The 72,089-nt window shown below is 38.8% G+C and overlaps 1 long non-coding RNA gene across 1 annotated transcript; it reads right to left on the bottom strand.

Moving 5' to 3' along the window:
- Positions 1-20,507: 20,507 nt before the first annotated feature.
- On the bottom strand, positions 20,508-28,201 carry LOC136048567 (uncharacterized). The gene is made up of 3 exons (XR_010622192.1): positions 28,077-28,201; positions 23,676-24,395; positions 20,508-20,919 (listed from the first exon to the last, which is right to left on the bottom strand). It is a non-coding gene; the product is annotated as an uncharacterized LOC136048567 (long non-coding RNA).
- Between the last annotated feature and the right edge of the window lie 43,888 nt (positions 28,202-72,089).

The raw sequence follows: 72,089 nt of genomic DNA, 5'->3' as shown, positions 1-72,089 counted from the left end.
TTGAAACTGATGTGCAAATAGAGTTATGTTACTTGGTTTACTCTTGGAAAAACCATACCAATGTTCCCTAACCCACATCAATCACTCTTTACACCTGTGGTGTTTGCCAGTGCTCTGTGTGGGCATTTCTGAGTAGACCAAAGCTATCCTGTCTGACTTAGGTGGAAGTAAAACATTAGAAACTGGTCTGACATATAGGATTATATGACTTTCACAGTTGCTGGTAGCCTCCTCTGTTTAAGACCTGGAAAATGAGCATTCTAGATCCCCTCACAAGTTGTTTCATTGCCTGTAAGAAATATAGATGGATACTAATCAGGTCATAGTTCTTGGTGCCCTCCTATGCTGTCTCATCTCTAGTTTTGGATCTTTCGTGTTTCTCACCTTCAGGCTTCTTTGTTCTCTTTTGAGCTCTTGGAGCCATTTGAAATTGATGTAGCTATCTATGGAAAACTCTATGGATCTATGGATCCCTGCAGGCTAGAATTAATTTATCTTGTCTAAATATTTGAGGTGTTCTGGCAGGTATCTCTGCTTTCCTTTGAGCGTTTTAACAGTTTCAATCATATTTTCTACTTCTACCCCTTTGTAGTAGGAGGGAGAAAGCTTTGCCTTTGCTGGACAGTGGTAACAGTCAGCTCTAGTCGAGGCAGATGTCATTTTCTTTTGTCTGGAAGTGTTTCGGGGCTGTGAATTCAATTTACAGATGATAATCTTCCTTAGTCCACCTTCTCTGCAGCATTTCCTCATGGCTAACTTGCTGACTTTCTGCCTTCCACTTTGAATTGCTGTCTTTGATACAGTGTTCCTCTGATGCACTCTACAGAGAGCACTGGGGCCTGATTGAGTTATTGAATTTCACTAGATGCTGATTCATTTTGAGGCATGGAACTGAGGATAAGTTCACCAACTGTTAAGTTAGGCAGCCCAGAAAACGATGCCACCGTTGGATTAGAAGTTTTCTCCACTCTGTTCTTAAAACTGGCAAAACCTCATGACTATTAGAAAACAAATGAGTAAACAACAACAAACCCACAAAATCTCTCATCTGATTTCAGGATGATTAAACACTGTAACTTCTTGTGACCAAGCTATGTTTCCTTTTCCTTACATGGAATGACCAGCATCTCGTTACTAAGTTTTACCATTGCCTTGTCCTTGCTTACAAACTTTGCCAGCATTGACTGGTAGCTTTAAAATGTGTTTATAACAATTAAATCAAATCCAGCAGCTTTGTTGGGTAAACTGAGATTAAAAGATGATGGCTGAAAGTCCTTTTGCCACCACTACATACTTTGTTCAAGCAGTGATGTAAGTGTTAGATAGTGTGAAAGTGTCAGCTTTATTGCCACGTAAAGGATTGGTATGGACACACAGAAACTCTGCTTAAACTATCTGAATGTGAAGTATGGATTATGCAGTGCTTCAAAAGGGCTGCACTAGCTTGGCTGAGAAGGGCCCCCTTCCTCCCCTCATGGATGTGCATTTCAGGTTAGATTATAAATAATGAATTAATGTCACTGCACTAGGTGTAATGCAACACATAGGACTCTTTCATGCATTACATAAGCAATACCAATTTAAAGCAGTCACATAGTTAAAGATAAATAACATTTATAAGGGAGGCTGGGGTGAAGACAGAAGTCAGTTCCATGACTTTTACTGCACCTTCAGGTGATTTTTGTAGGTATGTGGCAATATAGGCTCAGGCTTCGTTGTTCCTGTAGTGGTCATCAAATACATAGGGATGCATAAGAAATGAGAAACTGTATCAATTTCCTTTATACTGCTAAAATGTGAAAAGTGAAAGAAATCAAGGGGGAGCAGGGACCTAAAAAAGGGAAGTTAGGAACAAATAGAAAATTACAGAGAACATAAAGGATAAATGGCAGTAAAAGGAGAATAATCTTAGATAGAATAAATGGATGAGAAGATCCACATTAGTATTTTATACATATTTCAGGTGATTGGTGGTGTTCATTAAGGATGTATCCTCTTTCAGAGATGTAGGCTACTAAGTACTACAATTCTCTCACCCCTGCTCCCTACAGGAGAAAAGCGAATTTCTGGAAAAATCTTTAGTATGGCTCTGAATTTTTATTCAGAGGTTTGTTTGCTTTTTTTTTTTCCTTTCCATATTTTAGCAATGTGAGACCTTTCTGCTGTGAATGTCAGATAGGGGTAGCTGAGTCATACTGAATAAAAAGGAAGTAGACTTGACCTGACATTGTTAATGTGCCCCCATTACAGCTGTTTTTGTTATCCACGCGAGTTCTTTTCTTCTTTTCTCCACTATCCCTGCCTTGGTCTATACACTAGATTGTGCTGAAAGTTGGTCTGCTTCTGTAAACCTTTTAAACATTCACAGTACTGAAAACTACTAAAAGCCTAGGTGCAGATCCTAAAAAGCACTAAATATACTTAGGTACTTACGTTCTACTTATATAAATGACACTGGGGATCAGAGCCATGTTGTGGACAGCAAAAGTGGCACCAGTGAACACTGAGCTACACCTGAATAATTATGTTCTGCCTCTTTTCTGTCCCTTTGTACAACCCCAGATTTTTAAGATTAATAACTCCCACACTACAATCCACAAAGGAAGGAGGAGTGGTGTGCTTCAGAAATTGATCCTTCCCAGTGTTTTCTAAAATCTTTATGGTTATTGCTGCCAATAATTATAGATGGTCATATCTGTGCTTACAGGTGTCTGTCCCTCAAAAGGTATTGTGTTAATGGTAATGAGCAACAAATAGGTTGGACTGTCTAGTTCAGCTGCATGTACAGTGTCTGAAGAAACAAAACCTTGTTTTTTTGTTTGTTGTATTTCTGAGGACTTGAGCACCTTCCCATAGCGGGACAGGCTCAAAGAGTCTGGAGAAGGCTCCAGGGGGACTTTATAGCAGCCTTCCAGTACTTGAAAGGGGCCTACAGGAAAGCTGGGGAGGGAATTTTATAAGGGGATGTGACAACAGAATGAAGGGAAATGGCTTTAACCTGGATGAGGGTAGATTTAGACTAGATAATAGGAAGAAACCCTTGACTGTGAGGGCAGTGAGCCACTGGAACAGGTTTCCCATAGAGATTGTAGATGCACCCTCCCTGGAGGTGTTCAAGGCCAGGCTGGATGGGGCTTTGAGCAACCTGGTCTAGAGAGGCATGTCCAACTCCTGCAGGGGTGTTGGAATTAGATGATCTTAAAGGTCCCTTCCAGTGCATTCTATGATTTGTTGTATAATCTATGCACGAGCTGTTTATGTACAGAAGGAGTTGGGAAACACTAACCCTAACTATACTGTTGCTTATGTACAGTTTGCAGTGTATCAGTGCACATAAAACATCAGGTAGTTAAACTTGAGAGAAGCCAAGAGGATGATGGAGAAGATGAGTCATGTTATTACTACACAGTACTATTCAGTTAGCTTCCCTCAAACTGATAAATGGAGATCTGGTCTGAAACACAAAAAGTGCTGCGAGAGATTAAGATGAGCTCTTACATAAACATAAGAGAAGAATTATTGCAATGATATTTTTGACATAGCAATTTTATCTTTTGTTTGGATGCTTTGCAACAAAGAGTAATGGATATAATTGTTGATTCAATTTTTAAAACACTTTTTGTTCGCGCTTTGTAAGTGATATAATTCTCTCTTCCCCTTCTGTTTGAAAGACTTCAAGGATGAAAATAGTATAAAATTAGCTGCTGAACCTTTGGAAAGAAGCTCCAGGAAACAGATGATATGCTTTCAGGCTAGACTTTCAAAACACTTCCTCAGCAGATCAGATTTATTAAGTATTGGATATTCAAAAGGGAAATAGTAAATTATGTTGCTGTGTCCCTTGGCTGAGGAACAAACCATTTTGAATTGAATGCATTATGCTGGAGCAGAGAATGCAGCATTTCTCTGGGGTGGGCTGTAGCTGAAACTGTTCACTTTGTTTTAGATTTTGGAGCAAGCATCCAGAGAGATGATTTCATGTAGCTCTATTGTAATGAATGACATTTGGAAGAAGCTCCCTTAGGAATGCTAAAAATATCTTGCTCTTTAGCCTTTTTTATTTTTCTTCTCTCTGTTCTGAAGAGGTCAGATTGCTTGACTGGGAAGAATTTTGAAGTAAAAAAGAAAAAATGAAAAAAGAAAGAGGTGTGTACTCTTGCATCTATATTAAGGATATAAAAAACTACTGCCAAGAAAAATGTCTACACCTTCAGCTCTAGTGGCATCTTCATTGCTGTATTAAGAGCACCTTTGTTCTTTCCTCAAGTAGGTATACTAAGGACAAGGTTTTTCCCTGTCTCGTGTTTTTCCATGGATTAGTAACTCCCATACTTGTTTGCAATGTCTTTCCTTCCATGTAGCATAACAGTGAGTGGTTGGGCTGAATCACTGCATCACTTTTAGGAAGGAGTCATGGTTTTATGCACTCTTTCTGCCCTTGAGCCTCTCAGTACAACTAGAGATCTGTAACTACTGATTATGGAGAGATGGGAAGAAAGTATTTATTCCTCCTTTGAAGTAACAAATGGTGTGTGAACACCAGCGTTTTTATGGATCTTAAGCATCTTTATGGATCTGCTTAGTACCTGCATAGGAGAAAGACTGAGTGTAAAATTAAATGGACAGATAAGTATATGTGGAAATATGCAGCCATAATGGAGTAATTAGTCTGGTTTGAAGTAAAAGTAAGCAAGGTAATAATCTCCAAACTCTTGGAGGCCTACATTCCATCCTCTTACCATGTCCACTCTAATTTTTTCTAATATCATAATGTTTGATATTTACCATTTTTCCACATGTGCTTTGACTTCCATAGAAGTATGCAAGCCAGTTTTGTGGATCTTCATAATTATCCTTGTGAGTCCATTTCTTGATTTTTTATTTTTTTTTTCTGCTGTCTGGAAGCAGATGCATGAGTTATGAAGACAGAAAGGGCTGCTGGGATTGCCTAATCAGATTTCTTATGTAAGACTTCCTTGAATTATTTCTGTTTGGAACTAGAGGAAGTCTTTCAAAAAACAATAAAGGCAGAAATCTTCCAGTCTTGATTTAAGTAAAGATTTTTGTTGTTGTTTTTAAATGTTGCTATGAATTGTTAAGTTTCAGAGTCATTCAATCCATAACATTTTAAGGTGGTTCTGATTATGGTTATAGATTATAACCTTACTAACAAAGTTGTTTTGTGAGAAATAGAACTAGGAGAGTCAATGTACCCTATTTATATGCAACCTTTAAAACAACTTTTCTTTCCCCTCCTCTCTTGGTGCTTCTAGACATCTCAGTCAAGCAAGGGACTATGGTGTTATGCTAGTTCAGAAGACTGTATGTGTTTACTGCCCAGATGTCAGATGGACCAGCTGCTTCAGGTTTCTGCCTGTGGGGAGTGCTAAATCAAATCTTAGACACCTCTTCCAACTCATATCCCCCCAGCTTGATCTTTGAGATTTATGTCTGGTTTTTAAACTTGAAATTGATCGTCCAATTCAAAGCTGAGAGGGAAAGGAAGTATGCAGAGAGAAGAACAATTTGGGGGTGGTCATGTCTAAGACTCATTTTCTTCCACGTCTACCTAAAATCTTGTATAGTTTAAAAAGCTGGAGGTGTAACAGACCCAATTGTTCTAATTATGGCTTTGAATTCAGACCACAGATTCAGATGTTCCTTGACTTTATATTTCATTGGTGTAAACTTTGCAACTGGCTCTAGTTCATGGAGGATATGAGTATGATTACCTTTGGGAAGTTTGATGTTGAAATTAGTACATGAGGCTCTCTTTAATTGCACGGTCCGTGCCGTTCTCTGCCAGAGCAGGGTGATTTTTCCTATTTGTCTTTTTTTCATGTCAAAAGGAATATCCCATCTTGATAATTTTTTTTCAAAGCCAAATATGTTGTATCCTTGAATTTAGCAAACCTAACAAAGTGAGAATTTAGCACCGTGTGGTCATGATAGACATAGAATTTCAAAGGCATTAAGTTGTTTTATGGCTTTTGGATTTGCTGAGAACTGTAATTGTAAGGGGCACCAGACATTAATGATCATGGAAGCTAAACCACTGCTTTGTTGCAGAAGGAGAAATTATTCCTCCAGGTGAAGTGAGGAAACAACAATGTGGAAGGAGTCAACAGCACACTGCCCACTGGCAATTACTTTTGGACCAAGGCTATAATGATTTTCCATATGTTACTTTAAAGGCCTTCCATCTTTATTATAGACAGAAATGGCAATAATAAGAAGAATTCATTTCATCACTGAAGGTAGACTCTGTTTGGCCAGTTATCAACATTCATTTAAATTCCTCTGCTGAAGATTTAAACTGGCACAGACAGCTATTACTGAAGCCATAAGAGTGAACTGTACTTCTCTTGTCCTAAGATGGCTATCCAGTCTGTCACACTGCATGTGTACGCACTGTTTTTACAGCTCTGTCTATTGTTGCCAGTGTCTGTGATCAAGAGCACTCCTACCCAAAGGCAATAGGCTCTGGGAATGCAAGTTATTTCACGAGTCTTTGCCTTTTCACACACAGAAATAAAAATAATAATAGCCTTGGCTAGCTTATACAAGGCACTATTAAAATAATCAAATAGAGAACATTGAACTTGCACGTTGGAAGCTTAATTATGAATGGAAACTTGTTTAAAATAGTTGCTGTCACGTCAGAAATAGCAGAAGGACAGTAAGTGTTTCAGTCGCTGCTGTTAAATGCAACAGCATAGTTCAAAGTTCTGCCATTTAATCCAGTGACAGGGAGACAGCCACAATAAAAAGGAACAAGTTCTGTCATCCATTTTCTGTCAGTGACTTAAAATTCACATGTGAGAGCTGTACTCTGGCTTGAAAGGGAATGTGCCTATGTCAAAGATGTGTGAAAATGGCTTTCTTGATTGGGTCCTGTGTATGTACAGGTAAGCCATGTTATGGGTAATAATTTATGTGGAAGGATATATATGTTCTGTAGCGTATGTGGCAAACTTAGTGTTCTCACTTCACAGGGATCCAAAATACATTATCCCAGGAAAGAGAATTTTGTTCATTATGAATTCTGGATTCAAACTGTCTTTTGACACTGAAGAAAAAATTATGAAAATGTTATCTTGTTTTGAGGCCAGATTCATGAAAAATTACCATTGTAAGCAGATTGACCTTTTCTGGATCTACCTGTGTTAGGTGAAAACGATAGTATCCCTTATACTTCAGCATGGTCCAGCAGATGGGAACTGAAGTATCTGCAATTCTTTACCAGCACATGGTGAGAAACGGACTGGCTTTGCTTGCAGCTGTGCTTGTGTGAGTCTTTCAAGCTGATATATCTCTAGATCAGTAAATGGCAGCATGCAGATGATGATAAACATAGAAAGATGCTTCCATTTTTAGCTTGCTTGGCTTTCAGCAAAACTTATGCCTGGCTACAGCTTAAGCATCTTATGATTTCTGTTCGAAAATTGTAACTGAGTTAAATCACCAGAAAATTAATCTCGGAAGTTTAGATTTGACTTACGGATTGGAATTAAAACACTTGTAGAATTCAGGAATTATTTTGAGGCAACAGGAACCATAACTCATGCCTGTGCTTGCATGAGTGTCTGGGTGGTTTGATTTTCAGATTCTGTTTGACATACACAAGTGCGATGCATTCAGTTAGTGCTAAGCAGTGTGAAGGTGAGAATGAGCAGCCTGGAGCAGATAGGGCCTAAGATGAATTGTGCAGTACTGTTGCTGAAGATGCAACTGCAAGTTCAAGTTTGTACTGTTTCTGGTAAAAAGCTCAATTTCCGGGATGCTTGTCTTTCCTTGTGTGGTGGCTATTGGAGGAAAGGCAGTTTACAGTTTAAAGTTTAATATTTAATGGTACCATATAATTTAAAGATACTCTATACATTTAATTTGCTAAAATTATATCTCTTGTTTAAACAATTATCTCCTACGGAAGGTAGGGAGACAGAGTAAAGGTGGTATCATTCCAGAAAGTGACAAAGTAATCAAGAGGAAGACTTTAGAAATGGCGTCCTCCTGAGAGCAGCCCTGAGTAAAGTTTGAAGTAATTCTGATTAATCAAAGATATACTTTGAAGAAATGAGATACAATTCAGTAGGAATAAGTGTAAAGACAGGTTGACTTGGGCAGGAAGCAGTACAGATGCATGACAGAAAATAATGTAGGTAGCTGTTCATCAGGAAAGAACCCAGTGCTGTCATGGTTCTGCAGTGGAGCAGGAGCCAACAGAGTCATGGAGGAAAAAAAAACAGAGCAAGGAGGAAAAAAAAAGATACTATAGAAGGGTGTAAAAGGACAGAGCTTTGTAAGCTGCATAACATGAGTTTTCTGATCTTACCTTCCTCCTCGGTCCATGTTTTGGATGCAGCAATAGATGTTCAAGGGAGAAGGACTAAAATAGTCAGAGGTTTAAGAGAATGAAGGGAAAAACAAACAAAAAACCTTCAACAAAAAACTTGCATAGAAAGACTGAAATGATTAGGCTTTTTTAACTTACATGTGGGAAGAGTGAGAGATGAATTGTAGTTTTCAAGTATGTACCAATCAGCTGTGAGGAAGAAAGAATCAGTCTGTTAACCATATCCTAAGTAGTTTAGACAGGAACTTAATGGGTATGAACTAACATAATGAAAACTCAGATCAGTTTTTCTAATGCTAGTGACAGAATGATGGTAAATGGCTGGTGTACATTGCCTGGACAAAATGTAAAGGAACTCCAGTGATAGAAATTCTAATAGATTAGATAAATATTAGTCTGGAAAGGCACAGGTAGATTTCCTCTTACCTTGGGGTAACCTGTATGATCTCTTGAATATTTTGCAGGTCAGTGTTTCTATTATATTGTGAACAATTGCCCACATTCTTTGAGAAACAAGGTTAATGAACAGCAGAACTGAAAAATACAGCTTAATGTGTATTTTGGTCAAGATGTAAGCTGCTAATTTACACATTACAACTGAAGTTCCCAGCATATGCTGATTCACTGAATGTGTCCAGAAGCAGTGTCCATTGGCACCATAAAAGCAGTGAATCTGTGTCTACTGTTTACAGGCTTGTTCGACTTGGTTTCATGATGAATATGGCAGGGGGACCCATGCCCCGGGAAAGAGGAAAAGGGCAGGGAGATGGGCCTAAAAAAAGAACAGCAGCAACAATCTGAGGAGGAAAGTTAATTTACTGAATAAGATGTTGGAATACAAAGTAACACAATATAATACAATATAATTGGAATTGAAACTAATAAATAAAGTGAGTGTGTCCAAAAATCAAAGATCTTACTCTAATGCTGAAGGTAAGATGGGTAGGGGATGCACATATTGTTGGGATGAGCAGAAAGGGAAAAAAGAGTGATCTCATGAATTGTAAGCAGTTCTGTCTTTCCCTCTGAATGCAAAATGGAAAACCCAAAGTAATGCGAAGTCCTCTGGGGTATGTAGTTCTTCTGAGACAGGTATACCTGGAACTATCAATGATCCATGGAACTGGAGCATTAACTCTTTAACTCCCAGTTCACTACATAACATTATGATGTGGAATACTAATAACAAAAAATCATACACTGAAACAGCCAAAGTGTTAATAGAACATTTTCTTTCAAGACCAAGAGGATCAAAAATCAGTTTGTTACTTCTAAAATTGCTTGTAAAAGTGTCCTTTGGATTTAGGAGTTAAAATAAAAAAAAATCTTTATCCTCAAATATTTCTGTATTTTGTCATTTTTGTTACTACTTTATAAAGATAACAATATGTCAGGCCAACTGCAATCCTATTTAATTTTGAGAGCAGAAGCTTTAAGTGGTGAGACTGAGAATTGTCACAAATACTTAATTCTTATGCTAGACTGATTTAATGTAAACAATTATCTGACAATTCTACTTGCATTTTGTATATACTATATTGCTCAGCACTTATATTTGGCAGCCATCTGGATTAACCTCTGTGTGGAGACCTGATGCTGTTGTGAATAAAAATGGGATGAAATCTGGCTTGTGATATTTATTACTGAGCATGAAGTATGAGATGTTGAGGATGATGGGCCTTGCAAGTATTATATCTAGAAAAAAAATGTGTGGAGGTGGAAAATTGATTGGTTAGACATAGGAGAATATGGTGTATACATAGTGTTCCCATCTTCTAACAAAAAGGCATGAAATGTATAAAGGTGGGAATATGTTGGAGATGGGAAGAAGTAGAGAATCCTATATGATACATTCAGGTAGATTTAATGTTAAAAATCTGGATCTGTCATAAACCAAATCATATATCTAGGTTGTGCTATATTCTCCACATTTTTCATCCATGCAGAGTAAAGATGCCTAGTTACAGCACTTGCAAACTTTACAAACTCTTACTTATTATTTTAGAGACACTGAATTTCTCATGTTTTGATCTTTTTCAAATATCTGAAAGTTTGTTGGAACAATGAAGGATAATTTAATTTTTTCAGATACGCTGCATTCTTTCTCTCCATGTTTATATTTGAGGGCGTAGAGGAAAGACAAAATGGTATAGGACAGCAAGAGAATACTGAGTAACTTAGTATGTATTTCTGGCTTGCAAGCTCTGCTTCACTGGTTTCCCTTGCCTTACACTAGAAATCAGAATTTCATTCTTTTTCAAACTGCGTGCAAACTCAATGCTAATTTATCTGGTGGCTGCCTAATAACTGTAAGGCATTTTCTAAGACAATACCAAAATTTTGCTAGTTCAATGAGTTTAGATGAATAAATGTACATATTTTAGAGCTTGTGGAACAGGAGCTACATAGGGAGTTGTTCTTGCTGATGTTGATGAAATAGTAAAGAGACCTGGTGAGAGAATCTGAAAATGTTATGTGAGAAAGCTGCTATCACTTGACCTCAAAAGAAAAAGACTATTACCATGCTGACTTCATGAGACAAGTCTGCTGTTGCAATGACAGCGCAGGAAACCATGATGTGGCTTTCCTCATCTCTTCAGACAGTCTCCTGACCCCTGACTTGGAGTTGGTTTAATTCTATCTATTTCAAATTGAGAAAAAGAAATCTTTGTATGGAAATGTGTGTGTTACTATGCTCTGGTGGTGCCACAAGACAGGCTGTGCACTCAACATGGTGTGAAGCCTTGTGCTGTCTCCTACTTTCCACAGAGCAGAAGCACATGGTCTGGAATAATGATGTGGAAAAACAATCCTTGCCAATAGTCAAAATCTGACACTGCACTTTCTTCCCCACCAAAGTAATTGGCTGAAGATTTGATTCATCAGAATCAAAGAATCATTTAATTGGAAAGGGACCTTTAAGGGCCAGCTAGTCCAGCTCCTCTGCCATGAACACCTACAGTTTGATCAGGTTGCTCAGAGCCCCCATAGCCTGTCCTTGAGTGTCTTCAGGTATGGGGCTTCCATTACCTCTCTGGGCAACCTGTTCCTGTGCCTCCCCAAGTTATTGTTAAAAACTGGTTTCTTAAATCCCCTAGGTCTACCCTTTAGAGAGCTGCTGATTGAAATCCATGGGTTGTGGCTACTTCTATCATGCTTGCTGAGGCCTTAGCTAACAGTTTTTCCCATTGATCCTAGGATCTGTGGGTCTCTCCACCCTTTCCTTTGTTTTTTTCGGCATGTTGCCTTCATCATGCAAGAAATCTTATTTTTGCTTCTCAGGCGCATGGATGAAATCTCTGCAGATGAAACTGCGCCTATTTTTTTACCTCTCTTCAAATGGTAGGGCAGGTTTATAGATTCTCTTGAAATGAGTGGAAGATCTTATAGCTGTTAAGCTCAAGTAAGTGCTTAAAACTCAACTCTTCAAAGGTTTTTCCTCCAGTTTATTTTCATCTTCAGTATTAGTACAGTTGCCAAGAAGCCCTAAAATTCAAGGGGAAGTTCCCTGTGGTTCTTAAGCTATTGTCATTTTCTGATATCAACCTTTATTACCTTCCTCTTAATTTTGCTTATTTGATGGGCTGAATGATTAAACCTATATGGGCATTTTGTATTTCATAATGAAACACAAAAAGAGGGTGGAATCCAGAAGTAATAAATACAACTGAGCAAGATTTTAAATGCACAGCACACACTTTCTACTTTAGAGATCTATGTGTCATTCTGAGACTTTGGTAGATATACCAGAAACTGTACGTTTGTGCAACTCACTGTGATAATGGGGAAATAAATGGGGAACATGCTCCTAATGATACTAAAGCAGTAGTGCATATATGTGTATCTGTGCATACTGGTGCATATGTCTAGTACTGAATTAGAAAAGTGAAGAATTTTGCAACTTTTTCAAGCTATATTCACCCTGACTGTTCAGCAGCTTTATTTGATGCAAAACACTCTTGAGATTTAAGTGGAGATCAGCAGATTTGAAGCTGTACCTGACGTTACTGCAGATAGCTTACGCACAGTGTGGTTTTGAGAAGCTGTTACTAAGCTGTGGATTGGAGTTCATGAGTCTTGTTTGTTCTGCATGTGGTTTTTGGGTGCTGTAAGAAACTGGACTCATATCTAAAGCCACCTTAATAAAATATGGTTATATTATTCTTTTATTATTATACTTATTTGCTTGTTTGTAGATACAAATAATCAGGACTAATTACTGATTATTTTGGAAAAAAACAAGAACACAAAAACAATATAAGCAAAAAGTATCTTACCACACAAGCGGTCCCGTTTCTCTGCCCTCCTCCCACTGTTCCACCGTCCCTCCCCTCCTTCAAAAGGAAAGAATTAGGGATATGTTCTGAAATGAAACATTTCCTTTAAGACCCTGTGAGACTTCTAGTTGCTGTAAAGATAGATGAACATTAAGGCATCATTGATGCCAAACTTGGTGAATTCAGGCAGCTTTGTTGACCACTGTGGGACTATTTCTGTGCTCAGATTTATCCAACTCTATTTTTGGTGCAGTACTTGTCAGTTTGTCTACTTGTATTTGGAAAGCTATTAATGTTGCCACAGGAGAAACAGGAGGGCAGAGGCAGTATCTGAAGTGAAAAAACGGGCTGACATGAATTCCTTAGTCTTTTCAGAATAAATGTAGGTGACTAACACCTATGACTGTGTGGTGAAGGGCTTAACTCTTGCTTTTCAGTTTTTTACATTTCGGTGATAGCAGTTGTGAGTGGATTTTGCTTGTGGTGAAATACAGTACAGAGTTGGTTCACTCTCCTTGTAGCAAAGGGCAGCACAGTGTCAGTACAGCACTGCTGAGTTATACCCAGAGTTCTACAAGCTGGAGTGATTCTTACGCACAGTTCAAGATGTAGGTTGAGAGCATGGAAAATTCAATGTGCTTAAAGATAATTCAATACAATCTGTCATCTGAGCTTTTCTGTTTATTAGAGAGAGTGCAAAAAATAAATCGTTCTCTTGCTGGGAATAATTATCTCCAAATTTGGAGAAACATAATTGAAAACTCTGAGCAAGATTTTCACTTAAAATAAACTTAAGTTACTTTTCTCTGTACTGTTGGTGGTTTATCTAAAATGAGTCACCACTCGCGCGATTCTTGTGGCTGAGAATGTAGTTGATAAACATGTAGATTAGTGATTTGAGATAGATACGTAATGGTGCATGCACATGGACATAGATGTATACAGACACCATAGAGATGGGTTTCATGCAGCCAGCTCTACAAATAATTTCCAAGGAGAGTTCATTTCTCACTTTACTGTATTTATCTGTAAGGTTTGCCAGACTGCTGTTTACCGATGAATACTTTGTTTTGACATCTAGTTGTGACTCTTTCGTTTTTGCAATGAAAAGGCAACCTAAAGATTACGAAGCTGCACAGATGTTCTGTTGAAGTGGAAAGCCTCCCTTTCATACTCATTAAGATTGTGAAGTGTTGTAATAATGTTGCGAGGATGCTTTTCATGTTGCAAGAAGTATGCCATGCCATTGTATGTGCTGCTGACGTGACAGAATCAAAAGACGTTTGGGTAAACTTCTGCCTCCTCCGTAATTACTTTTGCTTGAAGGTATGGATTTACTGCATTTGTCGACTTCTTGGGTTACAGCTGGAGGTGATGGTGTTTGCCATGTGCTGTGGCTGCAGCCACCCAGCTGCTCTAGTCAAACAAGATCTGAATTTGCTCTTACATAGGATAAAATATAACGATTATTGTATGCTTTCTTTGAATCTCAAACCTTTAGAAGAAATTTCATACAAGTCTGATTTCCTCGATGCCAGTACCTTTACACAAAGAATGCAGTAAAATTTAGGAGTAGGAGAGTGTTTGAAGGATAGCAAGGGCAGAGCTATAGACATTAGAGACCAAAAGAAAGGGAGCTCAAGGATTGTATCCATAGCAAATGTGAAAAATGTTTCACTCCTGCAGAAATCAGTTCCAAAACGGATTGTACGTCATTACTTTCTACAATTACCTGAAAACAAGACTGTGAAGAGGAGGGTTTCAGTCTCATTTCTCAGGTGACAAGTGATAGGATGCAAGAAATTGTTACAAGTTGTGCCGGTGGAGGTTTAGATGGGACATTAGGAGAGATTTCTTCATCGGGAGAGTGTTCAAGCACTGGAATTAGCTCCTGAGGGAAGTGGTAGAGTTCTCACGCCTAGAGATATTTAAGACATGTGGATGTGCACCTCTAAGGGCCAATTGTTTAGTGATTGGACTTGGTCAGACCTGTGATTGAACTTAATGATACTGAAGGACTTATCCAACAGAGATGATTCAGATTCTATGAAATGTGCTTTGCTCTTTATTGCTACCTGTGGATTATACATGTGAAAATACTGTGTGAGACGTTTCTGAATTTTGTGTATTTAGGAAAGCATGTACAAGGTTATAAAAATGCTTATGTGGAAATTGTTTATGTAAATTGGATATCACCCAAATGTGTGCAGCACTCCTTTAATGGAAGATGGTTGAATGACTTCTGTGGATACCAGGGGCTCAGCCCAGTTCTCGTGCTTTCTGCTGGGAATCTTGACAGAAGAGATTACAGCTGGAACAGGTTATGACACTTTCTATAACATGGGCCCTTGTGCTGTCAGGGTGCTGTGGGGAAAGGCTTGCTTTGGTAAGATCCTTCTTGTACTTTCCCTTCAATTCAGTTCTTGAATGTGAAGTCACAGTCTGTCCCCCTGCATTTTACTCATGGATGAGATCAATGCAGTACTGAAAATTTTTATTTAAATGGAGTTGCTCGTGTGAGTCTTTACAAGATCAGTGCTGCAATGTTTTGTTATCCATTCTCCAAAAATGGAATTTTTGTTTCAAAGCAAGATAAATGAGTAGGGCCACAGATGCAGACCTGAATGATGGTGCTCTTACATGTAGAGACAGTTGGAACAAAAAAGATTGGCAGGATCAAAACAACAAAAGGCTAAATTTAAATCTGCATCACTTTATTCAAACTGGTTTTGAAATATTTACCAGCAGCTTTGAAAAGTTGCCAGCAGGCTGTTCAAAATAATAGCAGTGATTTCTCACTTAGAGCTCATATAAATAATAATAAAAAGAAGCCCCTCAACTTTGAGCCAGCATTCTCACCCCCCCACCCTTCCCTCCCCTTGGCAGCAGCAAACTGAGTGTCTGTTTTCTCACCAATAGCTGCACATTTTCACCCCTTTATTAATTGCACTGTTTCTCATAAATGATCTCTCACTGGCTGTGATCTCCTGTTTTGAGAAAACAAAGAGCCTTGAAGATAATTATTTTATTAAATGTGTACAAAATTATGTTAGGTCAGCTCGGTGGCACGCTGCCCCTGACAGTCTCTCTTGACACTTCCCTCTGCTTTAAAAATAGAATTGCTTGGTATTGTGGCAAGGCAGGAGTGAGAGAGTGAGGGTAGGATGTTTTATGAGGTGAAGTCAGGGACATGCCTGTTCAACATGGCAGAAGAGAGGTGCTGATTTGAGTTGTTTTGTGTTATGATAATGATGACCAAAGCTGCTCAGTGACTTAGCCATAGCAGGCAGGCCACTCAGAGCTGTTTCCCAAATATCTGGAAGGAATTCCTTAAAGAAGATGATGGATTTTGATGTTATTTTTTCTTACCTGTTCATTGCCAGAAGAGTCGAATGTATCTTGGTCGACAGCCTGTAGCGCTCAGGAAGAGTGAGAGTGCATGATATGAAGGTTGCACCAAGTGCATATTTTAAGCTTGCCTATTCATCTTTCTTTTTGACATATTATACATTCTATATTTCTGGTGTTTATCAACTGAAATTACAGTAACGCAAAATGACCCTCTGTATTTTGTTCCTTGTGATCTTTTGTATACATAAAGCATATGTGATTATGGCTGGCCAACAGCATTTGTGATTTATTTCTCCTGTTTTTTGTTTGTTTGTTTTTTGTGATATTGTTGGGTTGCTTTTTTTTTAATGAGGAAAGATGGTCAGTTTCTCCTAAGAAGACTTTATTAAAGACTTCATTAAAGACTTCTAAATGGCTGTTCACTGAGAGGTTAGCTGTAGACTGTGCCATTTCTGCTGGAGGGATCAGGCTTGGATGCGTTCTATGGCTTTGTCTACATTTGGACACATTACATTTGCCTCTGTCTTATGACCCTGAAACAGTCTACTTGGTCTGTATGCTTTTGAGCCAGCCTTGAGAAACTTCAGGTTCCGTAGCCAGGTGTCCATCATCTCACAGAAGACTTATTTATTTTTTATAATCTTTGTGACGTGCTGTGAATGTAGCAAAATAGAAGAAAGCAAGAGTGTTAGTGTTGATGTTTAAGGAAACACTGCAGATTTCCTGAACCAGTTAAGGGCAGCAGTTGCTGCCGGCAGTGTCCCTTTACTGGGTACCACAATTGACAAAATCAGGTACCTTGAATTCAGGATGTAATCCAAAATGGATTATAGCAGGACACTCTGAGGCTTGGTTTAATTTCAGAACCAGGATCTCTGTTCTACAGGCTGTAATGACCCAGACAACTAAAGTGGTATTTGAGACTCACCTAATCTCTTCCGCAGAATAAAGAAGAGGGCAGAGTTAGAGCAATTCAATGCAAAATGAAAGGAAGTTATCTGTTAGGTGCAAAGGGATGAGCACATCTACCAGCTGTTGCAGAGGAGGTACAATGGGGATGCAGATCAGGACAGGTGGTGAACCTGGCTGCCGTTTTAAATGAAATTTGTAGGCATCAGTTAAAGTTGCAATGCCCAGGTGACTCCAGGGTCTGTCTGGTTTTGAAACTAATTTATAGTTTTGAGCATGAAGCATGTCTATGCCATGCAAGAGAGTGTGCCAAAAAGATGCCTGAGTTAGTGGAGATGGCGCTGGAAATGAAAAGTGTGCATCTGGAGCAGTGTGATGCTCCAGCTGATCATGGCGAAGAAGGCAGTTTGGACTTAACTCTATGGAGCTGAGCTGTGTGGAGGTCCCAGGCTCTGCTCAGATGTTTTGAGATGTAGGGAACAATCACTCTGTTTTCAATACTAGTTCTGAAAAATAGTGTTCCCCCTTCCTTTGTGATGCAGGCCTTGCAGTATTGCCAGAAGCAGTGCGTGTGTATTTTATAACGTTCCAAGTGATCTTTCTGTTTGGGACGCTGAGTCTTTTAACATATTTTTAACTTGGGGACCAGGCCAAGTCAGGAAAAACTTTTTAGGTGTACAATTTGCTGTATAGTCCTTATTGCTGAGATTTTTTAGCGTTGTTCACTTTTGAATTTAATTTCACTGACAGAAGCTATTGGGTTCAAGGAATAAATTACTCTCAAAGGATGGTGTCTGTTAATGTTTCCACCATTCCCTTCACATGGTGTGAGTAGAAGCTATGTTTTCACTGTAAAATGGGGATTTTTTTTTTCACATCAGAATATTGATATTAAGATAACTGTCCTACTGTAAAAACAGAGCAAAACAGAAAATCATTCCTGTCCTCAGCACAATAAATAAATAAATTAAATCCCCTTCTTCTTCTTCCACTCCTCCTCCTCAGCAGTGATGACAGTATAAATGTCTGACTGCAGTTATGCATAATGCAATAAAAATAACCCATAATTTTCTGTTACTTATCACAAGGTAAAATCCTATTTTTGACATGAAGAAGATATATTTTACTATTATTTTCTTCACTTCAGAGAGAACCTCTGGTTGTGCAGAGTGTGGGAGGCTGTTTTCCAACAGCCCTATCATGACACAGTGTAAAGGGATAGATTCAGCACAGCAACAAACAAGATCTGAGCAACTGTGGGACTGCCAAGCTGTTTCTGAAGCTAGTCTTCTTGCGTTAGTGTTTCTACCACCAAAGATCCCTGGCAAGCTAAATGCAATTGAAGCTAAGTGAAAATCCAAAATGGCTCGATGGGAGATGTGCAGAACATGGATGCAAACTGCTTTTGAAAGTTCTGAATGAAAATAGAGGGCATCAGGCACTGATAGGAAGATTTAAGGAAAACTAAATAGATAACTGCAGTTGGAAACTGCCTGAATGATATGCTTGGAGTATGTGCAAAATAAGACTGGAAGTGTTGCAGTGGGATTTGGAGTGAGTGGATCACTTGGAGCAGGCCCGTGTATGTGACTGGCTTTGCATGCAGAAGCAAATCTGAGAGAGAGGAAAGATGTGAGCTCAGTTTCCCATCTCAACAGTCAAGCTTTATTGCTTGCAAGTAACCACATTGTGCCTGTTCTCTTCAACTCCATTGAACTAAGATGATCCTCTGTCTTTCAGGTGTATTGTGAGGATGAGAACATATGTTTTTCTCTGTCAGAGCTTATCAGAACAAATTTAAATGGCTTATATATATATATATATCTACAATACGTTGTCCTTGGGGTCCACTTCTTTTTGTGCTGCTTGTATTGATTTTATGGTATTTCTCTCCAGAGTTTCAATTAAAGTAACTTCACAAATCAAAGTGAAACTCTCAAATTTTTCCCCGCTTCACCTGGTTTTGATGTGAAACTGCACACATTTCTCATGGCTCTTTAGATCACAGACTCTGCTTGAGGCTGGGCCCCAGTTGACTGAATAGTTATGCAAACATTAGCAATTTTTCCCTTGAGCTAAGTTTCATGTTTGTAATGAAACTTGAACACAGGCAAATTTGGTGTGGTTTTCATTGCAAACATGTAGGCAATGCAAGAAAGCTGTGCATTTTCCTGTCTACTCTTTGGAATGATCTATTTTTTCTTTTTTCTCAGGTCTCCTATGTTAATGCTATTCCAAAGTCAGTGTTAATATGCAGTTTCATGTTTCTGTTAGCCATCAGATAGCGCTTGTTGAAATTCTACAAGGCATTTTTACTAATTTGGACAATTTGAGTTTGGCCAGTGGTTTGCGTATTGAGATTTTAGCCAACACATGAAAAATTCTCCTTTTTCTCCTTGGCATTGTCTGAAAACACAAATGTACTTCTTTTTTTGATTGTTTGTTTTCAGACATGCATCATTTGAAGCAAAAGGCCAACTGATGTGTGAATGCTTAGTGCCCTTCTGCCAGGTTTTATATTTGGGCTGGAGTGGTGGATGGCTGTTCTGTTGACTGGCAAGTATTGCAATTACACAGAACCCTCCCACCCCCTTATGGCACACTTTCAGTGTTTAGTGCTATGATCTTCAGTGAAGGATCCTTGCCAGTTCTGAGCAGTGCTAATTTCCATCAGATACATTTATAAAGAGTTCAGTTTAAAATTCTGTCATTAGATATATATTATGCTAGGAGGAGTCTAGGTTGTTCTTTCAGGGTTTCAATAGGGTTTTTTTTTCCCTCTCCATTTCAGTTCCTTCCTTAGCCTGTAAAGAAAAAGTAATTGCCTATGGAGCTGAACAGCCTGTGGGAAATCTTACATCTTTGCCCTTATTTTCCCTCCTTCAAGAAAACAAACAACCAAAGTAACTAACAACAACAAAGAACAAGGAGTGAACTAGGGACTGCATCTTTAATCTTGATTTCTTGAGCTGTCTTTACCTTTATTCAATTAGAGGCAGAGCAGGAATTCTTGGTATTAGTCTGCAACCCCAGATGACACAGTTTTATATAGAAAACAGGACAGAAATGTTTGCAGCAATTCTGAAGCTGCAGAAGTTTGTTGATGGTTGTCCTTGCCCCATGCACTGTCAAAAGCTCTCCTTCTTCTGTATATCTTGACAGAAGCACTATGTTATGTCCATTGTTTTGTCTGTTTAGCTTAAATTTCCATGGAAGGGGTTCATTTGTTCTGAAAAGTGGGGATGTTTTTGAATTATTTTGTCCCTCACTACTTAAGGATATATCATAGGAAAAAACAGTGCTGTGGTTCTCCAAATCTGGCCTTTTGCATCCTAGTACGTAGGTGGCAATGAATATCCAATGCTTTCCAGCATTGCTAAGCAACTGTTTATTGCCCAGAGTAGTAGTTGTATAGAGGGTCTATATTTGACTATTGAAGGGAATCTGTGTCCTGCAGCGCAGTAGGCTTAAACTAGATATTAGGAAAAAGTAGAAGTGTCGTTAGGCATTCAAATGGGCTGTTGATGGAAGTGGTGGATTTTCCATGCCTGGAGGTATTTAAGAGACATGTGAATACAGCACCAAGGAACATGGTTTAGTGTTGGGACTTGGTAGGTCAACTTGATGGTTAGACTTGGTGATCATGAATGTCTTTTCCAACATAGATGATTCTATGATTCTAAAAGAGAGCTCACAGGAGACAGTTCTTTTAAAACACACGGATGTTATTTGTGTTTTCCAGTGCATAGAAACTAAATACTCTTGTTTTGCTAGTATAACTTTGATTCCTATACTGTGCAGTGTTAGTCTAATTGTGGGCAAGCATGTGTGCACATACATTACTGCTGCAGATTTTTCCATTGACACCTGCGCAGTCTGAAAGCATTAGAGCTGTGACTGTGCACTGAACATGCTACAGCTGTTCTTGTGCTACTTCATCCTTTTTCCTCCCTGTGTTCACAGTGAGATGACCTTTGTCCAGAACTTCCCACATGAATATGGTTAACATTTCAGATGAATGTTCATCTGATGAAAGAGAAACAGAAAATGTCTCAGTGATAAAGCTACAGGTTTGAAGTTACTCTTGAGCATGCGTCAAATACAAAAACCATACAAATGCAAACTTTTATGCCTGTTACATCTCATTATAGATGCATGATTTTGTGTACTGGCTTCTGTCCAAGTATTTTCTGTTGTACACTGGTTCAGCAAATGAGAGTCCTGTATGTGAATGCAAGAGTTTAGATGAAATAAGTATTGTGTGATTATACTTAGTGATAAAGGAGAGATGTTAGAAGATTCTGTAAAACATTTGTGGAAAATACTTATTTGTTGGTAGCTGCAGAGAAAAAAACAGCAGGCAACAGTATGCTAGTGAAATACATGTAGAATATGTATGTACTTGGGCTGTAGCTGCTTTATGAGAGCTTAATTGTGCTTTTTTATCCATCTGCCCTCCAGCTTGGCCACACAGACAGGAGAAGAATTGCAGCATGCAGCAGATACCACTGCAAGCATGCTGCTTCTTAATTTTTCCTTCAAGTTATTGAGCTAAGCTTGTTTTCCTTTTCAAGGCCTGTACTTAGTAACAGCTAGTAGACTTGGGAAATTAGGGCCCTGACAGTTTTACTTTGTCTGTTCGCTGTTCCACTAATATTGGCATCTTTTCCACGTTTGTTTTTCAAAAGATCTCCCACTTGTTTTCTTTTCTTGTTTTGAAGAGTGTCTGCCCTCACACCTTGCCTCCAAAGCTCAGACTGGATCCTTCACTGGTGTCACTGGAATGGAAATATTAGAATTGACACACAAACCTGAATTGTCTGCATACCATGGTGATGCTCACTACCCTGAAAAGGGAAAGAAGAGTCCCTTTATTGAAAATGCTTTACTTGTGTTTTAACAAAGAAGTTAGAGATCTAATAGCAGCATTTATTCATATTTGCTTGGCAATTTACTGTGAGCTCTCAAAAAGACTTGTAATTTCAAATATTTTTTTATGCAGTGACATAGTCACGCACACAGATTTAACTGGAAGTTCATACAACTCCACCAAAAAGGCACAAACTAGACACTGTAGTTGTCTGCAGTTTTTCTCCTGCAAGTTCTTTCTGTAGCTGCCCAAATATCCAGGAAAATTCAGCTGTGAATATTTTGTTAATGCTTTTTAAGTTCAGAGATTTCTATTAGAAGGTGGTGCAAAGATGTTTGTCCTCAGTGCACGGTTTCTTTTCTTTTAGAAGCACAGATAAAAGAGGTTCTAACGTATCCAGGATGTTTAATGTTGCAAATTAGTAGCTTAATTTACCTCATGCTCATCAGATCACTTGCTTTCTATGAATCTCTTTTTTCCTGACTCCCTAAACTCACTATTTTGTTTCTATGTTTTTTATCAGACTGTATTTTTCTTTTCAAGTCTGTATATTTTTGATATTTCTTTGCTGCTTAAATAAGATTTTCCCCTGATTTAATATAGTAAACAAAACCAAGGACAACATGGAAAACATCTGAAAAGATTAATGCCAGCTGCAATCATGTCAGCAGTGCAGTTTATATTTAGAGGGGAAGCGTGCTGGAGAGGAGGTGAAGAGTTCAGAGAGGGATTCAACCTGAGTGCTTGAGTTTGAGGGAGGGCTGCTGCTAGGTTTGAACTGGGATTCCCAGTTTATGTACACGATGCCCCTTTCTGCCTTTTTAAAGGAGCTTTTCCCCTTGTAGTCTTATAAGTACTGCTTGGAAAGAGGAAAATGCACCATCAACCACTCCTTTGCTGAGAAGTCCCAAGTTCAGACAAAAGGAATTTTTTCAGTGCTCTATTCTTTCAAGTTATTCAGCGTGAAACTGACTCCCAAATCTTTACTCTGCTGGGTGCCTCACAGACTTCCATACTCACTGTGAGTCTTGCTGTCTCGATACTTACACGTTACCTTTTTAACATGTGTTGCTCGCTCAGCCCGTGATTTATAGCTTTATTCCTATAGCTCTGTTGTCATGGAGCAAACTATTTATGGATCCCCATGTTAGAGAAGAGACATGACGTTGACAAGATGATCCCAAAGCAAAATTCTGGCAGAGCAAGGTGGGAGCAAGCCTCTAAGGGGTTTTGATAGAAACATAGCTGAACTTTGATCCTTTAATAGGGTTTGAACTCAGCTATCATGTCAGTAGCCTTTGTTGCAATATTTCTACTTCTTGCTGATCATTTCAGGAGAAAAATATGAGACTTTTTGAGAATGTTATGCTACTTCTGCTTCTTGTGCAATAGCTACAAAAAGAAAGGTCTTCAAAGAGTTGAATGCATGCAGACAGACATTTATTAAAAGATCTAATTTAATGCCTTTTAAACATAAGGAACGTAGAGAGATGTGTTGGTGAATGAAGGTTCTTTACTCAGATTTGTTGAAAGGGAAGATTAGAAATTCCAGTTAGTGGAAAACTGGAAACCTTAAGATAATAGTTCTGTAATGTTATAATTCAGAAAGATGATGAGAAAATCATAGTTTCCTACCTGTTAACACTGCAGATAGTCTAGCATTCAGGAACTGAAAAACAAAGCCATTACCTCAAATGATGCCATTTATTAGCTGAAGGAAGTAAAAGCTTTCACAACCAACCTGGAAGAAATATAGTCATGCTGCTTTTTAAGAAAAATAATTTTAATTTTGCATTTGGGAAGGCTATGATGAGTAGGTCTTATGCCTGAATACACAAGGAAAACAGCTGTCATATTCACATCAGCGTGGCTTAATAGCAAAAGACTTTATAAGCACAGTAATATCTCTTACCTCTTTAAAAGGGCTTTTAACATTTCTGGGATGTTATAATGTAAGCAGTTGCCTGTATGTCACTGTCTGTCAGAAGTAGCCCTTCCTGAGGTTTTCCTAGCTTTGCCTTTTACCACTGCCCTGCAGTGAAGGGGTTAAGAATGTGCAGGGGTGAGTCTCCTTGCTGAATTTATCTTGGTAACCCAAGATCTCCATGAATGTGGAACACTGTTACTACCACAGCTATTCTTGTATTGGCTTCCCCACCAAGTCCTGACATGCTTTCATCCATGTGTGCTTCTTGAGTTTCACTCCAGGGGGAAGTTTGAGGGAGATCCGGTGACAAACAGGCCTCAATCCCTTGCATGCTTACCAAATCAAGTTGTTTACATTTTCCACGCATCTTGCTTTTATTGTTCTGAAACTGTAATTATCTTAAATTTTACTATACTCTTGTACTAATAAGAATTGAAAATTATTAGAACATTTCCATTAGAAATCAGAAAACTAGCACAAACCTTGTTTTTGTTTCTGATCAGCATTGAACTGTGCAGGTAGACAAAGGACAACTTTTGCTTATGCTCACAGGAGTTCAGTGGATAGAAACATTTAGCTATGGAGTCTTTGCAGATGACAAGTGCAGAGCTGAATTATTGCAGGATCGTGATGGAAGGCTGAGCTTGTCCTAGCTTTGGCAGTTCTTGATCATCTTGGTGATCTTCCAAGGGACAGTGACTGCTCCTATGAAGACAGCAACTTTTGATCTTTAGCGCATGAAGAAATTTTAATGTGTTCTATTTAATGTAGATACTGGATCATACTAGAATTTGATTCAGTATATGCTGTGGATTTGGAAGAAATTTAAACAGTATTTCTGCAAACTTTCTCCCCAACCTGCTCATTTGGCTGGACTAAATAAATAAGTAAACAAATCTCCATGAGCGTTTGTTAAATCCTAGATCCAAATATCTCCATCAAAAGAATACTAAAAATTGGTATCCAGCCAAACTGACATGGGAATAGTAACTGATTTCTATCTTACCTGTGGAAACCACTACATGCGTATTTAGCCATAATAAATCCTTCAGAAAAACATTTTGATTTATGGCTAACTAGAGAATTTGTAGATAAATAGGTTTTTAATTTAACTTGAGGACTTTGAGTTTATCTAAAAAAGATGCAAGCATAAATATTTTCAAACTTAAATTTAATATAAAAAATTTGAGTGCCAAAATTCAGACACACTGAATATCTATCTGTGAAAATAAATAATGGAGTTTTTCTTTCTCTGGAAAAGCAAATCATAAGTTTAGAAGCCTAATTCTAGCCTTCCAATTAAAAAAAAAGTATTTCATCTAAAATGTGATATCTCTTCAAATAATTGCCTATACTGTTGTTTTCAGAAATGTTTTGAGGTCACTGGGTATGAAGTACTGGAGAGCTGTAGCATATAATTGCTTTGAAGGAGGAGAGCATTTTGGGTTTTATTTTATTTTTTTTATCAGGGGACAGTATTTTTAACCTGCTGCCTTAAAGCCGGAATGGTGCTCAACTGCTAACACCATAGTGATGAAAGATATGAGTAACATAACAAGGAAAAACAAGTGCCTTGATGTACTTGGTAGTAAATGTACCCATCAGTGTTATTATTATAAGGGAACTTCCTTTTTTGGGAAAAAGAAAAAATCTGCTCAGCATTTAAGCAGAAGTTCCTTCCCAATTCTGTGTGAGGAGAAGCTCACAGACTGTGGTCTTCTCAGTGAGCTCAAGTAATGCTCACTATAAGCCTTGACATATGTTTGTGTTCAAGTGTGTATTAATGAAAAGTACCAGAACTCTTAGTATTTTGACTCAAATTCTTTTGGTTTGATAAGCCCTTCTGTGCCTCATGGGGGAGCTGGAGTTGAAATACTCTGAAGTATCAAGGGCAATCTAGAAGAGTGCAGTTGGTTTCCATCTTCTGAGGGTCTGTTAAGATTCCTTTATCTGAGAGCTTTTTGGTATGATGGTGCTGAAACAAGAGGATTGGTTCTGCTTTGACTGCTTGTTCAGTTGGGATGGGTTGCTGATGTGACGCACCTATGGTTGATAATATGTATCTCAGTGGTAAAAATGCCAACTGATAATCAACAAGAGTACAAATTCCATAAAAATGTCTCCACTTTGTGTTGCATAGGAGCAAAAGTAACTGGCAAAGAACATGACAAGTCTGAGGATTGTTCTTTTTCTTATAACTTAAAAATAAATTATGAAGATGGTGACAGTCTTTATTTGATGTGTTCCTAGCGTTTAATAAATAGAAGTGAGAACTCCTCAAAGGATGCTTAGCTTTCTTCTTTGCTGGACTTGTCAGTCTCTCTGTATGGAGTGCATGAGAAAGGGGTGTTCACACTTCAACATCCCATTTTGCCTAGAGGGACATCAATTCAGGGTAAACTGGTAGGATCTGAGTGCACAGTTGTTGCACCTGAGCTGGAATTACTGAAAGATGTGTTCACAGCAGGATATCTGAGGGGACTGAACCTTCTCAGGAGCAGGGTCTGAGTTTTTTCAATCTTTCATCACATTTAAAATGAGGATACTCCTAAAAATTTTGGCCTGTGTTCTCTAGTACATTGCTTACAGATATCTACCAGCTACCATAGCAGAGCTGTAAAAGTTCAAAATTTTCTTGAGTCTTCACAGCTCTGGAATGGCACTTTTCTGCCTTGCCTTGGAAAGGACAGTGGCTTCCTCACTTTGAAGACCACTAGCAGCTTTCATCTGGTGAATGTCCAGGTATCAGAGTGAATGTGAAATATGGGATGTTTGGGAACACGAAATGAATTGGTATGGATGTTATGTACACGTAGTCAGTATGCAGGTTGGACCTGGTGATCCTTATGGGTCCCTTCCAACTCAGGATATTCTATGATTCTACACTGATTTTCTCCCAGCCTCCAGGCAGGTTCTCTCTTCTGGCCTTGTAGTTATTTCACAGGAGCAGAATTGCATCCCATCTAGCCAGTTAAGGCCTCCTCAGGTATAGAGGGGTGGAGTAACTGCTACAATCTCTCTATCCAGCCAAGGAAACAGGAGGGTCTGGACTGGATGTGTTTCAGATCTGACAACATTTATATACTGCTCTGCTGGCTTTCAGCTAATGTTCAGTTCTGGAGTGAGTGCAGCTAGATGATGTTTGTTAAAATAGCCCTTGTAAATGAAGAGACGTGAGCCTTTTCCCGGCAGCAGCTGAGATGGCTGAAGAGATTTAGCAGCACCAACTTTGTTCCAATTGCAATGAATAACCCCTGCCGAAGGCTACACGTTTCTCTGTTCACCCAGTTGTGCTACTCTTGAAACTATTCCCAATTAGCAATTTCAATCAAAATGAGCTGGGCTGACACAGACCAATAATTAAGTTACTTGAATTATCTGGGCTTTTGAATGAAACACAATGGGGATGACCACTGAAGCAGCTCATCCAGCAGATCTGAGGAAACAGTAACCTTTGGCAGAAGAGCACTGAAGAGTAACTGGTGTTTGGTTAGAGGCTGTAGTCCACTGAGCTGGCACTGCTGCAACTGGAAGAGGACGGGCATAGACAACTCAATCTGTCCAGCTTCTGCCAATGAGCTGAGAGCCAGCATTCACTGCTCAATCCTTTTCTCCTAGGGGTAAATCTAAGAAGAGATGCTAGATAGTCAGCTCTCTGCTCAGCCTGTTTACCAGGCTACACAAAATGCAAGTTCTATTTCTCCCTTCTCAGAATAAAGACATCTTGTGGCAAGCCTCTCATGCACAACTGGCAACACTGAAAGTGTGTACAACAGCTTATGCTGCACTGTTGTTTCAGACAAGGTAGTGCTACAGATGCTGTACACAAATAGTCGGTTTCTTGCTCTTGCTGGGATCTCAGCCGTTTTAACTGCTGCCTAGCTTCTCAGAGAGGAGAGAAAAACATGTATCCTATCTCTTCTTTTCATTTATTAGCTGGTAGGTAATTCTTCTCACTACTGAGCAGCTACTTCAGCAGTATCCCCATCCCCCACCCCCTCAGAAGCATAAGAGTTTATCTGTAACTCGCTGTCAGTAACAGAAGAATTTACAATTTGAGCCTCTTACATGCTTAAAATCACATATTTGTGTGTTTTGTTTGTGTTTCTCTGCAGCAGACGGAGGAAAACCTTCAGAATATGCTGTTTCTCTTCTGTTTCTAAGAGCTTCTTGGGTTTCTGCTTAAAGCTTCCAGCCTTGCTTTCTACTCACTCTAACAAGAACAAAATCTCTAAGATTTGCAAACATTTTTACTTAAGCTGGCTGCACTGATAGATTTTCTGGCATGAGTTCTGTACACACTAACCTGTTCTCACTTGCTTGGGCTAGAATGATCCCTGGGGAGTGTTTTGCAGGTTGGGATTGGTGGATGTGCATTGTACTCACCCAGCTCAGCTTCCCTGCCCTGGAATGCCTTCCCTCTGCAGCCAGCCTGAACAAGACCTCAGCTTCAGTGGGGTGCAGAGTGAGCACAGCAACTGCTGCTGTGAGTCCCCTTCACAGGAAGAGTCCTCTTCAGCCATAGCTAGTTTCCCTGCAGGCCACGAAGAATGCACAGTACTGAGCATTTGTAAAAACAAAACTTAAACAAACAAACAAACAAAAAAAAACCCCAACAACAGTCAAACTACGGTTAGATTTGAAGAACTTTTGTTGCAGTTTTGTTGCTAAAAGAGTAATCCTCATCTCAAATGAAATTAATTTAAATGTTGCTGCACCCCTTACATTTTTTAAGTAGTGTGGCAGATTTGGTCTACAAATAAGAATTGAAAGGTTTCCCATCTTGAGGGCTGAAAGGGGTAGCTGGGTTCTCTCTGGGGCAGCCTAAAGCCTGATGTTCTCTAGATAACATATGGGATACAAAATAGTTAGACACAGCCCCCGAACTATGGTACATGGCAGAGTGTGGATGGTAATATTCTGAGACTTTTTGGCTCTCTAGGAAAGTGTGCCTTGCTACCTAGATGTCTTTTAAAAAAGCTTTATTAGTGTCCCTACTATGCATTAACTACGCACTCAGGAACTGAAGTGAAAGCCAGGCTGCAAAAGGAAGTGAGAGTGCAGTCGTGATATTTCTTAGCTAAAATAGCAGATGCGTATTAGCTCCAAGAAGGGCAAGCATGTGTCCAAGGTCATTGTTTCACCCTTGGCTGACTGAGGTCCTTAGGGGAATCTTGGTTTTGCCAGAGTGTATTTAGAGTCTCTCTGAGTTGCACATCGTTTCCCAGGTGCATCTTGTTTTCTGAAGTCTGCTCTGAGTCTCAGTGCTCCAAACTGCTGCTTTCATAATCAGCTTTGGCAGACTGTGCCAAGAATTAGTTTTTGCGGATCCTCCATACAGGAGGAAAATCTCCATGTTCCTGAAAAGGGACCACAACTGAGAAAGGTGCTGGTGGAAGTATGGGCATATGTTACCAAATACTCAGACTCCTACCAATTTCTGTTTAGATCATAAGTACATCTCTGAAAAGTCAATAATAAGAGCAAACATTGCATTTTAGAAGGGAATCAGCTGTTGCACAATTTCAGCTTGCCTTGTTTAGGGCTGAAAGGAATCTCACTCTAGTTTCAGAAACTGCCTCCAAGTATTGCAGTATTTTTTTCCTCCACCTCTTCCTGCCGTTCTGAATAAACTGTTTCCTGCCACCCCAGAGTGGTCAGTGCCACCCCTTAATTTACAGTTAGGAATGCAGACATGAGGAAAGGCGAGGGGATGAAATATGGTGTCAAGTTTGTATCTGCTCACATTTCACACACTAAGGAGACAAGCCCCTTTGGCCAGTTGCCATGGGGAATTTTCTTGCAGAAGTAAATAACTCAGAACAGAAAGAACTCAGATTCATACTACCCCAGCTGCAGAATGTCATTAAGTCTCAAAGGATGCTGTGTGCATTGTGTGAAAGGAATTTTGTAATCTGGCTATAACTGCAGTTGCAAAACTATGTTTGAGTTTAAACCTTTATTTTGAACTCTTAATTACTGGTGTGTTTCTTGTGTGCTGATTAAAGCACACATTGTCTTATAAATGGTTTCTATTTTTAAACCGCGTTTAGATTAGCTGTTTCAAGAGTGGGTGAGTGGGTGACTTTGTTTTGTTTTCTTGTTTCTTCGTATGCCAACTGCACTCTAATCTCCATTTCCTAAATCACGTTTTTAAGGGTGCTTCAAAAGGGAATTAAATCTACCAAGGCACTCTAAATATCCTGTAGATAGCTTTTCTTTCTTGAGTCTTGATAACTTTTATGATTTTTGTGAGCAAAATAATCCTCACAAAGTTACAGAATAGGGGAAGGGTGATGTTTTATTTTGTTTTGGGTTTTTTTTTTATACATTTGAGAAGAGAAAGCACAGGCACCTTCTTTCCACTAGTGGTCAGCCACTTCTATTTCAGTCTGAGTCACTTCAGTGTGGCCTCTATGATTCTGTTCTTGAGGCCCTGGGCAACCTGATCTAGTGCTTGATTTAGGCGATGGCATCCCCGCCTGCGGCAGGGGGGTTAGAACTGAATGATCTTTGTGATTCCTTCTATGACGCTTGTGATGATGTCTGTAGCTGCAACCATTTTAATCACAGGTTCCTGAGGCACTTTCATAAACATGTAGAGTGTTCTGTGCAGTCTTCTAGACTGAGAAAGCTTTGAATAGACTGATTGCTGAGACTACAGTGTTAGCAAGGCAGAAGATATGCTCACTGATGGGAGCCCAGAAACCTGTGCCCTTCCATTTGGTCTCGCAAGAAGGGCAAGGGCTTGCTGCCAGGTCTGTCTCAGATGCATTGCCTTGGAGGGTCAAAGGTCCTGCTGCATTATGTGCTTCCAGTCCCATGTTTCCTCCAGCGAGGAATGGTCTCTCTCAACAAAATCTTTAGTCAAAGTTTTAAACTGCTTCATGCTTTGCGAGAAAATGAAATTCAGGACAGAATCTGCCAGCCCTTAAGTACCCCCTGTGATATGAGGTGGGTCTGTCAAATTTTCCTGCAGTACTGAGGAAGAAGGGCTGCAAATAAAAGTACCACCTGGATAGGAGGGAAGGCTGGTGTGTGTGTGTCATTGTGTATCACTGCGCTTTGCACTGGAGCTGCACTTCAGTGGAACTTGTACTGAGCTATGTGCCAGGAGAAAGTACATCCTGCTCCCCACTCTTTTCCCTGACTATTTTTGTGCTCTTCACAACTGTTATTAGGCAAGACTGCAGAGTATTTTTACAACAGAAGCAGAAGAGGTCTATCTTGCATTTTGGGACTGCGATTTGTAGATAACCCATGCAGAAATGTAGTTATGTGTAATATCTTTACATAATCTGAAGAATGTGCCCTGGGATAAACAAAAATTTGGATGACGTTAATGTTTCGTTCAAGGTTTGATCAGATCATCTCATTATTGGATTCCACCTCCTCTTCCTCCCTCCCTCTTTTATTTAGAATGTTTTCTACCAAGTTTTCAAAGAGCAGCGCTTGGAGTGATGTTTTACTTCAGTTTTGGTGTGGCAAGTGTTGCTTGGGACATCACAGAGCAGGCACAAATCAGAGAGTACTACTCAGTGTTACTCTGCTGGGGCTGTTAGAGCCAAGCAACTATAAACCTTCTGACCTTAGCACGGTGTGCGTCTGATGCTGTGCTCGGGTCTCTGCTCTCTTGAGAGTCTCCACAGTGTCATCTTTATTAAAGCTGACAAGCTGGAGCATTTCTTCTGGATCCAATTACTATTACTATAACACTGGAAAAATACAAGAATGACAGATTTTTAAAGATGTGCTTGCATCCAACTTTGAATAATATATGTTTAAGCCACCTTTTTCTTGCTTTGTTTCCTACAAACCTCTACTTTTTGTTGGAAATGCATGACTGTGTATGTTGCAGATTTCAGCAAGATTAAAAGGAGTGTTATTATTTGAACTTTAAAGTTAGCAATTTATATCCTGAGTTATAACTGCGTGATTCAATATGTATAACTGAATGAGAAGCCTCATACTAATTTTCCTATTTAGTCAAGTGTTTTTTTTGTGTGTGTGTTTTGATACCTATTTTAGACTCTTATGAAAACACTGAGCAACTTCGTTTCCTACACTCAAAATTGTTAAGGGTTGTGTTTCAACAGGGAGATTTGGGCCAGATGATATAGGTGAGACAATGACATTTGTAATTTATGGAGACAGCTGAAAACAAAAGAGGTTATGCAGAGCATGCTCTCAGTAGAGTGCTCCCTGGGACAGACCTGGTGACTCTGAGTGTTATGCTCAGGACTCTTTCTGTACCTGCATTTCATGTTGTGCAAGTCTCTACAGAAATCCCTTTGGCCATTTAGCTGTGTTGCAGATCAGCTGAAGTCACTATTGCCTTCTTTTGGGAATGCAATGGTCCAGTTTCTATTATTATTAATTTTTTTTTTTACATTTAAGTCTAAAGTAATATCAGATTAAGTGACACAAAAATGTGAAGTTATTTTTTTCCTCAGTTTTTTCTTGATCTCACACACTTTTAAGTTGTGCTTTTATTCTTAGAGCTTTCTGTCATTTGGAAACATGGGTTTTGAGGAAGATGGGAAAAACAAGGAACTAAATAATCTTAGAGTTATTTTTGAGTATACTTTAAAAACACAGAGTAATCAAATAGAAGAAAAAGGAAGTTTGTATGCAATGAGTTGAACTGTAGATTTTGAGGAGCTGGAGCTGAAATGCCCCATAGCAAATGGAGCTGTTGAAAACTTTTGAGACTCAGTCAGTCCCTTTCAAGAGACTTCTAAGGGTACTTGATCTGTTAGCTGAAGAACAATTGTTGAAATTTAGAAATTCCAAGGCTGGATGGGAGCCCTCAGGAAAGCTACCTCTGCTGGGAGGTGGCCACCATGCGTGGTTGGATGCTGCCTGTCATGTAGCACTTGGCCTCTGTCACCTGCACAAGTCAGATGATTTTTGTGACTCTTGGAATGGTCTGCTCTAGCCATTGGGATGAGTATGTACATGCATATTGGTTTCTGTGTGTTAAAGTGCAGCAGGTTAAGAGCAGTTGAGAGGTGGGTTGGCTGGCAGCCCACGGGGTGAGCTGCAGGCTGGCTGCCTTCCTCCCAAGCTTACAGGAAGGCATATGGAAGGGGAAAGTCACCTCCAAAACTCGAAGATTATCCTCAGTGACTCCTCAATATGTGACCAATTCTGTCTCTTCATCATGCCTTGTTTTTTCTTTTCTTTAACGAAGAAATGTGTTTGGAGGTGTGTGAATGAAAGGCTTCTGGGATGCCTAACATCTGTATGCTTTCTTACTAGCATTTAGGGTGAGGCAGTACTCATTTAACTCCTAATTGTTTAATTTACTACACTTTGTTCCTTATTTTCCTTTGCCTACAAGCTAGTAAACTGACCCAGGACTTGCTTGAGTACCATTAAGCTATTTTAACAATCAAAGAGCAAGTTTATCAACAAACAGTAGATTATATATTTCCACCAATTTAAATGAAGGCACTACAAACACTGAAGTTCTGTCCAAAGCTGAAACAAACAGGCCAGAATCCCTTGGCTCTATATTTAGGAAAGCCTCTGAGTTTGTATTTTGGGAGCTTACATGGAAAAAAATAGTTAATTCATGGTACTAAGAAACATATCCTGAGTCTAGAGAGTAAGACAGGAAATGGCAGAAGGATGCTTTTGCATCTCTGCTGTGAGGCTGGGCCTCTATATGGCTGGTGTCCCAGCATGGTTGTAGTAGAGAGTGCCTGTCTGAGGACAGAGCTGGATTGGAAGAGTTGTAGACATGGGGGAAGTACACAGGTGCTTTCCTTACCAGGTCCACTCTTCCACCTTTTCCCTTCTTGGCAGCAGGTGTGCCCCCCCCCCCTCTCCCCGCAGAAGCCTGACTGGCAATCATCTCAAGCTCCTCCATTCCTTCCTTTATAACCCTACATGTGCTGCTGCCAGGCTTCTGTGATCCCTGCAGGGAGAGCAAGTTATTTTGTGTTCCCCCAAGCAGCAGATCTGTGTTTTGCCTCCACACTTGTCATGGCTACTTTGGTCCTGCTCCTGTCTTGGTTGTGGTGGAACCACCTAGGGACGTGGATGAGGATTCTTGCAGGAGCCCGGATGAGATTCCCCAGCAACCATGGGCAGACTGTCAGGATGGGAATGAGTAGGGTACGTGTATGCTGCTTAAGGAAGGCCAACGTGATGGGAAATTCAGTGCATGAGCAGCCTGTGGAGAAAGTGTCATCTGCCAGGAGGTCCTCTGAACAGTCTCACAGTCACAGTAGTGTAATGCATCATCTGGTGCCCTGAAATTTAAAAGTGACTTGTCTGCCTTGGTTTGGGTCTTCTGACACTCATTCCTTGCAGTCTTCATTGCTATTTTAGGGTGGGAAGCCATGAAATAGGGAGAATATCAGTGTTAATAGGAAGATCATAGATGCTGTTATCAATAGGAAGTAAGGTGCTATTACTGCACCTTAAGTTACTGCACCACTGAGTTACAGCAGAGATTTTCTTTTAGCAAGGAGAAGTCAGCATTGGTTTAGGCTGCTCTTTTTCTTACATTATTCATTACTCAGTGTGTGTTCAGCTGCTTAAAATGGCATGGGTTTTCTTCCTCCCCTAGCTTTTCCCTTTCGTGGATGTGAAACCTCCAGTTATCCCTTTTGAGAAATATTGCTGGGCTATTCACACCTGTTACATTTCTGATGTAAAAAGATTTTTGACATGATGCCTCATCATGGGTTTGACAACATCAAACAGTACTAGATTATGTGTAACTCTTATCAGAAGTGGCTCCCACTCCATGTATTTATTGGACAAGACAGTGCAGTGATGTTGGCTCACTCTTCTTCAGTCCCAGGAATTAGAGGTGGGGAGCATTAACTGAAATGGACTGTGTGGATTTTGTATAGCAAGTTAATGTTTTAAACATTGCTCAGTTCGTCTGGAATACAAGCTACCAACACTTTTGTTGTGGCTGCTGTTGCTAAGTGACACACAAGTGTTTCTTTATGAAGTGATATCCTTAAAAAAACCCCAAAACAAACAACAGTTTGACAGATATTGCTGAATCTTGTTTTTTCCTTTTTCCCACTCTATTCTCCATGCCTTTCCTCCCTGGTGCCAAAGGAGATCACAGAAATTATTCTGTGATAATCGATCTTGGAATGGGAAAGGGATCGTGGATGACCATAAGCTGGACCTTTGATTACGGTTGCTCTGAGTGCTTGCAATTTTTTGCTCCCATCATACACAGATGTTTAGTTCAACAGGGTGCATTTTTCATCGTGCGTGCTGATATCTTCAGTTCCTGCTAGAGCTCTGAAAAGTATCCTGTTTTTTACTCTTAACAGCATGGAAGTCCTAAGGAAACTTGTAGGACATGTTTTCTTTCCCTTTGATGGTAGAGAAACCGTGTATTGAGTGTGTTCTTTTAACTCTCTGCCTTTGACACTTGTCCCTTGCACAGACAGTGTGTCCCATGAGCAGCTGAGCTTCCTGGCACTGCCTGTGGAAAGATGGGAAGTGTAAGAGTGGCTAAAAAGTCTGTCTTTTAAAAACATTTCTGAAGGTAGGGAGCCAAGTTCTGTCCCAGGCTACACCCACGTAATCTCTATCAGCTTCAGCACTGGCAGAGCCAAGGTCTGGGACTGGCCAAAGGGGCAGGAAGCCAGCAGAGAAACCATTCCACAGCAGTGGGGTGGGAGGAGATACTGAACCCAGAGCATCTTTTCACCAATCTGCCCCCTTACCCAATGGGCCAGTGAGAATTTTCCACCTTGTCTTCCAAAAAGCCTGCTTGTAAATGGGACAATATTCCTGAGTATGCACATGCATGCTAAAAATACTGTGAAATGTGTGAGAGGTGGCCAGGTGATCTGGGAAGTGTCACCAACACGCTTCTGTGAATGATCTTGCTGGGGATGAAAGCAGGATGCTGGCTCTCATAACAAGATTGAATTTGTTTTTCCACGGCCCTTTGAATTCCTTCTGGGCAGAGGCTTTTAAATGCAACGTGCTTAGGAAGAAATTTAAAGGAACTTATGGTTAGGCTATGTTATGCGCTTAAACAGGAGACATGTATCAAATACCTGGAAGGAAAGTACAAATATTTTGGTTTGTCAAGCAGCCCAGATTTTGCTGAGAAATGCTGTTTCAAAGCTCTAAAGCAGACACAACAGTTTTCTTGAAATAATACTAGCAGTAATCCCTTCAAGCATCCCCGAGTGTATTGGCTCGCTCACGCCTTCAAATTCTTTCTCCATTTTGTTATAAAAACGAGCATATTTCTCTCCCCTTCAGCATATGAAAATCTTCTAAGATTTTTTATGAGCTTTTGTAGACTTCAGAATAAGCTTTCCTTCCCCTCCCCTTCCTTACTTTCTAATCCAATTTAGTCAGATAGTTACTTCAAATCCCTCAGAGGCCTGTAGTTTGTTCATTCTCCCACAGTGCTGAGATTTCCCTCCAGCCCAGCTGGCAGGAGTTTTTAGAAATAACAATATCTCAGGGGGAAGGAGCTGAAGATTGAATAGGCTCTTTTGTCCAGGTCTCTATGAAGCCAGATTAATTATGCATTGCAGAACACAGTTTAAAGCTCTGAATTAGGTCCTCATTGCAATGAAAGGAGAGCACAGGCTTGAAATCTGAAAGAATTCCCATTTCCATCAGAGGGACAGACGTATAATGACTGAAAGCAGGAAGAATTTTTGAAAATTGCAATTAAACAGTATTTTGTATTTACCACTCAGTAGCAGTTGTCTTAAGCATTTACAAAAGTGATTCTTTGACATTTTTTCACATGATTGCTCCATAGGTGGCTGGACTATGAGGATTTTCAAGTCTTTTCTGTGTTACTAGGCTACTCTTGAAAGTACTTGTGCTTTGATGAATGAGACCAGGTTTTTTTGGCCAGCACTTACCTGAATAGAGGTCTTTAAAACCTCAGCAGTACAATTAGCAGTCAGTCAGATGATACTGATGGTACTGGAAAAAAAGCAAATGGTTTTCTCCTTTACTTCTGGGGATTTTCTAAAGCTGTCTGACACAGTGTGATGTGCAATAACAACATTTTTCTTGGTTTCCTAATGCACTCTAATTCCAGCTTGAAGAAAGTAGAACTCTTTCACGGATAATAAGTCCATAATGTTATACAGCTGCCAAATAAAAAGTTGCCTACAGGCATTTTGTATTCATAAGGACACTTTCCGTCAGGGTGGGGAACTGTGTTTTGGGTAGAGAACTGGGGCCAAAAGAGGGATAAGGATAAGGAAAAGGTTAGCTCTGAAACCTCTTACATTAGAAATTCTTCTCAGATATGACCAAACTGGAGTAGATGGAGTGTGAGCAAAATGAACTGATTATTTTCCTTTTTTATTGTCTTCTTGAAATCCCATATATGGAATAACACTGTGAAATAACTGTTGCATATTGAACTCCGCAGTTTGATTGAAAATTATAAGCTGTGAACACCTAAAAGAAGTAGCCAAATATGTACTCAAAGGATAGTAGTGTTTTGGGGCTAATTCCATATTGAGACAGTACAAACAATGTATGAATAAGTCTTGATAGGAAATTATTACAGAAATTATTTGATATAAATATTATGTAGGAGAAGCATCTTCTACAGAGCAAACACATTAAGTCACAGTACTCTTTAGTGCTTTGTGTTGTGTGCGATGAACACGAGTATTGCTTGTTAGCTGCAATCTGTCCAGCTTTCTGTTGGACTCCAAAAAAAATGGGCAGTTCCTTGTTGTTAACCTAGCAACCTGAGCACAACTGGAATGACTCTGTTAACATGCATAGGGCTGATACCATGGCTCTGTGGGCAAAAGTCCTGTCGTTGTCCCTCTCCCAGGCATGCCAAGTATGAGCAGCCTCTGAAATAACTGTGAAAAGTAATAATGCGCTTGGTTGACATCCAAAGCACAAGGTTCAACTTAGATCATCTCCATGTTGCTCCTTTTGAGGTGCAAAGTATTCACTGAGAGTTATGTGCCAAAGAAGCTGTTGCTGTCAGCAGGGAGTAGAAGAATGGGCACCTTCATCAAGTCTCCTACGGGTTGCCTTGAAGTAGGCAGAACATGGGAGTGGATGTGTCAGTGTAACCTCAGTTGACAGCTTGTATGTAGTTATGGAGGAGCTAATCTCCAATGGGCCTAATCCAGAGTTCCTCTATCTTAGGGGGATAGCTGAGGAGGAGCAATAAAGTGGTGCAAAATCATCTCTTGTTGTGGCACATCCAAGGCAGATTTGCCATGCAACTTCCATTTCTCTTTTCTTCAGCTTTAGATCTGCTTTGTTCTTTTGCAACAAGAGGAGAAGAGCCTTGTTTTTCTTCTCTCTGTGCTTGTCCTGGTATGAACCAGTTAGAGTAATTAGGATTTCCCAAGTCTTTTCCAAAACTCAAATTGAAATAAGGTTTCTGAGATTTGAAAGAAATGTGAGTACTATTGTCATTTCATTGCAATAATCTATGCCAGAGCAGGATGGAAATAGATAATTCCTGCTGAGTTGAAATGCACAGTGAATAAAGGAAGCTAATGCCAGGACTGGAAATACTCAGGTCACCAGGTCCATAGCAGTGATGTAGCTCTTAGTATCTGCCATGTGAACTTTCTCACTGGTAGGCTTTGAACCACACACCAACTCTGTCCAGGCTTTCTCGAGGAAATACAAACAAAACGCAGGTTTGTCTGATAACTTCCAGACTTAAGAGTAAGACTCACCACACTAGTTATAGTACTGCTCACAAGTCATCATTTCTGTGCTACCAGTCTTGAAATAAAACAAAAATTCTGTTTTTAAGGTAAGAGTACACAGCTAGAGCTATCCAGAGACTTCCCCCACAAAACATCTTCTGTTAGAAAGCTGAACAGGATGAAACAAAGTGTACTGTTAAGTGTCAGCTTTGAACTGCCAATAAAAGCAAAAAAGGAAATCTGCTAAGCAAATCTGCCTTTTCCTAAGGAAACCCTTTCAGTTGTCTGCAACACTGCCTACAGCAAGCCAGTCTGCCTGGGAGCTGCCATATTTTGGGACCCAGGAGTCTTGACTGGAAATGGAGCTCTCAAGGTTCTTCAAGATCTCTCAAGATCTTCCAGGTCTGCGTCAGTGAGTTGGAAGGCTTGGGCCCAACTCCTTAGGGCCCCAGGACAGCCATGCTCCCAACCACCAGGATGAGAGGGAGAAACAGCATGTCAGGGTGCTTCTGAAGCATGTGCTTCTTTCTAAATCTCTGTTGGAGAGTTGTGTGGGTGAAGCAAAACCATGCAAGATACTGTAGCAGTATAATACACATTTTTACATTTTTAAGTGGACCTTGACATTATGTTCTTTGGCTCTGTGAGAATAGGTGACTTAAAAGCTTAACTTTTGCTATAAGGTCAATGCTTTTGAAAAGCTGATGCTTTTGAAAATGTGGATGTCAGGCTTCAGCTGTTGTTTTCAACAGTTTTGGGCCAAGTGACCCTTGTCTCTTAGCTGGAATATTTGCTTTCTTTTAGAGAACCAAGCTATTGCTTCTTCAACCCTTTTTGAGCTCCGAGAATTTTGAGGCATATTGCTCTTACTGAGCAAGATGAATTTCTACATATGTGCAGTTGTAAAGAAATCAAATACTACAGCTGGAAACTGTGAGATCACTCTTGCGCTGCCGCAGCCTCCATTCACTGTGAAAACAAACATAGCTCTCTCCTAATGTCTGCCAGCCAGAAGATGGTGGGAGATTTTGTTGCTTTTTTTTTCTCTCTCTCTTTTTCTTTTTTTTCCCCCAAAAAGAAGGTGGTCAAATATTTTGGGAAACTAAAACCACAAAGCATTTAGAATTATTTTCTCTCTGCTCTGTGATGAGAGAAGTCTGTTGGCAAACAGTACTGTTGCATACAGCTGTGTAGATTGACTGGAGGTACATACATCTTTCTCATTACAGAAACATGCCTTGTTGAAGACAGAGTAGATAATGCACTGTATTTTGCTGTGACAACGCTTCAACTATAACACAGACTCCACAGATCACTGTACTGGATAAGGTGGTTCTTCGGGTACTATTAGTCAGCTGATACGTTGAATTACTGTGAAGTAATCTGCTGTTTCTAATGTGCTTATGTCACTGCATTTCTTAAGGCTGCATCCATCTAGGACAGGGAAAGAAAGAGATCTGGAGAAACGCTTGCAAGATGCAGAGGAAAAGAAAAGAAAACACTAAGAAACAAAAACTTCAAATCTAGGAAGTCCCTCATTCTTCTGAAGAAACTGCAGAATGTTTGGTTAATAACAACTTGTTGTAGTGTGCCTTGGGCTAGCCCTGCATATCTTGTCTGGAGTTTGAGTGCTTCTACAGTCTTCTGGCAAACAGAGCCTCAGTGGAGTCTGTAACAGAAAAATACAGACAAGCCTCTTGTGACTCCCTTTTCTGTGTTTGTGAATAACCTTACTTCCCTTAGATTTTACCTCATGAAACCTGTATTTATATTTTTGAAGCAGCCTATGAAATTTGTGTGGTCTTCTGTTCTTCCAGTGGAGTTTCATAACATGAAGATTCCTTCATATTCTGCAACCTAATTCTTTTTGTTCAAAATTTTTTTTTGTATTACTTTTACTGTGCATACACTTTATATTTGGCTTCCATTCTCCATGTTTACATTTCAAATATTAGGCTGCTGTTTACAGTCCTTTCTTTGAGAACTCTTGGATGTTCTATAAATATGTTTATACAGAAAATTAAATATGCATTGCCCAGCTCAGAAACTTCTCTAGTTCTCATCATATGGATCTGGTAATCTGACGCTCAAATGGTTGTACTATTCCATAAGAGTTCATATGGGAACTGTATAAATTTGGTCTGTTAAAATGTCCATTCTGCACTATCTCAAGATGCATATGTGCGTGCAACATGAAGTTGTACTGATCTTTGCAGCTGTGATGCAAGCTGTTGCATAATTGACTGCCTGCAATTACTCCTAGGTGTCCTTTGTTCTTTCTTCCTTGAGGTTTTTTTTTCATCTGATTGTGGGCATACATGAGGATGTCTTCTTCCAGATGGATTCAACCACTTGTGTAGTCTTCTAGTGGCCATGCCTCCCTTGTTCTGTAGTGTCTGAGTAAAGTCTGTGTTTCCATTTCTTGTAGTTAATTTAGGAATAACTATTTGATTCTTTCTCTCCATTCTTTCAGAAAGGGTTTAGATAAAATGCCTAGGAAAGAGATTCTGATTTGAATCTGCCTGATCTGAATCAGTGTGATCTTGGTGTTCAATATACCAGCTCTGTCACGTGGTCACCAGAGGTGGGTGCTTTTGGTGCAGGCCTCTCCTACAGGGAACTATTCTGCCACATCGATAGGGAATTTGTCACCTCTTCCTTGTCTTTTACTCGACTTCCTTCCCCACTGTTTGTGATAGCCCCAGCAATGGGATAGCCCCCATCTTTAGGATAAAATATTTTGAGTAGGAATAGTTGAGATTTGTGATGCCCTCTCCATTTGCCTGTAGTACTGTGACTGTTAACTGGCTTTACAGGCAGTGATCACTCCTATTCATACAGGAAATGTAGTGAGGAATAGCCAGCTAGAGTACCACGAGAAAGTTCTTTCTCTGGAGTTCGATGTGATCAGGCTCCTCAGGCGATGTTTGCAGTAGCCTTTTACTTCTTAACATTCCCATTGTTATAACCACCATTTTCACCCCAAACGTGGTGTTATGAGAGAAATTCCTTTTCCTACTGGTGATTTAATTACAGCATGTTTTCAACCTTTTCAGAGCAGGTTGTGAGAACATTTGTCATCCTTATATTAAATATGACTTAAAACTATTTAAACTATTTAAAATATATTAATAATATAGTATATGCACAAAAAAATATATTTTTTGTAAGAAAAGGAAGTTGTGTGTCTGTTGTAGCATTTTTCTTCCAATAGAAGCATAGAATGGATGAGGAAAAAAAAAGAACTTGGGAGTTCTGGTTTGTCCAGAGTCTGAGCTAGCTGTTCCATTTGAGATCCCATGTTCTCATTATAGAGTTAAAATGCTTTGAATGCATTGATGGATTGTGGCCAAAAATCAGATAGTTGTCTCTTATCTGACAGTGCTTGTGCCTCTCTGTCACCAATCACAAAATCATTAGATTATCTGGGAAGATGATTAGTGGGCCTGATGCTAGCTGTAAAATTCTCCATCTCTTGTTGAGATTCTCAATCCCCAGGTTATTACTTTGATTATCAATTTATTAGTTCATTCTCTTATTTTTGATTGGCCCTGTGATGGGACTGCAATCAGGCACAATTACTACTGGATGGTTTTGGAGCAGATCCAGTCAAAGGTTAAACGATGGCTATTACCAAAATTCAAAACATTATTCTTCCATTGCTCATCTTCTCTTCTCAGCTGTCATCCTATGAATGCAGTATGACACATCAAAAAACCCCAACAAAACCCTCCAACAAATATTTGTTCACAGTAGGTGCATGATTCATGAGGTGTTGTTCTGCCAACATATGGACGTGCTGTTTTATCCTGTTTATTATTAACTACTTGGAATCCTACAAACTTCTCTAATATTGCTCTTCTTCAGTGTTTATTTTGGAAACTACTTATTTTCGTTTGTTTGAGATGCTATAAACAATATAATTTCATGAATCACCATGCCATAGGGACAGTTATATTTAAAGTGCTTAATAGAAGGCTCTGGCATCGGTAAGTTGTTTCTCACTAATGGGTGGAGACTTAGTGTGGGTTTTCTCACCGTGGCCTAGCAAAGTCCATGGCGTAGTCTAAGGTAGCCTGATCCAAAGTGGATGTGTGTCACCAAAGGTAAAATGCATTTTACTGTCTTAATGGTCTAAATTTGGCTTTACATGCTCATGAGTCATTTATTTCTTTTTCAAAACCATTAATAGAAAACAGCCTGTGTCCGGACTGATTCATCTGAGCTACATAAGAGACTTAAAATCAGGATGAGATGGTTGCTCTCTGATAGTCCCTAATTTTCTCTCTTGATAGCGTGCATAAATCCTTGATGAGGTTTAGGGCAGGAGTAACCAACTTTTACAAAAGTAAAAGCAGGTGAGATGAATCATTCCTATAATGACAGCCAAATCATTCAAAGAAATTTAGATTCCACTGTTCCTTCTCATGAGCTTAAACAATAATATTCAAAGAGGGGGGAAGAGATATACACAACTGAAATGATTTTTGGAACCTAATTCTGAGAAATGTAGGACTTTATACTATAGTCCTAAATGAAAAAGGAGAATTCTCTATTTAACATGCATGCAAGTACAATATTAATTTACTGACTACATGAAATTAATGTGATTAACTTGGAATATAAAATGAGTCATGGAACTTGAAATAATTCTCTGTTGCTACTTTCTCAGTTTGCAAAAGCTCTCAGTTTTGAAGAAGACATAGTGAAATACTTCTGTTTCAAAAAGCAGGACTGAAACTTTATCAGGAATGAGACTTAGTAATGTTCCATTTTGAAGAAATCCTCGCAGTAAGCCTTAACTCAGTGTGCTGAAATACTGAGTGGAAAAAACTTGTGAAAAATAGCTATTTTCATTATTGTGCCAAGATTTCTTAAATTCTCTGTGTATGTATGTTGCTCTGAAAGTAATACCTTCTATTTATTTCTATGGAAATCATAACAGCTACAAAGAGCGCAATGATGATATTTGATAGAGCACATTCTCAACCACAAAACCCTTTTCTTCAGTGTAGTCACCACCATTAGCTATGGATTTTTGCCATCAATGAACGTGAGCCTGCATGCTGTGCAAGTAAACATCTACAACAGTGGAGGTGATCCACTGATTTACCGCTCCTATGATGGCATCATTGCTAGAAAAATATTGCCCATGCAGTCCATCTTTCATCAAACCAAAATGGATTTTAGAATCTTAACGAGCTTTCTTACTCATGTCAGCATCTAGGTTTGTTAATTTCTGTTTTATATGAAAGTATTTCATTTTCTTCTCACTCTAGATTGAAGTGACTACTTATGTTTGGTAGTACTGTCAATATCACTAGGCCAAGATATGTTACCACATACCTATTTAAATTCAGGGTAATTCAGGTGTACCAGGCAAGGTTTCAAGTCTTAGCTAATACTGTATTGGAATTCTTTCTGTAAATCAAGAATTTGTTCAAAATAAACTCCAGAATTAGTGCTTAGAACTTGAAGAATATGATAGTGCTATCCACTACAAGAATTAGCAGTGTTTGTGTTTTTTTCTATCTTGCAAAGCCAACGAAATCTTCAGCAAATTGCTCTTTTGCATAGATTCATACACAATTGGCATTATTTTGCAAAGCATGTGCAACATGACTCATTAATATTTTGAGGTTTAATATGCTGGAGGGAGAAAAGAAAACCAATTATACAAACCCTTGTAGCAATAAATATTTCATTTTACTTATGTTGTGATGTTCATTGACTGTAAGCCACACAAATCAGAATTTCCATCCTTTGCTTATCCAGATGCTGCTTTTACTTGTTTCATTCACAGTGACTTTGCATGAAGCAGCAAGCTGACACTTGCCATGTTTTCTGTTCATTTTTCAAGGAGCACTAGATTGGGATGACATAGTTTGTGAACCATGTTTGAATCTATGAACTATGTTTGATTTTTGTAGGCAGAGGTCCAGAAACAGTACATCTTTGTAACTGTTCTGATCTGAAAAATTCAAGGCATTTTAAAAAGAGATTAGTATGGTTAGCATTATTTCATAGTTACAGAACTTGAAGCAGATCTTGTTTAGCCTTGTGTCCTTAGGTTATTTAAGCAGTGTTGTCTGGATATCACCCATAACTTACAGATATAGGACTGTAAAGTTTTAATTGGTTGTATGATTTGAGGTTGGGGTGATTGTGGGCGCTTTTTGTTGTGGTTTTCTTCATTTCTAAGGTATTTCTTGTAACTAGGAACTTGAACACAGAACACTTAAGTGAAAATCAGTGTCATAACTCAACTGGAAAGATCATCAATCTTTCTGTGCTTCAGACAGGCATAAATTCACTGGTTAGTTTCATTGCAAGAATAACTTGCATTTGGAGTCGTTCAAGTTAAGTGAAAAGACCCTTAATTAAAGTTCATTCTTCCATGATCAATAGTAATTTTATGTATTCCCTTCATTGAAATAGGTACTTTTCCTCCATGTGTATGGCTTGAGGCTTTTAAGATCACAAAATAATGGAACAAGAGTCCTTATGAGCTTGGTCTAACGAGAGTTGAAAACTCAATAGGGTCTGACAACTTTCCATTCCCTTCTTTGTAAGACTCAATTTTAATTTTTAAGAAAAACTAAATAGTAAGGATAAATAAACAAAATCCCTGAAATTTTAGGTAGTATACTTGAATAAAAATGATTTTAGAGTAATTAAGCTCTTTAGAAATCACCTGCGTGAAAGAATAACAAAATTATCTCTTATTTTAGAAGTAACTTTCATATTCTTCTTCTTTCATCTCCTTTATTTCAACATACATGATGAAATCCACAGAGATTTACATACAGATATTTTATCTGTAAATCTACCTAATTGTACTTTGAAGGTTTCTATCAGTACTCTTTTCCAGTACCTTGTAAATCATTACTTTAAACACATCTTTCCCAGATATCCTTGCTCCAAACATCTGTGTGGAAGTCTGTTGAAAGAAATGGTAATCTTTTGACTGGCTGTCATGGATCAAATCTCCCAAAGATACTTTGGCCTAAGTTTCATATTTAGGCCAAAATATAATTCTGCTTAGGCACAATTACATGAATCACATTTCACTCTTCTTTAAAGAATGAGGTGCTTGCTAACTGTAGTCACAGCTATACTGGAGACAGAATAGTGAGGGAAATATAGCTTAATAGTGGTTGAATTTTAAACCTAAATTTTGATGAGAAAGAAATAAATGCAGTTTATACTAATTATGAGTCATTTTGCAATATTATTTTTATAAGTTTTAAAATTTCTTCTACTTAAATTTTACAAGGGAAGTGAATTGCTGTTATTTATGTGCTGGAATGTATTGAATTATATTTTTTATGTTCACATTCTGGCATAAAAACATTGAATTCATATTGAAAGTGAGCTGTCCAACTTGTTTTCTACTTTATGTTCTCTAGTTAAGAAACCTTGAGTAATTACATCCTCTCATCTGTGCCTGATTGATTTTAATAATATTGGAGTGACTGCAAATGAAATTCCATACTCCACAAGTCAACGAGTAATTATTTCTGTGAGAAGCAACAAAATTTTCCTGAAAAGTGCCTCAAACGTTTCCATCAGAGGTGTGCATGTTTCTGGGAGGTAGACTGCTGTGAAATCTAAGTCTTTGCCCTGAAAATTTGGTCAGAAAAGCCATCAATACAATTGCAACATGATGAATATACCTTGAATTGTAAGTCTAGCATTTATTTTGCTTACAAAAAGCATTAGAATTTTTTTTTAATGATAAGCAAGGAAAAACAGTCTGCTTCAGAGACACAGGGAAGGCAAAAATTACTTGTCCTCATTTTCTTCTTCTCTGGCAAAAACCAGTGAAGGGGTTTAGGGGAGCAAATAGTCTCCTTCAGAAACTAGCAGAGATCATTGCGGTGGAGAGAAAAAGGAGAGAAGTTTGGGCAAAAGCACAAAGTGTTGCTGTTGGAAAGGGCTGAGGAAGTAGATTCAGGGTGATAGAGACTTTTCATTATCAGGGACAATTACTTCAGTGAGAACAGCATGAGACTTCATGAAATGTTTTTAAACTAGGTCTCCTGATAGGACATCATTACATAACTTGTGCTTAGTGATTGCTGGCAACCCACAACCTACAGAAAGACACAGCCAGAAGCAATGTGCTCAGATGCTTGCTTAAAAAAATAAAATCAAATAGGATCCAAGCATTAAGCAAGCAAGCTTATCTTTATCCCTCCTCCATTCTCCCCATCAACAGAAGCCTGGTTTTCATCACAGATTAATAAGTGAAACCTTCTAACATTTTACCACGCTTCCCACAGCCTTTTGGTAGAAATTAAGAGTGTTCCAAGTCATCACTGCCACGGTGCTTACGATGTCTTTGCATATTTGTTCACTTGAAAGAGTAGTGGCAATGAGGTTAGAGAAAGGGTTTTAAACTTCCTGAGAATAAAGCCTCAGAAACTTTGGGATATTCTTGATTGCATCTGGTTTGACAAGTATCTATTGGAGAGCTCTTGCTTTTGCTTTTTTTCTTTCGGTTTTATAATAACAGCTATTTTTTAAATAAGAGTCCTTGTTATATATTCTGTTGTCTCCTGAAGTGACTATTTGTATCAATATCTGTTAAGGAAATATGTGTAAGTGCTCAGGAATTCTAATTAAGCAGACTCTGCTGGAGTGAATAGCTGGAGGATTTCACAAGATTGTTTTGAAATTATAGGCAGGCCAAAAAAACAGGGAAATTCTCGAACTTTGGAGTTCTATCACAGTGGACTAAGCCACTAAATCTTACTTATTTGCTTTCAAATTAATAGGTTTGCACACCATATTATTTCATAATCCCTGTTGGTAGTTACTCTTTTTCGCTTTTTCTTCCATCTGCCCTAGAAAATATGCAATTTAGCCAAGCAAGCAGAAGAACCAGTTTTGCATTTCTAAGAGAAGGGTTAATGGAACTAAATGCTGCAGAACTTAGTTGGGTTAACATGATTTATTTATGAGAAAAACTTTGGTTTCTTGTTCTTAGAGATAGAGACAATCAAGCTCTTGGGAGGAATTGAGCTGTGGGTAATTACTGAATTTATGAAATTTTAATAGATAGAGCTAATATTAAAGTCTGCTGAAGTATATTTTCTGTGTAGTATACTCATAAAAAAAAAAAGCTAAACCTTTTCTGGTATTGCGTAACTCTTTATATCTCTGTTTATATGGTAAACACTTCTCTGTTTTGTTTCCCAAGGGCCATCATTCTGTCTAATCTACTCTTGGTAACAAAAATGACAGTAAGAGGGCAGAGAGTAAGAGCATTCTCTGTCCCTTTGTTTTCACTCTGCTGGGTGAACAAGTATTTTTCCCTTAGCCTTTTCTCTTCAGGTAAAGGAAGCTGCTTGTATGTTGCACTAAGGAAAAATGATTGAAAAGTGGAAGACCATACTTTTCTCTTCAGCAAGTGGAGATCTGTTTTCGGTCTGCTGTTTGGTGAAAGGAAGCTTCAGAGCTGTGGGCCAGCTGCCAGGAATGTCTGATTTCCTTTCCACCCACTCCTATGATCCTCCCTTTTGGCAGTGATTACTGATGACCACAGCTGTCATGCTAGGTCATGGTAAGCTGTCAAGCAAGGTAGTACATGAGTTGTACAGGGCCCAGACCTTGATCTTTGCTGAAGAACAGAATCTTATATTGGATTTAGTATCAGACAGTATGTTAGCATACCACGGCAAGCATTGGACTGATGTCAGCTTATTTTGATTTCTTGAGAAGGTAGACAAACAGAAGTTACGTCTCTAACAAACAAAACTTCTTTATCACTTTTTCATAGCTTACCAAAAGGAAGGGTTGTAATGTCAGAATCAAACTGAATGGTTCCTCTTTTGACAAAGTTGCTTAAGTCCTCCCATCCAGCTGAAATTATAAATAGCACTTCGGCTTGCTCTTGCTCATAAAAATGTAATAACACAGGAGAACTCTGTAATAATAAATCAGTAATCAGAACAGTAGTGTTCAGATGGCTGTGCTGCGTACAGCACTCTGAAGGGGTGACCAATGGGTGACCAGATGTCATTGCTGTGGATGTGGCTAAAAATCACAACAGAATTGCAGGTTTTGGTTCAGAAAAATGAGTGCTGTGGTCAGGGACATAATTTCTATAAAGAGGACTTTTATTCTATGTAAGGTAGTATTTTGTTAAGCTTCACAAGTTCAGTGCCAAGTGAAAAAATGTCTACTGAAGAGGTAATGCTTTACTATGTTTTATACTGTACTGGCTTCATAATGAGCTTTTTAGCTGTACAATCTGTTCTAACAGTATATTAAATAATGTGACTAAAATCCACGAGGTATGTCTTTCTCAGAAGGTAGTGGCATTTGTACTGGAGCTTTTGTTTTCAAAACATAGAAGAACAGGTTGATTTCTGTTTTCTAGACAGGGGAAAAAAGGCTAACCTTTGTGGGGTAGGAGGTCGTGAGTGCTGAGATTGTCCATTGTTTTTATGGGAGTTTGTAGCAGCCTTAGGGTGGCATAGCCAAGAAGCTTGCCTTAAAAGAATTCTGAGGTATGTGAGATGTAGGTGATGTTGATTTCCTCCAGTTTTCTTTTAAGATGACAAGATCTGATCCTTGGAGGGTTGTTCCACCTTACCAAGTCCCATCTGAACCTCATCAGGGTTTGATTTACTTAGGTCACTGAAAGCTTCTGTGGAAGCTACAACAGCTACAAAGTGCACAATAACACTATTTGATGGAGCGAATTCTCAGCTACGAAGCACTATTTTTTTCAACATAGTCACCAGCATTAATTGTGAGATCCTCCATGCTGTGCTTGTAAAAGTTGGCAGCAGCAGAGGTGACCCTGTGTTTCATAGCTGCTGATGGTGTTGTTGCTAGGAAAATGTTTCCCATGCAGTCCATCTTTCATCGGTTCAAACAGATAGAAGTCAGGAGGCACCAAGTCCAGACTATATGGTGGATGTGTCAGGACAGTCTAACCAATATTAGTAGTGTGCTCCACAGCCTTCAAACCGGTACGTGGCCTGGTGTTACAAGAGAAAGATTAACTTCATCTTTGTCCTGACTCTGGAAGTTCAAGCCTTCAGTCTAATCAGTGTCACAGTGTAGTGGTCAGAGTTGATGCTATGTCTGGGTTCCGGGAAATCCAGTAGAATCATCCCTTACCTATCCCAAAAGACAGTGCACATCACTTTACCTTCCGGGGGCTGCATCTTGAACTTCTTTCTTTGATGGAGTGGCAGCATGAGAACTCCCCAGAGAAAGTCATTTTGACTCTGGCTCATAGTGGTGATAACACATCTTGTTACCAGTAATGATGTGATCCAGGGAACTGTCACTGTCAGCCTCATGTAGGTTCAATACATCCTGACAAACTTGCGTGTAGTGTTCTTTCTATTCCTGAGTGAGCTTTCGCGGAAACTACCTGATGCAAATTTTGTGATATTTCAATGTTTCCACTATCATTTCCAATGCATTGAAGCCAACATTTAGCTCCGGACACAGTTCCCTGGTCATAATCCACCAATTTGTGCAGGTGAGCTAATAGAGATGCTCTTTGTTTCATGGTGTGACAGCTGTGTGGCCAACTGGCTTGTCTTTCATATTGCTGTTACCGCTGCTGGAATGCACCACACACCGCCTCACTGTGCGCACATCCATTGTTTGGTCTCCATAAACATTCAGCAAGTGTCAGTGAGTATCAGTAGGTATCATTTTTTCTGCATGGAGGAGTTCAGTGACACACCTTTCCTTCCACTCTTATTCCATGTCAGACACCATTCTGTCAGACTGCCCTTCTGCTGCCATCTGTCATATAACAAAAAAAAAAAACATAAGGGAATATTAGTGGGAAGGTTCAGCCTTTACTGCTATACCAATGTCCACCTCTGATGTTGTGGGCCAACATAATAAATCAACATTCAGATCAGCTATTGTACTTTAGAACAATAAGCACAATTCTACTTCTTTTGCCTTCTGCTCACAAAAAAAAAAAAGTACCTATTGCCTAGTAACAGATCATACAATAAATTAAATTAAATTTGATTTTATTAAGCTCTTATACAAAGTTAGGAGAAAATTCCAGGAACTCTCAGGAAAAGTGCCAGTTTCTTTATATTTCTCCTGGCCGACCAAGGCAACTAATGACTGCTTTCACAAGGCTGGGGAATCCACAGCTACAGTTAAGAGGGGTAAAAAAAGCTGTAATAAATAAACAACTCCGTTCACAAACCCTTCCTCAGGAAACCAGCATGGGAAGCACAGGCATTTAGAATGACAATCCAGCATGTTCTGCCAAAGTGCAACTTTCCAAAACAGCTGTAGAAATGGCTGCAGTTTCCTTGAATGTTCATTTTAATAGCATTAATAAGCTCAACTGTTTATATGTCAATCTAATTGTTTTCACCCTGTCAACTGTATCTATAGGAATTCTATAAAGTTATAAACTCACAGAAGTAACCCTCAAGAGACAGCGACACACCAGTAAATGGCACACTCTGTGAACTCAGCTACCTTTCAGTCTCCATTCATTTAGGTACAGTTGGTTCTGAGACTGTGACAGAAGCTGTTGTTTGGTCTCCCTGTGGGATGCCACGTTTGCTTCATTTATGTAGAAAGCTTTTCATAACTGTCCCATGTCTAGGGCACTCAGGAATGAATATGCTTCCTCTCTTTGAATAATGGCTGAACTCCCAGTGGAAGAGGATGTATTTAAATAACCACATTGCCATGTGGAGTATCTCATGATTTCAATCCTCAGAGTCCCTGAGCTATCTGAGCGCATATTTATAATCAGACTGGTGAGCACTCTCTCTGGCTATTTATCAGCTGTGAGGCTGTGTTTCCATTTCAAAAGTGTAATTCTATAACATAAGAACATTGTACGTTTTGTCATTAGCAAATTTATTTATGTATTATTCTCCAAGAATGGAAGGTTCCCAGTGTAGGACAAACAGCCTTCTTTGTGTAATACTATATTTTTTTCCTCTGTCCTTTGCTGTCTTGAAGAATGGTGGAGCATAATGTGCTGAGGCATTAAAGAATTTCTGTATCCAGATCTTAATGCCATGTTAGTGAATTCAGGTTTCTGCAAGTATTTGCAACTGGAATTACCTGTGCCCACACTGCTGAACTCTCCTACTCTCAAATCAGACAATCCCCTGACTTTTGTGGACAGTCTCTGGCCTATACTAACTTCTGAGCTGTGGTGAGGAATTAGCTGTAACCTAGCACTCTCCCAAATGCTTGCTGACACATACTAAAACTGTGTCAGTGCTGCTCTACCATTTGAACAGGAAAGGCATTTGGTGTTGCTTAATCTACCCATACAGGTGCAGATCTTGGCTATAGTCAGACATGTTTGTCCTGATCAAAAAAAGGATCAAGTTCCTAAAGTGAGATTCAGATGCTGACATTTTAGACCAGGTTAGGAGCCCGTAAGGCCAACTTTAACCTTGATGGTTTCTGAAAGGCCAGGGAGGCATACAACTTTCTTTATTTAGAAATAATACTATTTTGGCAAGACTGAGTGTCCTGGCATTAAAAGTCACAAAATTGGTTTTCTGAGTTGATGTTTCCTGAAGGGCTGGGTTTGGTAGGTCTGTTCATGGGGGCAGCAGTGGACTGAGCACAGAAGTCAGCTGTTACTACTACTTGTCTTCAGAATCCTGGGTTTTGATAATAGTGAAACCGTTAACTGTGTTGGAGCTCCTACACAAAATGATCAAAGTCACATCTTTCACCTTGGATAAGAACTACTGAAACCAGGTGTTGCCTTGTTGCCTGTTTCCTGCAGAAGTCTTCTGTAGTTTGGGCTGTGGATAAGGTGAATGGTGGTATTAGCACTGGCTGTGTTTAAGAAGCTCTGCACTTTAAAGAAAGGAGGGATTCCAGGTGTGTTTCTCTGTCATTTTCTTTGGAAGATGTGTACTGTCTGAGGCCTCCGACTGCTGGAGATCCCATCCATCTGGCTACTGGGGTGTAGCTGCTTCTGTGCGGCACAGGAGAAATTGCTATTTGGGCTGAGACTGTATGGCCCCCTCTTAGAGCAGGGTCCGTGTAACAGATGGAAACATAATGTCCCCATATGATGGTCCCACTGAAGATGCAAGCATAACTGAGGAAATTAAAGGCAGTTATCCTCAGGTAATGATTTACAACTCGGCTGTCTGCTCCAGAATATGTTACATGGCTGTAAATAGAAGTGGATCTTTGAAGCTAGGATGTTCTTGTCTGTCTGAGGAGAACTTGTGCTAGCAAGAGAGGGGCAGATTTCTCATAAAGTGCTGCTAGGAGACTTCTACATTCTCTACTGATCAGCTCTGCACATGAACTGTCTACTTCTTGCAGCAGTTCTCTGCACTTCACTTGTCTCATCAACCAGTCTTGTTCTTACGTTTGAGAAATATTAACATGTCATACTTTCCAAAGGGTGCCTCATAATGTTCTTTAATCGTCTATTCATTAGTACAGACATACGCTGTATCTTAGATTTATCTTTCTATCACAAATGAGTTTTCAGGCTGAATAAAAGTTACCTTCTGCCACTATCCTATTATATCTCTTTAATTTTTACTTAGGACAGCTGAAGCTACTGAGGTCTCCCTGCCTGATAATGAGAGCATAGTTTGTCTTGTCGGGCATTTTTTATCTACTCTGGGATGTAGATTAAGTTTTAAAATAGAGGGGAAAAAAAAAAAAAAAGAAAAAGAAATCACAATAAACAAATATTAAAAAAAAAAACAACTGCAGGAAATGCAGAAATAAATGATTTTCACTACAAAGTCCATCAGGCAAACAGCTTCAGGGTGGATTTTATACTCGGAAGGTTCCACTGACCAAAGCTCATATACTACTAATGCAATAACTCTGAAGTATAATCAAGAATATTGAACTTCCTGCTTTTTGGAAGCTGCAAACTGACTCATACTGGATAATCAGAAGCCAGAATCAATGCTCACTTTTGAAAGATTAGATTTACAGCTGTAAAATAAATCATCTCACTTCTGGAACAGTATTTTATATGGATGGTAAGGAGGGAGTATTAACTGAAAACTGTGTAAGAATGACATATTTTGATAACAGGAACTATTTTTAAAAGCTGATCAACCCGAACTTGTTTAGAAAGATGATCAAGCAAAAAACATTAAAGCAAAAAACTTATTAAATCAGTGTAAAATTATACTTTATCGCAGTCTGGATTGTCATTTGACTAAGGTTAGGCTTATGAACATTTATGAATAGTACTTCTATAGCTTGGCAGACACACGGGTTAAGATGTGAAGCAGATTTACAAGAAAAGCGCTGAATGCTTCGTGAAAAAAAATGCATTCAGCTAGAGTTAAGAATTGGTCTGGAAATGGATTTCTTTGGAAGGAGACATCAGGCACGAAGCTGTATTCCCCAAGGTGCTGGGGAGCCGGGGCACTGAGGCTTATGAGGAGCAGTGCTGACTCAGGCTCTGAGGGAAGGCGCTGAGGAAATCTCTGTCCTTCACATCGCTGCTGGCCATCACATGGGTTTTCCTGACTGGAAAGGAGATGGGAGGCTGAGGTCGTTGGGGAGGAAACAGAGCCCAGGACCATTGACCTTGATCTAAACACAATACAGAAAAAGACAATAAACTCCAGGAGGAAAAACACAGAAGCAATTTACCTAGGAGGAAGTGAGAATATTAAATTCTTTCATATAACTTCAGGAGGTGTGGTAGAGGAAATCTATTGAAAAAACACAGGGAAAGCAGCTGCCTGTAGCCAGCAAGCCATGTGACATGCTGAAGTGGTGGTTGTCTGCTGCACAACTCATACTTCACAAATGGTTGAACCTGTGAATGCTGTGGAATTATTGAAATTGTGCATTCACATTCCTTTTCTGTGTCTGGAAAAGTAGAAAGGTTAGAAACTGTCATAAATTCATCATTTATTTCTTCATCTCAATATACATTCCGTATAGCAAAATTGTAAACTCATTTCTCCAGCGCTGACAAAGATGTGGGTCATAGTGACACGTGATGACTATCATCTCAAGGATCTGCTTTGTCCATTTAGCTGCTACTACCTTTCTCTCTTCCATATATCCAAAAATATGCTGTGTCTAATACAGACTAGAACTGCAACAATGAGAGTTGCCAAAGAATTTGTTGTTTTCCTGGACAGTTTTCATAAGTTTGTCACCATGGCTGTAGGCATTTTCAAGACTTCTGTTTTTGTAGCTTTTCCTCACCAGGGTGTGAGAAGACTGTTGTGTGATCAGACTCATTTAAAAAATAAATAAATGAGAGATTGACTGGAAAGTCAGTTTGAACCACTGAACAAGTTATAAATAGAAACTTACAGTATCTCGCTCTAAATAGGAATTCTTTGATTTATTCATTACAGTATTATATTACAGTGACTCTGGTTTCAATATACCAGAAGTATACATCATATCCTTAACACATCCTTAGGTTCTTACACACAGAGATCAATTAACATACGTCAAGAGTAATTCTTATATTCTAACCATGCCTGACTGTCTGACAGCATCTGTGCATACTGAGGAGACAGAGCACCAGAATGTAGGTTTCTTAAAGGAACTATGTCCCAGCAGCTGCTGCTAATCAAATAACAACAGTACTCTCTCTCCAATCTCTTAAGTTTGGTAATTCTATAGGCTGAACCTCGGAATAAATCTTCACACATTTTGAACTTGAAAAAGCATGTGACATTCTCTCACTTTTAAAGTACATTCACTAGAAAGGTCTCTAGAAAACCATGTAATTACATCTTTGGAATGTTTCCTTATGTGAGAGAGTGACAAAAAGACAGCTAAACCTTTCCCACTCCTCTGGCCCAAGTCAAACTCAACAACAAAGCAGGTGCAACTCCATAATGAAGAGAAAATAAACTTTCTCTGAGCTGATACCATACTGCCAGGTAATTGCAATCTGTTTTGTACGTGTGCCTAGACACTGTATTCACATTCAGTGCTATGAAAAAAATCCAGTAAAATTCCATTTTGTTATGTTGAAAGGAAAATATTTTTCAAGGAAAATAACAACTTTTATCAAGTTGACAGTTACAACTAAGTATGGCCAAGCAGAAGACACACTGAGTAAGACGGCACAGTTGAAAGTGTCTTCATTTTCTGCCTATTGCTCCAAGCACCAGAGAAAATGTTCCTCAGAAGCTATCACATGGCATATGGCCAAAGAAGGTACATTCCAGCTTCTTGCTCTCAGCATGTTTCATCATTCCATGTTTGGGTACGGATTCCTTATTTTTTATTCCCTTTACTAATATTGTAAGTGACTGAACATATAAAAATATATCTGAGTATACTAATATTTCCTTGACATTAACTGTCTCAAGCAATGATATCATAAAATAAGGAATTGAGAAAAGCTTTGAAAAAGAATCTTTCTAGCTTTGATACTGTTGAACCAGCCACCAATTAGAGTGGTTACACATTTTGTTGAATACTTGTTCATCCTGCATCATTAAAGCTATGTTCAGGGCATCTAGTTCTTATTATCATATCTAAAAGAATTCCTGAGTATAAGAGTAATTCTGGAAAAGCAGCAATCACTATCAGTAAAGGAGACTGATTTACATGGACAGTTGTCTCTCACATTTTGTTTCTAGATCTAGATATCAAATGCATAGGAATTTTGTGACAAGGGTTTTAGATTCAGTCTTACTGTAGATTTAATTTCAGTGAACTATTCACTGCCCTACAAATGTCCTTAGAATTGAGATTGTCAGCCAGTGTCCATCAGCTTGGCAGAGTCTACTAAGTGGCTAAATCTGACTTTATTAAAGCCGTTCTGACAAGTGTGAAGGCATTACCAATTTAAATGTCTTTAGGAAGATCCCTAATTCTTCTTCAGAGAATATAGTTATTTTTCACCTCTGTTTCAATTGGTGAAAGAAGAGAAATGTTACAGGTAAATTCTGAAGATAAAAGCAAAACAACCAAGCCATAGACAAGAAGCAAGCTTTCCAGTTTTGCTTCATCCTTCTTAAAACTACTGGCACTGTTGAACAGACAGTGTGTAGAGCACATGCAGCTTTACTTTTGTTCTGTGTAACTTTCTTCCTTTGGATAATCTACAATTAAGTACTCTGGTCTCAACTGCAGATGCTCAAATTGTAAATCAATCCTAGCTAGGCATGTATAATAAATGTCTTGCTGCCTTGGATCAGCATGGTGGCACTGGCACTTGCTTGCTGCAGGATGTTTGGTCTGTTGGCAAACTGGAGAAGGTTGGGAAGTACACGGGGACTTACTGGAATGAATCTAAAGAGTAATACCTTATAAAGACTTGCAATAAATAATAACTGCCAAGGTGATACTCACTTTAATGAATGTTTTACTGGCTTCTTTTCCTGGGTAGGGGACTCTTAATACAGGCACAGAATGAGCTCTTTGTGCTGTGGCTGTCTTCCTTCATCACTTTGTTTCCTTCTGGGCTGTCCCTTATTGCTGGCTTCCAGTGCCTCACTCTGCCTCCAGCTGTGAGGGCAAAGTTTACAGTGTCTTCAAAACCTGTTGTTTGTTTTCCTTGGTTGAGACAAGGCTTTAGGAGGCACAGTGTGTCTGTCCCTTGCCTATTGGATTGCCCCAGGCAGCAGGGAGAATGTTCCTGCAGCTTAGCCCTGCCCCAAGCACAGTGTGGGAGTGGAAGACTCAAGTCTGTGTCTGCAGTAAGGCAGTGCTACAAGTTATCTTGGTAACACAATGAAGATTAGCTGAATACCTTTTAAAACTATCATGAAAGATGCTCCAGACAATTTTTCAGGGAAGCGTATATATCCAAAAAGCATTTATTAACAGGCTCTCTCTGTAGCTCATCTTTGTCTATAGATTCTTTGCTAGATACAGGTTTCCATTTTTTTTCCTTCCTTTTTTTTTTTTTTTTTTTCTGAATTTTCTGAAGGTACCTGTCTGATGGAAAACTACTTCATGTTCTGCTTTACAGATCTACCAAATTCTATAATGTCACAAAACCTGGAATAGTGGTTCTCTATCAAAGTGCTTTGCATTCAAGTTCTATAGTAATGGTTGGAACTGCCTTAAAATGGTTAAGAACTGTATTTTTAACTCAAGTTTGAATATTTCCTAAAGAAACCTAGAATCTGGGATGGAGTCCAGATGTACATTTGAGATGACTAAAATGGAAAGTCCTGGCTGTTTTATTAGGCATGCCATTCAGAGTGCAAAACGAAGTGTGAGCAAAGAAAGGATGTTGGCATGGCAACAGCAAGTATAATTTAATGCAACAGGTTTCGGTTTTGATCTGAGAAAGGAGCTATTTGTCCTGAGAGTCAGCTTGTAGCCCATAAAAGTTTTAAAACACAGCAACTCATCTTCACTAAAGGCCAACAACTGGAGAGATGGATAACTCCAAGCTCTTTGGCCGACAAAAGAATCTAATTATTCTAATGGTTGTTGTTCTGGCATAGATGTGAAAAAAGTAATTGCTTTGATTGCCAGCAATCTCTTATGCACAGGTGCTCTCTGTTATTTTCAGTAAGATATGTGACATTTGTAAAAAAAATTATGACATAATGAGGTTAAGAGCTTTGCTGAAAATGCACATGGTGTTAATGACCAAGTAACTAAAATCCCAAATCTGAGATAAATCTACTGGATTGTACTGGAAATGTATCTGTATGTGTCCACTACTTGTTACAGCTATCCAACTGAAAAGACTGAAAATAAAAATGAGCATGGGAAAGAAAGCTGTTTTCTAGATTAGTTTACTGAGACTGGGACTGATGGCAGATAGCTTAAACTGCACATGTGACACCAGATATTTGGATTTGAATGGCGTGTTCATTTTCCTTTCAAGATTAGCTGCTCTGGATTTCTGAGAGAGGAGCTCACTGCACAAGCCTCAAAAACATTTGACTTTCATTCCATCCACCATCACCTCATCTGTCTCCATGGGAAGAAATAAATTTACAGGAGTTAGTGCAGTAATTAACCACTTTCCATTATTTTACTCACACAAAGAAATAAGAAACCCCAGAAATATTAAGAATAATTTTGATCTTGCCAGAACTGTGATTCACATTCTAGGCTAAACTTAAGAAGTCTGGCTAAGGGTATGGTACAGTGATTCAGAGGGAATGAAACGTGAATGAGGAACCCAATACAGAGAGGACTTGGGGCATCTTACTGGAAGGCAGGCAAAGCTTAGGCATCTGTGTACCCTCATAGCCTGAGGATCCTTGTATTGTTTTCACCTCATTGTTTGCAGGTGTCTTCACAGAACAGCAGGAAAAGAGATTTGTGCTTATAACCGGCATATGCACTGAAGGCAATAAAATCTTCCACTGTGTAGATGCCTGTGAAGTAGAACTTTTCCAGTTTTCTGACACACCAGGCCATGTTCTCACTCTAGACAAATTTCAATAGCTGAAGGTATAGTAGCCTCTACCACAGCACTGTGATTTGTTATTTAAAACTGGCATGACCTGCTTGCATTGCTCTTTCTACAGTGGAGAAAAAAATAAAACAAAACATTAAAAAACCTAAAAAACTATGCGAGGTTTGAGCTTCATACAGTTCTACATTATATTTGGAATATGCATTCTGCCAAACACTGGTCTATATTAATAGTCTGCCTATTTAATATTTTCTTTCATTTAAGAAGAAAGGTATTTACAATGTTTTCACTGTGGTAAAAGCCTTCAATATATTTGTACTTAAAATACATGTTATTTGGTTGACATTCTGTTGACATTAAGAAGCACTGGAAGAAGGTTACAAGCACTGTATTTCCATGACTTTTGATGGAGTACGAGTCCAGAACATATTAAAACCTGAAATGATTTGTAGTTTTCTTCTATGTAGTTCTTCCTTTTCTACTGTTGGTGAACCTGTTGAAATGTTCATCTCTTAAAGACAGAATTTTCCTGTTCAATAACGTCAACCGGAGCCTGTCTTATTGCCGGCTGAAATCAATGGAAACCAATGTGTCAATCTCTTGGAAATTTCTTTGCAGTTCTGATATTATTCTCACTGCTGCGTTCTTTCTTGTTAGGCATATTTGGAATATGGCAGGAACTACTGGTATCTGTGCCTAAGAGCTGCCCACTTACAATACATCTGGTAGATACTACCTTGGGCTTCATCACAGTGGGACAGAGCACAGAAATGCAGTGGCTTAACATTGCATGATGAAAATACTAAAAGATAGTATTCTTTTTCTTCTGTTTAGAGTGTATCATATAGTGCCTCCTTTGGAGGAACAGTGTAGTAATTATCATCTTACCACTATTTCCTCAGAGTGACTAGATTAACAACATGTTATGGGAGATCCTGAGCTGGGGAATTTAAGCCTTGTTTCCATTTATAGTTTTCCTCTCTGTTCTATAGTATACTTTCCCATTAGCTAAAAGTGCCATTTCAGGAAATTGCCTTTAAGTGTATGTTTTGATGTGGGGAGGAAAGAAAGCTGTTGCTTTATTCCACTGTAACAGCAGGAGGTACTTAATAAAAAGCAGGTATCTCTTTCCTTTATCTGTCAATTTTTTTTTCCATCTATCATTCAGTAGTATAGCGCCTTCAGAAAGTTCATACAGGCCACTGCATCTCATCATTTAAGTCTGTAATGAGGTAATAGAAAGAGGGAAGGGATGGCAATAAATTGCCAGGTTACATGTTCCTAGTAGTGCTAGGGGGTTTGGACAAGATGATCTCTAGAGGTCCCTTCCAACCCTACAATTCTGTGATTCTGTGATTCTAGTAGCTAAGCTTTATTAGACAGATACTGGAATATTAGCCATATTAATTAATCACGGCTAAGTGAAAAGACTTGTTATCCTCAGGACTAGTAGCTATACTAAGATTTTTTTATTTTGTCAGTTACTTTTCCTGACAGGACAATTCCTCCTTCTCTGGAATGGAAGAGTTAACAGTCCTGAAGGCGATGTCTACTTTGAACATCCCTGAAGGATCTTAGTAGTTTTGATTCATGGTTTGAGAGCTTTACTTGCTTCTGTTCCGTGTTTATCGAATTTAGAAATTCATACACGTCTAGTAAAAAAAAATGCCACAAGTGAACAGGTTTTATCTCAGCCTCCCGTATATTTTCTCTTACTCTGTGTTTTTCAACATTTTCCACTTCTGTGAGTTTGGGAAGAAAATTGTTATATTTTTATATAAAGTACTTTTAATACAGAATAAATGATATTCTTGAGAGAAAGAAATCTGGCAGTTGAAGCTCTAGATAAATCTGTAAGGGGATAACACCACTGATGAATAATTCCTTGCAGAGAGAGCATAAAATAGCACCAGGCCAGGGAAGACCTCCTATGCTAAGTATGAAATTCACAGTAATTTTTTTATGCAAACTATTTGATATAAAATTAGAAAAGCTCATATTAAAACTAATTACTTGTGAGTATTAACATCTTGTGAAATTCTAATTTCCAACTTTTTTTAAACATACCTTCAAGAATGAAGATATACTTCAGCAGTAAGTTTTGCACAGCGCTATGTGAGGTGGAATTTCATGTTCCGGATCAAATTGAATTGATATTTATTGATTCTTATTAATTAAAAAAGTGATCTACCAATTGATTTTCATTCTCATGTGACTTATGAAAAGTTCATTTTTTACTCCTTTTTTCTGATAGTAAAATCAGAAAAAGTCTACGTTGGTGCATAGAGTTACTCTAGTGACTGTTAGGATTAATGGGATTTAGGATTGTTGAAATAAGAATCAGTCGTCCTGGTTTAATGTGTCTTGTTTTTTATTTTGCATAGTCTAACAATTCAATATCTTTATTTTCAAGGGTTATTCTGTTGGATTCATACATCTGAGTGCCTCCAAGTCTTCCACATGATTTGACTTAGATGTAAAATAGATCGTGTATCTTAGTAAAACATCTGGTCAGAAATGTTGTAGTACTTCATTTTTAACTGGATTTTAATTTGACAGATGTGTATTCAGATAGCCTACATCATCTGACTGATGCACAAAACATATTCCTCCAAAGAGACAATGTATCTGCTGCACCCTTTCCATCTCTGTACACTTCTACAGATACTGCTGGCTGTGCACTTCTGCAGATACTGCTGTCTATTCAAAGATATCTATATGAAAATTATGACAACAGATTTTTTTATAACCAGAACATGGCATGACTGGAGCAAATCAAGAATGCTTCAAAGCCTGTGTGCCAGACCTTCTTGACAAGAGCAGGTGGTTGAAGAGTCAACAATATGACATAAGCGCTTTGAGTGTGATCTGGATGTGCATAATTGATTCACTACCTCATGATATTAATACACTTTATGGGGGCCTTTATTTCAGTGAGTGACACACTGAGACATAAATCAGTAGCACAGGGAAATGTTTCTACTAGTGCTGATCAATGAGATACACCATTTATGCATGAGATATGCAGCTCTCAGAACTTGTTACAGATGCTGCCTTTAACTATGATATTTAGGAGTATGTTTTAATGAAAAAAGATTCAAAAGTACTGTTGGATTTTTTTGGATAAAATTAAATTGTACCTTGAGAATCCCAATTTTCTGTTGCATATTGTATGATAAAATCACCAAAATGTCTCAGAAAAATTGTGATTCGAATAGCCTATATATTCCTAGGCAGCAAGAACACAGCATGCAAAGAGGAAATAGCAAATAATTTGCCAGGAGCAAATTATGACAAAGCAAACTAACTTCCCTCTATGACAAGGTAACTAGTTCACAAATACAGGGGACACAGTAAATCTCCTGCTGCAGTATTACTTATGATTTGGCACTGTCTTGAATGATATTCTCACAGAAAAGCTAAAGAAATAGTCTTGTTCAATCTTCGGAGTAAATGCAAAGCTGAATGAAAAGTGAATCTCAGAAAATAGTTACCTAATGTTATTGTTTAATTGAAATGTATTGCAAATTTTCTGTGGGGGATCAATCTTAATTAAATATTTGTAAATATTTTTTATGAATTATTTGGATGAAAGAATAATATGATATGCAGTAAATTTTCATACAACAGGAGATGGGGGATTCTGAACATGTGGGAAGCAGAATTATAATCCCAAGTGGTCTTGACAAATAGGAGAGATCATCTGAAAAAAAAAAAAGAAGAAAAAAAAAACAGGATTAAATCCAACAGGGACAAATGCAAAGTGGTAGGCAGAAATAATTGATTGCACAAATACAGGATAGGGTAACACATGGGTGTCCAACCTTTTGGCTTGCCTGTGCCCCTCTGCATGAATAGGATTTGTCTTGGGCTGTGTAATCATAGGGCACTCCTAAAATAATGCCTCCTAATTATTTCCATGGAAGCTACAACAGATATAATGAGCACAGTATCTTTGTTTGACAGAGCAAATTCTCAGCTATGAAACACAATTTTTCAACATAGTCACCATCATTAGCTCTGTATTTTTGTCAGTTATGAACAAGAGCCTGCATGCCATGTTCATCAAAACCTGTACCATTGAAGGTGACACATGCTTGCTTTCATCGCTGCTGAAATGCACCACCCATTGCCTCACTGCTCACATCCACTGTTTGGCCTCCATAAAAGTTCACCAAGTGTCAATGAATGTGGGTGGATGCAATTTTTTTCTCCATGGAGGAGTTCATTGTCACACCATTTCTTCATACGTGCTGCCATGTCAAATGCCATTTTGTCAGACTGCCCCTCTGCTGCCATCTGTCACATGGCAACAAAATATAATGGAATATTGTTGGGAAGGTTCAGCCACTACTGCTGTACCAGGAACACCCACCTCTGACGTCATGGCCAACATAACGAAATAGGAGACATTATTTTTCGAGCAGTCCTCATAAAATGTGTAGTATAGCTGCTGTATATAAAACTTATTTTAACTGGTAATATTTTTTTTAAAACATTTAAACAAAAAGAGAGCAACAAAACCCATGAAGAAAGTGGAATATATGACCTTGTTTTTGTGAAACTAGTTCATCAGTCTGGTCTGATGTCAGTGGCTGCAATTCTTAGTGAGCTCTCAAGGAGTTCATCAGAGATTTTTTGATGAAATTTTACTCCTGCTTTGCTTCATCCTTCAGAATAGCTGTTCACAAATGTACACACTGTGAGAAAGCAATGGCATGAACAAGGCATGCCTGTGAAGCAATGGATGTTCTTTTCTGGCAAGGGAAGTCTGATGAAAGTCTGGTAAAGAGATACAATCCAAGTTTCTTTGAGATGATGATTGCAATATAATATATTCCATTTGAAAATTCACAGGTAATTTATGTCAACTGAAAATGGAATTGCAAATATACACAAAAATCAATTATTTTTTCCAGCAATCCTGAAACCTAACCTCAAATTCTTTTTATCAGAACAGAAAGCCTGGCTGTATTTTTTTTTTTTTTTTTGCTGTTCAAAGGACTGTGTTTAGCCAATGTATACAATGCATACAATCATTTGCCATAAGAATTTGTACTGCACTGAGTCCTGCTTGTGTTCTTTTTTCTGCTCAGGCAGTGTTAACAGCACCCTGACTTACTGAGCAATGAGTGTATGCCCAGGGCTAGGCTGGCTGCTAGGTGGGGAAGAGCCTCTTCCTTTACAGCATGGATGAGTGGGAAGTTGCAATGCAAGCTCTGCCAGGCCACAGGTTGGACATGCCTGGGGTAACACTATAGACAGCAGTCCTCTTTGGAAAAGACTTGGAAATGAAAGTGAATCAAATTAAATGCAAACCGATGAATTATTAAAAAGCTAAGTGACCAAGTATAAACGAACCAGAATACAGCCTGCAGAAGTAATTTTCTGGAGCTTTTGTTGAGTAAGGACACAGCTTGGAACACATGGTCAAACAGTTTGGTTGGAGAACTATGGGGCAGAGAGCTTGTCAAAATTTGAGTTATTACGCTCTCAGAAAAAGATGGAATGGTCAGGGCAATAATTAAGATGTAAAACACAAAACCCAGCCTGCTGTAAACAGGGAGTAATATGTTCTCTGTGTTCATAGCAAACATGGTAAGAAACAACAAGCTGAATTATGCCAGAGAGTCAGAACAGTTATTAGGAAAACCATTCTAAACATAAATATAGTGAAACCCGGGAACGCAGTGAATGTGCATCTGTCACAAGGGACACAGATATCGATTCTGCCTCAGGACAAACCAGATGACCTTTTCATGTATCTTGCTGCCCTACTCTACATAATTTTATATGAAGACTGGAATAGTTTTTGCAACTTCTTCTTATCTCAAATAGCACCTAATTCCATGAAGAGAGTTATTGTGTTACAGGAAAAGCTCTTAGTCAGCAAGAGCAATGCTATCCTTCATACAAGCACTACATTATGTGAAGTTGTTTGACATTCTTGCTGTGTGAATTATTTTGCTAAACTTAAATTGACTTGTAACTGAAATTATTTTAACATCAGTATTTCAGGATAGCACAAGTATAATAATAGAAATTATAACTTCTGAAATGAGTTGAACGTAAATATTCAGTAAAATCAATTCTTGCTCAGTGGCCTATGGAAAGTTGTGGGAAAAAGAGGTAACGGACTCTTGCCACGTTAACACATACTCTTGCTGTGTCTGGCTTTATCAATCTCAGAAGCAGGTGGCTACACAGGATCCTTGCCGACCACTGCATGCTTTGGCATTGTGCTCTGTGTTCATGACCTGAAGCTCAGAGTCCTTCCCAGCAGAATGGTAGAAATGAGTTGCAAAAAACTGTGCACTGCCTTTTTACCATCTGGGCTATGTCTTACATTATTCTATCAGGGCTTCTTTTGTGCAATGCAAACAGAGACCACAGGGCCAATGAGCAAACTGTATAAACTTGATTCCTGTGTCTACCCAGCACTCTCTCTTTTGTTAGGGACTTGATGGTCTGAAATGTTACCTGTGAAATGCTCTCAATTTCTCATCTGTTTAGGCCAGAAATGGAATGCTTCAAGGAAGCAGTGGGAAAGAAATATTTCTGTATAAAGAAATATAAGTATTTTTGAATATTTAGCATTTAGTGGAATGCTTGAGACCTCTCTGCTCCTTGATGTCTTTTGTATGCTGCTTCCTTCCAGTTTTATGTACCACATAGTACCAAATTACTGCAGCAGAGATTGGGAAACCTCTGTTTATCAGGTCTGGTTTATGGTTATGCTAAAAATAGAGGTGAAATGTGTAACTCATTTCAAGAACAATTTCTTCTCTGAGATCACAGGATCATTTAAAGCTGTCTGAACACTTAGGGTTAGTGTCCAGATAGTCTGGATTTTTTTTCAAGATGTTTGGAAGTGGGACAGCTTACTCACTGTAGATGATTCATATTTTTATGTCCTAGTTTGAAGTGGTTCACCACACCGTGATCACGACTCCTAAGTTGTCATGTGATTATCAGACAGTACTTATGCCTATGAGATGAATTATTTTTTCTAGCTTTCTAGAATTTTCTTAACTTACTGATCTCTTCCCCAAGCACAAAAAATTTAGGTTCAAGAACAAGTATTAGGAAACTCTTAACAAAACTATGAATATATTGAGTTCCTCAATAGATAAAGCTCTTAAAGCTAAAGCTATGAAGACTCAAGTGTAGAGATACTCCCCTTCTCATGGACTCTTAAAGCACTTTTCCATATTCTTTTGTAAAGGTTTTATCTTCTGCAGTTTTAAATCTTTTTGTCTAGACAGCAGTAAGTAACTGGCATACCTTTTGGTCAAGAATGGTGTAGTTGTTAAATCTTTCAGATAAATATAGCTGGATATTTAAATACAAAAATAAATGTCTAAAGCTCTACTTATCAGTAGCATCTGTCTCGTGCTTGATGTGTACTTCTCTGAAATATTCTAATACCTACCAAGGCTATATTTAAGCAACCTTGCTTCTGCTTTGGTGATCACATGTCATGCCATGCCTATATTGTTGATTTTGTTGCTAAGCCCCACTGTGAGTTCTAGTTTCCAGTGTTTCAGGTTACATGTTTAAACCTGGCCTTCCAACTGTTTCACACTATACTGCATGTCCTCATCTACCGAAGCTGATACTCTGGAGGCCCTCTCTTTCCACACTGGTCCACATTGGCATGAAAAATTGAGGGGAAGGAGGAGTTAGGATTACAGATTTTTTGTTTATGATAGTTATTGACTTTCCACTTTGGAAATGTCGCTAAGAGGAAGCCTTAGGAATCACATATTGGGAGTATGTGGTCAGCAGATCAGCCTCTGACACCTTCCCCCCGTTCTTGGAGAATTTCATGGCTCCCTAAGGAAAAAAAAAGGAAGAAAACCATGGAAAATATGAACCTGAGAGATATCAAAGCTGAGAAACTTAAGAGGACTAGGAGGAAAAACTCTACTTTATAATCCTTTTCTATAAGCCTTCTATTTGATGTTTTTCTTTAGGACAGATAAAGAAAAAAACGATCTTACACACTCTTCTTTGGAGGATTACATTTAGGTCCACTTGTGTTGCTGGAAGAGAGCTCTGTACACCTGTGAGGTTTCAAGTAACTTACGATATAAAGCGGTCAGTGACTTACGTGGGACTTGGGCTATCCCAGTTAAATTCTCTGCATGATGACACATCAGTCAGCATGTGGGGGCTTAATATCTACGAGTAGAAACCCCTTGTGTGCTGTGTTATGGAAATTATTGTTCTGTGCCAAGAAATTTTATGTTACACCATCAGGCACCATTTCTCTGACTCTCTCTGAACATTTTCTGTACGTGCTATGGGTAGCTGGTGTTTCATCAGTTAAATAACTCTAGGCTGTGTGTAAATGTCTTGATGCATTGTACATTTTTTGGGCAACATGTAATTACTCCTTTGATTAGAGCAGCCACTGTTGTTTGTTTTTACATTTAGAGCAAAGAAATGCAAACATCCTTACCATCAAGAAAGCTGGGCAGGGCAGTACTGAAGGTGGGTTGTTCTTAATCTCTGTACTGCCTGTATGCTTACATTCATGTGTGCCTGTTTTGCACTCTGGCTCAGAAGAAGTTGCTTTTTTTCAGGATGAAATAGCTTTTGGGGACATGGAGAGAAAGAATCCAAGCTGAACAAATCCATATGCTGAGGGTTTTTTTTACCTTAGAAAAGTGATTTTGATTTTCATAGTCCCACAGGTTCAGTGATCTACACGCCAAATGGAGTTGGTTGGTTTTGATTTACAGATTCTACATTGTTTAGGAGATTATAGTCTAATTCTGCTGCTGCTGTGGCTAGTCAGGGCATGAACTGCAGTCATAATGATAGGCACTTTGTTCCTGGATTTTAGCATGCCAGGCAAGGAAGTCACTTCAAAGTAAAACTGAAACACATGGAAGATGGGATTTTGGGGAGAGAGCTTTAGGAGGTGGAAATTAGTTTGGCTTATTAAAGAGTAGCACACACTGAAGAATCAATGAATTTAGGCAAAAAATTAAAAGGATGGGATAGGGTGAAAGTGATACAAACATCTCATTACTAGAGTCGGTGTGAAATAGAAAATATGTGAAGAAAAACTGGGAAATTGATGCATTTTAATATAAAAATGTTTAATTGCCAGTGGTTGCTTATTATTTATATAAGCACTGTGTTCACTTTCTGATTTGAGGTGAGAGGACATGGAAGAGTCTCACTACACTTATCACTGTGCATGTGTGTAATAAAAGATTCTCTGTCTTCAATGGTTCACAGCTTCCACAGAAGTAGAAAAAAGAGAGTTTCCATTTACAGAGAGAATTGACAGCAGGAGCTTGACTACTAAACTTTGAAAATGCCACTGAAATGGCTTGATAAAATGTAGTTTATGAATGCGTAAAGCTGCTTGAGGCATTGTGGTTTCATTCAGATTTTTCTTTTTATTTTCTGTTCGTTCGTTTGTTTTGTTTTGTTTTTCTTTTCACTTTTTTTCCTCCCCACCCACTTCCCCCTTTCTTCCTCAAGGCTGGCCTGAGATCTTAAGAGCCACTGTCGTTTGGGCCTTTTTATTTTATAAAAATGTGTTTTTTTCTGATTTGTTCAGATCACATTGTGAACTATTGCAACACACATAAAGTACAAGAAGCCCTTGGTTGGGACTCCGGTTATTTCTTTGAAACAAACAATTTATTTGCTATATTTTGCCTCTCTCCAGTCAAACACAGTCCTTTTCCCTTTGATATTTGAAATTATTTCCTTAATCATTTCTGGGACTAATTTTTGGGTTGCTGCTTGCTCAAGAGTAGTCTATTGTGTGGTCTACTGACAAAATTTGAGCTGATTAGGCTTGCTAGTTCTTGCTTCTATCTAAAATAGAGAGGTGTCATGGTAAAGACTCTGTTTCTGACATAATATTTACAATTCTGAACTTAAAAGTTGTTTTCTGTGCATTTTCTTCAATAGTCAGTTAAGGTTCTTTGTTCTTGTTTCAGTCAGTAAACTTGCTCATTAGAGCATTTTTATGCAAGTGCCTTTTCATTGAAACATCTGTGGAAAAGAGACAGTGAAAAAGTGGTAACTAAAGGAAAGGTTAACAAGTTAAACCAGACACTTAACTTTAGATTTCAATTTGTGAAGCATTAAAGCTGTCTTAGATGTAAAATAATTTAGATCTTGATTGATTCATTCATTCATCTTCCTCCTGCAAACACTTCAGGCTGGGGACTACACAGATATTTTAATTTAGGTGTGTGCTTCTGTCCCGTTGGATCAGCCCAAGGTTATTTTGCTCACCTGGAGTTCTACATCCTATAACAGACTGAAGCCAAGTTTGTTTTACAACTGGAATATTAATGGGTATTGAGAAAGCCAGATTTCTTAGAGGAAGCATGATTTAATCTGGAAGCCCAAACACTTCCAAATGGTTATGTTTATGCCATGGCTGCACACGTGTGCATTCTTTGCCTGCTGACAGTGAGGCACAAGCCATGAAGCAAAGGCTGCTCTGACATCGGCATGGCAGAGCCCACTCTTTCTCCTCTCCTTCTCTCCCCTACCCTCCAGTTTTGGATTCAGGGGTCAGAGAGGTTCAGTGTGGGTACTGAATTACAACTATTTTGGAAAGGAATATGCGGGCTGAAAATGTGAAACCTTTCTTTCTCCCCTTTTTGCACAGTAGGTATCCCCTTTATCGTTCTAGAAGTGTGTGAAAGACTTTAATTTTTTACCTGTTATATATGTGATACAATAACATTAATATACATTGAACATCCATTTGGGATTTTATATATCAGAGTCTCTGAGTATTTTGAAATTTAATCCTTGTGAAATATTTGACATCCTGAATGGGATAATTGACACAAGGATGCTAATTAGGGGGTTGTAATTCAGAAGGCTGCGATCATGTACTTTATACTGACATGTATATTGTCCCCTTGGTAACAGTGCTAATGGTGCCTAGACATGTGCATCAAGAGAAGAGAGCATACCCCTGGGAGCTCTGGAAATCAATCTCCTATGTGATACCATTTTTATAATGCTCCACAAGGACAAGATTTACACATTTTTCCACTTATTAAGCTGATTGTGCATAAAATATTCTGGCTTTGCAATAGTTTGACTCAGTTAATGTTTCGGTTTTTAAAACTCTGTAACAAATAACATCTTTCCCTGAAACTGAGCTTTTCGCCTAAAGAGCTTTGCCGTTCTCAGTGTTCCCTTAAAATCTTATATTCTATTATGTTCAGCTGAGCAGAGTCTTGTTTACCTTTTGCAGGGATTATCCTAGCGACTCTTGCAATGCAAAACCTTCTGTGGGAAGAGAGAAAAGGCAGTCTTGTGACTACGGCTCTGACCTGAAGGACACACTCCCTCCAAGTATGACTTCATTCAGGTAGTAAGACCAAGAACTGCAATAAAAAACAGAAATATTGGCCCTAGGCAGACAGGTGAGCTCATTTTTTTTCTCTCTTTTCCACGTGGCCTTGTGATCATGCTACACATGTAATCAGACTGTCTGCCTCTCTCAAACAGATCATTTTTTTAATGTCATTTCAGTAAATCCTGCAGCTCTTGGACTTGATTTCTTCATATTTATCTGGTGTTTCAAATTTTCTGCATGATAATAAGGCTTAAGTCAGGAAATAATGCATTCATTTGCTATATTGTAAGTGAATATGGGAAATTTTTAGTTAATAGCACTTAAGGTGCAAGTACTATGGAAGTACTGCTTCCACTGTGGAAGACAGAAAAGTGAAGAATGGGCTAAAATCCAATTAAAATTGCTGGAGTCTAACAAAATGTAATTACCAAATTTAAAACCACCCTGGGGGTATTGATCTCATTCCTGAAATACGCGTAGCAGGATTCTTAGTTTTTTTGGAATTGAACATTTCTTAGGTCTCCATGTGTACATCTTATCCAGAAGCTGGCTCTTTTTGCAGTACAGCGTGTCCTGTGATACTCATGTTTGAATATTACTTTAGCAGTGACTCAGAGTTCCAGCTATTGTTTTACAAACACCAATTCCTGCCAGGTTGGGGGTTTCCCCTGTCATCCCCTTCCCAAATTATCAGACAGACCCAGCCCTCTTCAGTTCATAAAATCCTACAGAAGGCCCCATATTGTGCTAGAATGGCTACAATATACTAATTATGCAATTCCAGAGTTGCAGCTACACTGCAGGAGAAATGATGGTTATTCATCTTCATATCTGAAACCAAGTGAGGCATCAACGAGAGGAACATTTATTGTGACACAGTGCAGATGGTGGCACTTTGTTAAAATCTGTGCTTCAGTACAAGTACCTCCTTTCATAATTAGTGTACATGCAATTCTGTAGAGCCTCTCCCCAGAAGAGTCACACTGTCATTTCTTTATTTTACTTGGGGAAAAAAAATGCAGATAGACTTAAAATTGAATTGATGTACAAAGACCTGGAGAAAACTTTTTGCTGTATAAACGTAGATGGGCAGTACAGATGGACAGAGACAGTGTGTCTTGGGAACAAGACAACAGGAGGGTTGCTCTACTACAACTGTAAATTCAGATGGTACAGAGGGCCAGAAAGGGCTGAGGGTATCGGTGTTGGATGCATGGAAGCACAAATGGGTAAAAAGTAAAAATGGACATGTGATATACAGTCTGTGCCAATGTTTTAACATCTCTGGACCACCTACCAGGGCTGGAACCTATTTTCTGGTCTAACACTAAGAAACCTTTCTCCACATTGAATTTCATCTTATGACACCTCTCATCTGTGCAACACATATGCCATTGTGATAGGACTGCTAACATGATACACTTCTGATAAACTTCATCTCATCAAGGCTAATGAGAATAGCCATTGCGTGTGTTCAGAAGTGTCCTTGACTTAATGGCAATGCCACATCTCATATGCATTCTTCCTTGCATATGGATATTTCTGAAATAATTTTTTATGTTTCTTTTTAAACCCTTCATTTATGTCTAATATGAAAGACAGAAGTTATTCTATAGCCTGAGTACATGCATTTCTCTGAATTAACATTTACACATATTCCTGTAATCGCTACGTTTTTTCACCTCATCTCCATGTACAGTTATTTAATCATCTGCAAATACAGATTATGACTTATTTTGAGAAGAAGTTACATGCTCTTTGCCTGCCCTGAAAAGCAGAGGGCACTCTGAAGTGTCATAAAATAACAGTACTTATCTTTATATACCCATACAACTGTGTCTGTCTCATATGCCCTTAACCTCACGTCTCATCAACAAGCTAAATTCAATTAATTTACTATTTATTTCTATCCTCAGACATGGTTTAAGAGGTAGAATGTTCAGACTCTTAGTCTCTTTTGGTATTTTGCTTCCTTTCAGCATATGACATACAGATTTCCAGTTATAAGGCTTTTGCAGGCACTCACAGTAAATTCTGACAGT

The sequence above is a fragment of the Cyrtonyx montezumae genome, unplaced genomic scaffold, assembly GCF_038088225.1.
Source record: "Cyrtonyx montezumae isolate F1298 unplaced genomic scaffold, pur_monq_1.0 scaffold_0, whole genome shotgun sequence".
NCBI classification, from domain to species: domain Eukaryota; kingdom Metazoa; phylum Chordata; class Aves; order Galliformes; family Odontophoridae; genus Cyrtonyx; species Cyrtonyx montezumae.
The sequence above is the reverse complement of the archived record's forward strand: the minus strand, read 5'-3'. Positions and strand labels throughout refer to the sequence as shown.